This window comes from Catharus ustulatus, chromosome 3 (genome assembly GCF_009819885.2).
Source record: "Catharus ustulatus isolate bCatUst1 chromosome 3, bCatUst1.pri.v2, whole genome shotgun sequence".
Lineage (NCBI taxonomy): Eukaryota > Metazoa > Chordata > Aves > Passeriformes > Turdidae > Catharus > Catharus ustulatus.
In genome coordinates, this window is record NC_046223.1 from 18026464 (window position 1) to 18087411 (window position 60948).

At 42.8% G+C, this 60948-nt stretch overlaps 1 protein-coding gene across 3 annotated transcripts; it reads right to left on the minus strand.

Moving 5' to 3' along the window:
* Window positions 1-3546: 3546 nt before the first annotated feature.
* Window positions 3547-59078, minus strand: XDH (xanthine dehydrogenase). 3 transcript variants are annotated; one of them, XM_033056401.1, is made up of 39 exons: window positions 58614-59078; window positions 57686-57803; window positions 55053-55246; window positions 47243-47300; window positions 43262-43358; window positions 42010-42118; window positions 40861-40987; window positions 40029-40090; window positions 38169-38237; window positions 37502-37570; window positions 36971-37057; window positions 35589-35730; window positions 34921-35013; window positions 33839-33990; window positions 32914-33007; window positions 32041-32150; window positions 29160-29344; window positions 28247-28415; window positions 27703-27792; window positions 26878-27047; window positions 24355-24478; window positions 23841-23960; window positions 22237-22333; window positions 21116-21240; window positions 20321-20454; window positions 18817-18904; window positions 18126-18212; window positions 16517-16708; window positions 15894-16039; window positions 15199-15280; window positions 14537-14632; window positions 13684-13812; window positions 12582-12656; window positions 11744-11796; window positions 10527-10641; window positions 9831-9896; window positions 8098-8286; window positions 7494-7661; window positions 3547-6814 (listed from the first exon to the last, which is right to left on the minus strand). In XM_033056401.1, the coding sequence occupies exons 5-39, from the start codon at window positions 43297-43299 to the stop codon at window positions 6764-6766; spliced, it is 3903 nt and encodes a 1300-aa protein (XP_032912292.1). In that variant the 5' UTR covers window positions 43300-43358; window positions 47243-47300; window positions 55053-55246; window positions 57686-57803; window positions 58614-59078; the 3' UTR covers window positions 3547-6763. The 3 variants fall into 3 exon arrangements, with proteins under 3 accessions (XP_032912292.1, XP_032912291.1, XP_032912290.1); XM_033056400.2 differs by lacking the exon at window positions 58614-59078 and having other exon boundaries at window positions 57686-57878; XM_033056399.1 differs by lacking the exons at window positions 55053-55246; window positions 57686-57803; window positions 58614-59078 and adding an exon at window positions 54257-54426.
* Between the last annotated feature and the right edge of the window lie 1870 nt (window positions 59079-60948).

Below are 60948 nucleotides of genomic sequence, written 5' to 3' on the forward strand. Positions count from 1 at the left end.
CCCAGCACACCCCAGAAATGCGCTTCCTTCCCCGCCTCGGCCTCTCGGCCGCCCTGGCCATCGCTACCTTCCTCGGCTGGAAGCTGCTGCTCCAGACCCCGGCCCGCGGCCACCAAGGTAAGGCCTGGCCACCGCGGCACATCCAGCAGCCGGGCTGTGCCAAGGGGGACGTGACTGGAGCTTCTTCCAGAGGGTCCAGGTGGGCGAATGCCTACAGCACAGTAAACACCCCTGGCACGGTGTTTGTGGAGAAAGCCCGTGCTGTGGGGCCCTGCAACGCTGTGTCCTCAGTGGGGTCATTGATCTCAGCTGTGGTGGGGAAAACAGGTGTCAGGCTGCTGGAGGTGACTACCAAAGCTTCTGTTAGGAAAACTTCTGGTGTTTTGTTGAGAAATGCTGTTGGGAAGGCAGGAGGCAGCAGGGGCATTGGTGGTTATTGCATTTCTTGCCTAAAAAATGCAACATTCCCCTCCAGTTCCCATCATTCCAGGGCAAAGTCATCACTAGATTTTGGAGATGTTTCATTCTGGGGCTGGGTAAGTCAAAGAACAGCTCGGGATAGTGTCAGGCACCACTGTGTTTCTTTCTGTATTCCTGATGTCCTTTACTTAATTTCAACTGTGCTTCTCTGCTTTTAACTGTGCTACTCTGTACAAGAGCTTCCCCAAATATTTAACTTCCCAAGGACCCAGAACAAGCTATCAAACTCTCTTCCCAGGGCTGCCAGATGCCTGCACTGAGCAAATGAGGCAAATGTGCTGCTGTTAAAAAAAAATAAACTAACAGGGCAGGCATTAATCTTCCACATTCAAACCCAGTCAGCTTACACTCATTCCTTTCTGTTTTGCAGAATCCAAACTCTGCATGTTGCTCTCTCTCTCAGCGAAATGTGGCAGGAGAGAAGCATTTGCTGTTTTAGCCGTAATTTGTCCAAACATGTAACACAACAATACAATCTGGGCCACAAGGGGACATGCAGGACATGTTTTAGTCCTGGCTCATTTTTCTGTGCAAGATAACTCTCCAGAGCTTTAGTCCTTGCGAGGCTGAAATGCCCACGGTGGTATTTCCAGCTGAGAGTAACTGTGCAAAGAGTGTGGCAATCTGGTGACACTCTGCAAGCTGTAAAAGAAAAAGGGCTGCCCCTTGAATGGGATTCAAATAGAAGTTTCACAAGTTTTAGGAGCAAATATTTTTCACTCTGGTAAACTCACCTAGGTGATGTTCAGTTGCAAGCAAGGAGTTAAAAGCCAAAATTATGATTTAGTGGAGAACCAGACCTGTGAAATAAATCTGTGGTTGAGATCAGTCCTCAGGCATAGTGATTTGGGGAAACGGGGCTCTGGGTGTCCATAATCTCATATGTTCATGTGGACAGAAACCCATTCCCCAGCAAAGCCAAGCTCTTTGCCAGACAGGGCTGGTTTCCCCTCTCCTACCCAGTTTTGTCCACACTGAATCCTTTCCATGCTGGAATAACCGGAGACGAGCCTGCAACAGCACTGTGTGCTCAGGGTCTGACTCAGGGTACTGTGTTCTTTCCTCATCCCCATCTCCAAATGCTGTTTCCCAGGTGACCTGTCCCCCAAGGCAGAGAGGGACTTCACTTTGACCCTGGACACCTTCCTTCACATCCAGCAGCTCAGGAAGAGGAGACTGAGAGCTTTCTGCAGCCGAGCAGGCAAAGTCACCACGCTGCCGAGCAATCAGGATGAGAGAGCCTCCCTGCTCTCCAGTCTGAGGGTGAACACCAAGCTGGACCTCCTGTACTGCCAAGTGCCATCAACAGGGGTGGAGGAATGGCATCAGCTTTTGGAGAAGCTAGAGGAGGAAAATGTGACGCCGCCAGTGCTGCTCCCCTACCACCGGCTGCACTCGAAGGAGACACAGCTGAGCAAGTTCAACCAGACAGAGATAAAGGCCATGCTGGGGTCTTACACCAAAGTGCTGTTTGTCAGGGACCCCTTCCACAGGCTGATCGCCACATTCCTGCAAGGCATGGGCATCAGCTCATCCTTCAGCAGCTTCATCCAGGAAGTCCTAGACAGTGGCATGCACAACAGCAGCGTGGCTTGGAAACCACAGGTGAGCCTGTGCCGGCCCTGCCTCATCCAGTATGACTACGTAGTGATGTTTGGCTTCCTCAGGCAGGAGCTGGGCCACCTGCTGCGCCGGGCTGGGCTGCCCGAGGGCAGCCTCCTCCCCCACTTCACCGACAGCCAGGTGCAGTGGACCTACAGGTGGTTGTCAGAGCAGATGTTCAGCGAGCTGTCTGCCCAACAGAAGAAGCAGCTGTCTCATCTCTACCGCTGGGACCTTGCTGCTTTCCCATTTTCTAGCAGTTTCCTGTCAGACCACCCCAGCACTACAGAGACCTGGGAGAAATAGCCCATATGGAGGAACTGGTTCAGGGAGCATTAATCCAAAGGCAAGTGCTTCAGGACACTGACAAGCCTTTGCTTCCCAGCTACTTGCAGTGAGGTTTTCCATGTCACTGTCCAAAAGACTCATCAAAGAGCTGAGACAGACCATTGCCAGAGACGGGGATCAGTGCGGTTGAATCATGTTCAAACACGACAAGAGCAGGCACTAGGGAAACTTGTGGCACTGGGACTTGGAAAACTGCATGAATTGCACCCCAGCAGTTTGGGGTAGGGTGGGTTGGACTTGCTGTAAACCACAGCAGCATGACACGTGCTGTGACCGCACTGACATTGCCTTTTCTGGGCTCCGTGTTGGGCCGAGAGGTTTGGCAATGCCTTCTTCATGACAAATCTTCCCACAGAGATAGGGAAGTGCTCCCAAGGAGCATGTCACCTGGAGGCTAAGATATGACACAGGGTGCCACACCCTGCTGTGAAACCACTGGCGATGTTCCCAATGTTTTCATGCTCAGGGAGGGTCAAGCCCAGACAATCATTTGATCTTTTCTGTTCTGTGTGAACTGTTCTGTTTTACAACTTCATATCCTATGTGTGTGGGCTCAAGTGGGCCCAGGGGCTGGGACTCAGTTCTTGCTCCATTCACAGGTTTTGAATTTGGCTCCCCTCCTTCCAGGGCTGACTCCGATGGGCCAAGGCCAGCCTTCAGCTCAGTGCACTAGCCCTGAGACAAGGAAGTGTCAGTGTGCACCAGGTACCAGCCACAGCACCAGACAGACTGCCTCCCACCTTGTGTCAGCGACTGGTGAGCCCTGTGAAGGTGGCTAGGAGCACCAGAATGCATCACTGTGCTGCTATGGAAAACAGGATGTGGCTACTACAAGCTCCTGCTGGCAGAGAAGCACAAGGACTGACTCTGCTTTCTTTTAGACTTGGCAGCCAGCATGGCCAGACAGAGGCCCAGTCTCTCCAGCTGGCTCATGGCTTCATCCAGCAGGGGAGCCTGGAGCAATCACCTGCCTCTTCCAGCTTTGGTCACTGATCTGACTCACAGCCCATGGGAAGGATCTATTTTTGTCAAACAAATACCAAGGATGAGCTGAAGTTGTCTAGATTTCAAATCCTGACAGACTCTGACCATAGAATACTTGTTTCCAGTGTATTTAGCAGCTTTATTTTGCAATGTTGTGACATTCGAAGAGAATTCCACATACATTCATGGTACCAATTTGACAGTGCTCATTAAAGAATATTAGTGAAAACTGTTGATTAGAACTGACCTAAAACAATTACCAAAATCTTGGCCTCCCTCTCTCACACAAGGCCGTGCAATTAATAGCATTAAAACATCAGATCAGCTGGGCTCCTTTCACACTCCCACAAACTCTCCAGCTGCAGTAATTACTATTTAAGTGCTGTTATTGTGCGCAGTACTTTGCAGTCTAGCAAGATGGCATAGTTCCTCTTTTGAGGATAGACTTCTGAAAGAAAAAAAGCAGGAAATTTCCAATTATATGCCATTAAATTAGTCTTGCATCCGTGCTCTATTTCACTGGAAAGTACTAGAAAAGGAACACTTTTCTCTTCATGAGTAGCTTTCCCTCCAGTGACAGTGAGCTGAAATCCCCACAGTGAGATGTGGTGCGAGGAGATGGGACACTGCACCTGGCAGGGGACAGTGCTGTGCACTGAGGGCAGGAGAGCTGCCCCCCCACAGCTTTGTAGTGCAGAACACACCTCAAGTCAGGAATCTTCTCTTCCTGCCAGCCCTCCCCAGACCATTCCTAAGGTGCCAGGCACTTAGTTCCATGGGAAAGCAATGTATGAAATGTTCAGACATGAGAGGTGACATGAAAACCTCAGCTTCGTGTTCCTTAGAGTCCCACAGCACAGGCAGGTAGTACAATGATCTTTCTGTAAATTCCTATTTAGCCTCCAAGCTTCCCTTTTCCCTACACCCTCACAATCAGTTGCTGTCATTGCTTTGCAAACCTGATTGTACACCATTGCCCTCCCCAGGTGTTTGATATAATTTACATTCAATTCCAGTGCACCCCAAAAGGGAAGTGTTTCCTCTCTCCATCAGCTGGGTAAGGGTATGAAGAGAGCCCCAAGCTGGGCTGGGCATGAGGGCCAGGGCTGCTGGCTGGGAAAGACAGGCTCACTGATGCTGCAGCAAAACTAGCTCCACAGGTCTGCTCTGACCACTGCAAGCACACAGAACTTGGCAAATGCACTTCCAATTAACTCACAAAGCAAATAGCAAAACAGAGACTTGACACATCTAAATTAAAAATTTTACCTGACCAGGCAGTCACTGTGACTGCATGAGACACTCACAAGTCCATCCTGAAATGATGAAAATTCCAAAACCAGGGGGAGAAAGAGCACTTTTTCATGCTGCTGGTGACATCCCAACATCTGCCAGGACCGTGACAGGCAGCAGGGCTATTGTGAGCACAGGCAACTTTCCCCTGGGATGACACTGGGAGCTCCTTGATATCCCACTCTGCCTGTTTCCCCATGCTTTAACACACATTACCTTTGCATTTCCTCTCATCCTGGTCTGAATGAGCATGTCCAGCAATCCCACAAGGCAGAATTCACAGAAACAGCTGATACCAATCTAGCTTACAGACTTTGCATTTTGCATCCCTCCCTGGACACCCAAGAATGTGGACACACAGGCTCCAATAGCTGTTCTTGCACATAAATTATCACATTTTCTTCTCTAAGAGGTTTTTTACATACTACCAGCTTTCAGGAGAAAACAAAACTGTGTTCTTACCCAGTACCTCAGAGCTTAAGAAACACCAGTATTGTATTTCAATTAATGAAACAATTACATAGCAAGCCCAACAGGCACAAAATTCTTCCTGCAACTCACATATACAAATTCTTTTCTTCTAGATGGTAGATCCATAATATTTCGAGCTGAGAAATAAATCTACACCTTTCCAAGCAATATACCCTGGAGTGCTTAAAAAAACATTTCACACTGAGCATACATTGTCCAGTCCTAAGATGAAGGCCAGTTTTAAGAAGTTTATACATGAGCAGAATTTTATATAACGAGTTACATCCTCTTGCACCATATTTTTGATGGCCCTGGGAGAGCAAAAAGAGAAAAAGGACATTTTCATAAAGCAACAGGCCAGAAAAACAGATAAAAGTTTGCAAATTATAAAGAGGCACAGTATGTGGCTGACACCATTTAGAGACAACATGGTGCCCCAGTGTTGAATCTGACAGCGCCAAAACCTGTCAGGAGGGACGCCCAGCACTAAATCCAACATGAAAAATATATTCAATCCAGATGACACCAGGTCATCACATAGTCAGCACATTTTTTAGACAAGCAATCCCTGCAGTAAAATGTACCCATTCTCTGACATCCAGCAAAATTAAGAATTCTCTTGAAAAGAAGGCAAGGCCATGACAGCAAGGGACTGACCCTAGAGGGCACCCAGAGCCAGCTAATCCCCAGCTGTGCCCAAGTTCCTCATGCCCCTTGCTTAGGCTGGTGTAAATTGCCTTGGGAACATCGATGAGCAAACTTCTCTGTCACTCCAAGGTCTCTGATGTCCTTTCCTATTTGAAGGATAGGGAGAGATGTAGAGGTGTGGAATGGGAAAAATCTGTGTTCAAACAAAGCAGCATCTTGATGGAAGCACTCTTGGTACATTTAATTTTTATCTTTAATCAGAGGAGACAAGGTAGCACTTGAACTAAAATCTTATTAAAGCCCAGGCACAGACAAAGCAACAGTCATTGAACTTGGGGTACATCAGTTATTTGTCACATTTTAGCCTTTTCCTCTGAAACACTTTTACACAGGTAAGACCATCTTTATTCTCCAAGATCAAAAGTCCTGCTCATCTCCCTCTAGGATACAGTGCAAAGGGGACACAGCAGGGTCCAGCCCTCAGCACCTCTTACACCTTCCCCCATCTCAGCTAGAGGACTCTGTATCTGGGCTCAACACATTTAAGTCTTTCTTGGCATAGAATCACAAGGTGATACATCTTTTCCCCACAGCAGGAAAAAGAAGAAACAAGCACCCTATTATTTCACATTGGCTGGTAAACAGCATCCTTGCAGCAATTTTATATGAAACATGTAAGATTTTTCAATTACACCTGGGTAACACCTCCTTCAACTTACTCTTCATTTGAATTTACATCACAGCTATAATCTGGCAGCAGTTCCCTCTCACAGAGAAAACAATGATTGGACAATTAAATGTGAAAGCTCTGTGAATCAGTGGGTGAGCCACATGAACACAGGTTGTCTGTTTTTTTTTCTCCATTACAGTCCTACTGCCTTGTAGTTCCTCGGGTGTAAGGTCAGCTTCAGCAGAAATTTCTCCCAAGACTTCCCTCCTACACACGCACACACCATGGCTTAAAGGTTCCTGGCTCAGCAGAAGGGCACTATAAAGAGAAAAAAATATTTGAATTAGCAACACATGAGGGTCCTGTCCAGGGTTCAGCATGCCCCACCATGCTGCTTTTCAGGTGGGGGACTTTGTACATGTGAAGATAGGAGCTCCTATCCCAGTTTTTACAAACACAGGGCACTTGTGTTAGAGGCCTGATGGTTGATTACTACAGGGCCCTGTGACACCACTATGTCAGGGCAGCCCAGGAGAAGCCAGTGACAGGGATAACTCCTGCACTCCTTCAGATCAAGTCCACAGCTCTAAGGAAACTCCTGTGGCCATAACGCTCAGCAGAAGGGAGTATTCAAAGGAACAATTTTCTCCCCCTCAGTTGCTGATGATTCTCTGAGAGATGATAGTCAGAAGCATCAGGACAAGCCTTTGTTCCACACACAACACTTGGAGAATGGAATGGACTGAACACTTCAGAGATACTGTACAGCAGCCCTTCCTGCAGTGGGAGCCCTAGCAGTGCTGGGCTTGCATTTGGCTCTCAGCTGATGGCATGTTAGATGAAGGGTAACACCCACCAAAGAAAACCCATCTAGTGGAGCAGGGACACAGCCTCCCCATTCTGCCCTAATCCCAGCCCCGGGCCCTTGTGACTTCCAGGCACACTCCCTGTGGGGCAGGCTGGCCAGGGAGCAGCCTGTGAGACCAGGGGCTGTTACCATTTTGGTGAAGATGTCCACACAGGCATTGCGGATCCTCTCTGGGGTGGCAGGGCTGTCCAGCCTGAACACCTCCGTCAGGCCAGAGTCCTTCCTCGCTGAGTAGATGGCATCTTTAATGGCATAAAACACTGAGGCAGACAGGAACAGAGGTGGCTCTCCCACAGCCTAGACAGAGCACAAGCAAGAGTGAGGCTTTGCCTTCCAGATGGGAACCTCAGTCTACCAGATGTGCTCAGCGAGGAAGCATGATGCTTAAACAGCCTCCAGTGTGCCAGGTGTGATCAGCAAGGAAAGACAGAGCTAAATCCGCCCTCAGTCCATTTAAATAAGAAACAGGAAGAAAAGACAAGCTTTCTTACACAGCAAAGCCACTTCAGTTCTGTATAATGGACATCAGGGCAGCAATGTGCAGGTTATTTCAGTTATTCCTAACTAGACAGGATAGTACACACATCTCTGATAAAAATGGGAAAACATCCTGACCTCAGAGTAACCACAGCATAATGAGATGAACAGTTAAGCCACACAGGATCATGACTATCCCCACTCAGCTTCACAGTGTTATGGGGCAGTAAGAGGCCCACAGACCTCGCAGGCATACCTTGGATGAGTAAACAGCCTTGCTATTGGGGCAGTCACGGAGAAGGGACACGTAGAATTCTGTTGGGATGTCTCCAAATGCTGGGATTTTGTACATGCCAGGCCCCCGAGTGTACAAGTTCCCTTCAGGAGAGTAGCGCAGCTCCTCCATGGTGAAGAGCCCAATGCCCTGGACGAAGGCTCCTTCTATCTACAAACACATCCAAACAACAAGGTTACATTCTCTTTGTTGTTGTTGTTCTTCCCTGCACAAGGACAAACAGTGACGACATCCACCAGGGTTTTCAACCCTCCCCACCTGACTCAGATCCCGCTTTTTATCTCTAAACCCTTGTCCCTTCTGCTGGGTACAATCTTTGCACAATTCCTGTGTTCCCACATAAATGTGGCTGCATTTCCCCGGCAGGTGAAGCAATTTACAAATACACGCAAACAGATTTTCCATAAACGCAGGACAGCAGTTTTCTGATGAAGCAACAGAAAAAAAAAAATCAATGAAAAGATATTGATTTCTTCCCAGGCAGGTGGACACTGAATGAGTTTAACTTGCTGATCTATCAAAGGACAAGTAGATTAAAAGGACTAAAGATGAAACATCTAAAGACAAACTATTTTATGCTTACTATTTTAGTATAAATGCTTTCCTGAGTGCTGCGTATTATCAGGTCAGCAGCACAGACACCTGCAGAAACACTCCCATATCCATTTAAGAATGAAAAAACTTCTTTATGAGAAGAGGATGTGCTTGAACAACCCTGCACAAAGCAGCTCTGTTCTCTGTGCCCACTGAGATATTTGACAGCCAGAGCAGCCTAAAGATTTGGCACAAGCATTCCTTGACCCGTCTCCATGTACTTGGATTCCTGCACTCATACCACATCCTTTGTCTCCTGTGCCCCCCAGATCCTCTGCAACAATTCATGGAAGGACACAGGAATTGAAGACCCCTTTGACAAGCTCCACTTAGTCCATCTCTCAATTCCCAAACCTAAAGCAACAGGGAATAAAGACAGAAAATCTTTCTCCCCTTGGACACTTCCAAAACTAATCTCTTTCAGAAAAAAATGTCACTTTCAAGGAAATTTCATTTTATCTATACCAGAGCTTTGTAACTGATGTTCTCCTGTCACTCCAAATCCTGCAGCAGTTTCATTGGAGTTACACCATATAAACATCCAGAGCTAGCCAGGGAGCTAAGATGGCCAGATAAGCATACATCTAACAATTCATCTCTTGGGCTGTCAAACAACCCTGTGTTTATTACCTTTATCTGCTAAGAGATATTGTGACTATTACTGCACAAAATTTTGAAGTAATCTTCTGCCTGCCCAAAGTCTTTGCAAGATAAGTGGCTGGTCCAGCTTCCTATTGAGAATTCTACACAGCAGCAGCTGGACAACAGAATCTGCCACCTTAACTCTTTAGTCACAGGTGAATTTTCACTAAATTTAATAAACTTAATATTGACAGATAGGAGTATAAATATCAAGTATGGGATTTAGCCTGAAAAACATCAATGTGGTGGCAAACTGGACAATATCCTGTAGTCTTATTATCCAAGCCAAAAGTCCCCAAACCCTAACAGAATATTACCCTATGTAATTCTGTGCCAAGTTAGAAAGGTTGTGTTTGCAAAGGTAAAGCCTGGAGAGGGATAATAAATAGAAAAGCCTGAGAGCAGTGATTGCTGTGATTGCTTTAACATGATGGAAATAGCAATACTTTTTCACTTACCTGTCCTATATCTATGGCTGGGTTTAGACTGGTACCCACATCCATAACAATGTCTGTGCGAATGTTCTAAAAAACAGGAATAAAGGGTAAATCAGATCTCTGGAACTGGTCCATCATGTGAGGAGGAGTATCCAAACACTATCCCATATAATCTTATCTCAGATCAACTTCTCATACTGACTTTTAATCTGAGTTCACCCCAAAAGTAATTCAAAGGAACTAACTGCAGTTTTCTCCAGAGGTCCAACAGACCCACTTGATATTAATTCCAAGATTCTGGTATCAGTGGTTTGTAGCTGAGCATAACCAACTTGGTCAGATCCTGATTAATTTTTTTTTCTTCTTTTTTTTTCTTTCTTTCCAGAAGTCTTCCATGTTATTTTAAATTATTAACTCAATTCCAGGATGTTTCTGTACTTTTGTGCCAACCCAGTGCTGCTATCTCTTACTCAAGCAAATCCAATAACTTTGACAATCATTCATTAAGCCCCAAACCCCTGCAGGGTAGATAATTATTGTTTTATTGCACTTTACAGATTGCTGCACTGTGGAACAGAGGAGTTAAGAAACTTGCTGAAGGTCACACCAGACCAATGACAGAGCCAGGAGTGAGCTGACACCCAGTATTTGTTCTAACTCCCTGTGAATGTTCCCTTCACCAAAACACAGAGAGCAGTTTCACTGCTGACCCCTCACCTTGTGGTCACCTGTCAGGCAATCTATCTCAACCTCAGAGCAGGCAACTCCATAACTGAAGTAGGAGAATGGTTTTCCTTCGTTCTTTTCAAAGTTGTAGCCAACGTCAGGAATTCTTGATACAAAGAGAAAAAAACCCCACATTTTATTCCATGAAAAGAAAACAAACACAACTACATTGCTACTTATCAAAATCCTTATTCACTTTTGTTTCATTCCTTCCTTTAAGCCCATGCAGAAATTAAAAGTGTAAACAACTATAAAGAGAAATCTGCTAAATCTGCTCTGATTCCGCTCTGTATTCCGAAACTTGATTGAAACTATCAAACTGGTTTAGCCATCTTTATTTGCCCAAAAATCTCAGGGCTTGTGATGACTATTATCTACCAATCCAGTAGAAAATCCTTTGCTTTTAGACTGCAGTTGGACATTTCTTTGAGGCCATTAAATTTCAGGACATAGTCAAGCTGAAGCAGAATCTCTGTTAACCTAAGAACTAATTTTAAGCGTAGTTATGGCAAACTTTGTATTGGGATACTTATAATTTATCTGAAAACTGTTTTATTAAAATGCTGACAAGTCACTTGGTTAAGAGAAAAAACACATTTGAGAGATGCAAAAAATTAACAGAGTGTATTTTAGTAAATAGGCTCTTCTCAACACTGTTTGTTTATTAATGTCAACCCCTCTGCCTTAAAGATGATGGATATCTGCTTTCTCCAGCAGTAAAGCTGACTAAGAGAAGTGCCTCATTTCAGAACTACACAGGGTCCAGCAAGAGTGTGAAGTGGGAGAACAATGCTGGAAACATTGGTATCTGCTCATGCCACAAGAGACAGGATTTTCCTCAAGGACAACCCTTGTCCCCTCTTATCCCACATGGTGGTTTTAGTGCAAAACTAGGTCACAAGGCTGACACAGAGCAGAGCTCCAGGCAAAGCTCTGATTTCATTTGTGCCTCTTCAGATCAAGGTCAGCTGCAATGAAGTCAGATCTACTCCAGATGTACTTGTCCTCAGAGCTGTGCTCCATCAGGAATCGACTGTCCCCAGCCAGGAGACTGTTAACCTCAGTTTACCACTTGTAGGTAGGAAAGGGAATGCAGCTTTAATTTAGAGCAGTGACAGCAGGCTGGGGGCTGTACATCCTCCCAGAATTTCCTTGGGTGCAATCCATGGAATCGAGTCAGTGCCTCTGCAGTGTGAATTTTCACTCACCTATAAAACCCCGTGGCTGACAGGCTGACACAGCTCTCATAGGCGGTTTTAATCTGGCAAGGTAAACAAGAGTTTAAAATAGTAAATTGTACAACCAGACCCTTCAAAATAACTGCACAAAAACATTTTCAGGAGGCCTCAAGTAGAAGATGTCCAGTGATAGAAAGCTGTAACACTACCCAACTCCAGCACTGCCAAACATCATGATTGCAGCTGCTTCCCCAAATAGCCCTGTCAGCAGCTACCAAGGGCAGAATTTGAATCATTGGCAGAGGATTTTGTTTGTCTCTCAGCTACAGGTTAGACTTTTAGCCTCAGAGACAAAGGTTAAATTGGCAGGTCGACTTCAGTGAAGGAAATTCTACCCTGACTTCCAAATCACGAAGTCAAAACTCCTTGGATGAAGAGCAGTGCTTGGATCTGAAGAAAGCCTTACAGCCCATCCATCTCTTCTCATTGAGGGGACAGAGATATTGCAGACAAGGAGCAATACAGGGGCTGCCTATGCTATAGAATCCCTTAATTAAAAACCAGGTTTTCCTTCTGTCTAAGAGCATAGTCTGACTACAAAGATATATGCAACCACTCGAGACTTTTGTCTGATTAAATTTGTCATAAGCAGGCCTCAAAATTTGGAGAAATCTCAGGATTAAAGTAACAACTGATGTCTTGGGGATGACCTCTTGCAAGTTTTAATGACTTGGAAATCTGTGCCAAGTTTGTGTTTTACTGTCTTTGCTCAAATCTATGCTAGCAAGATGCAGAAGGCCTGGAGGACACATCTACACACATGGTTTGACAACATCCACTTGTCTCATAACAGATACAAACACCTTACCCAGTCTTCCCAGGATCCTTTGGGATTAGATTGTTTGATTGGCTCAAGCCTTTTTAAGATAGTCTGACATGCATTCTAGAAACAAAGAGAAAGAGAAGAAATATTTTAAGATTTGAATAGCCAGCTTACAGTAATAAGAATGCTCTAAGAATTTTGAAGAGCCTTCTATTTAAATCAATATTGCCTTTAGGACTTCAGCAAATCATAAAAAGGAACAAAGTTCACGATCAGACATCTTGCTACATAGGAAGAAATGTTGCCTGAAAAGGATTTTAAAGGAGATTGGCTCTGCTGATAGCTGAAAGGAATCCCAAATTCAGCATAGAACTTTCTGGACCATGACACAAAACATAAGAAATCCACTCATTTATACATTAACTTAATCTGTACCCTGTCTGTACAGGACAGCTCAGCATAACTTACAAGATGATCCTTTAACACTGAAAGAACATAAAATGTCTTCCCAAAATTCAACTGATAGATCAGCTGTGCAGAGAATAAAAACAGCCTGATGATTTTATCTTGCAGGTTTCACTTCCCCTTTTCTTTTAAACTGAGAATGGCCAGTACTAAATTCTTCTTTTAAAATGGAAAAATCGCATACCCAGATGGAAATGGAAAGATCACAGACCCAATGCAAATATATGCATTGGTAACTCTACTTGTCTAAGGCAGACAGGCACAACCATGCTATTGCTACAGAAGAACATTTTCTCTGAGCTGATCAACACTCAGAGCTTTTGCACAGCTCTCAAACCATTTGCTATTAACACATGCATTTGTTATAGATAAGGCTGCATTAATTACTTAGAAGCTGGCTATTTAAATGAATGCCTTGTTCTGCTTATTTTGAGCAATCTCAAGTACTCTATTCTTAGAAGTACCAAAGGACTGAAGGAGAGTTTCGAATAACTTGAGAAAATACAGTCATTTACAATGTAACACCACTGCTAGCTATACCAGGTAATGTTATGAGGCATCCTGAGACTGGAACTGCCTATGATGGTTGTTTTCCTTAAGCAACAGATAAATACAGGAGAACTTTTCACACCCTGGAGCCCTCCCTTGTAACCCACTCCTTGAAATAACTCAGCTTCCATACATGGACAGCCATTCCATTGATGTCCGCGCTGACTGAAGCGGCTGTCGGGGAAGTATTTGGGACAGTGTTTGTGCTGGTCTCACTGATGTAAATTTTGGAGGTGGGGACTCCCAGGGCCCTGCTAGCAACCTGTGGAGCAAAGGTAAACAACTGGTAAGTAGCACATCTTATCCATGAGCATTGTCAGTCACTGATTGCACTGCCAGGACCCACATTGCAAACTCTACTCTCTCCCACCATAAACTCAATTTTTCCTGCAGACTGAGCTGTCCAGTGACTGAGAACTAGCCATATAATATTATTATATTTGCATTTCACAGATTGCACATGTGTGAGCACATACACTTTTGCCACAGTGAGAGATGTTGGCTTCACTATTGAGACTAAATTGTTCTCTCAACAGTTAAAAGAATCAGAAGATCAAAAGCCCTATGAGATTTTCCTTTAATTTTCCTGCCAAAGGAATGTTGCTCCCTTAAGCCTTTTTAACTACAAAAGCACCAACATATGCAGATATATAAGTTTTCAATACAACTAATTTTTGCATAAAATGGATGCAAACTCTACGTTTATGGGGTGAACTGAAATTGTCAGAGAAGTTAAACTGCATGCACAACCTGAATTATTTACATAATGAGATTTAAGATGATGAAGAATCTAATTCTAATACTCAGTTGTGATAATACTCTGGAAATCTAGCACTGCTGCTCAAACAGTGAAGAGGAATTAGTCCTGATTTGTTACTCTCTGCATGCACACAGAGGAAGTGTCAAGATGCCTGAGGCGATACTGAGGGAGAGTGTAATTGTCCTGAAAAGATGTCTCATTCAGTTAAGCCCAAACTCATTATTACCTGAATCATTTTGGTGTGAAGTCCTTGACCCATCTCAGTCCCCCCATGTGTAAGTAAGACAGAGCCATCTGTATACACATGGACCAGAGCTCCAGCCTACAAGAGGGAACATTAATCATCATAAATTAACTAGTGGAGTACTTAGCAGACTACAGCGAGAATTCATTCAGAACTACACTAAGGTTGTTCTTTGGTGCAACTAAAGCTACTTGTTTACACTTGAGGTGAGTTTGGTTTAGTCTCACCAACTCACTAGAAGTTCCAATCCCATAACAAACCCCAGTCAGTGTTTTCAGCTCAGAAAGCAGGTGAAGTAATCCAATCCTGCCCCTGTGAAACACAGATGCACCATTCACTCAACTTTCCAACACCACTGACAGTCCCTCAAAGCAGCTCAAACACAGGAGCTGCTTCTACTATTGAGAAAGGCAGGAAAACAACCTAACACAATACCCTGGAAATGTAGCTATATTGTGGTGTCTTTTGGACAGCATAAACTGGTAACTGCTGTGGTGCTCATTTTGGCTTGAAAAATGTGTGCTCTTTCTTAACTAATTTACTACTTCTTCAAGAAGCTCCAGTTTGGTACAAATGGAGGAGGGCCTGGGGGAGGCAGCATAAATCCAGCTTCTCTAGTGAAAGGGCAAATGACATTTACAGACCTGGTTCAGAAATGGGACAGTGAAACTGATGCCAAATTTGGTAGGAATGATGCTCATCCCTCTCTTTTTCCAGCGGTTCTGCCTGCAAGGAAAGAACATTATTCGTATACCCATGAGCCTTTTATCATAAATTAATATTGTGCTTCCCTCTGACTGTGCATCAAATGGAAAATAAACACCTGAGTATATCACTAATTTATCTTTATCACTGATATAGACTGAGTTAATAATTAATTTGTATTGAAGAAAGGCTTTCTTTGTGTGTTCCAACAAGAAGAAATTCCAACTGAAGGTGCTTTCCACAAGCATTATAGAAGCAGTTGTCCATACTATTAACTGTTCAGTTGTGTACACAAGGCAACTAGAAAAGTCTGTAAGGCAGAGGAAAGCATAAACAGATTGCCTTGATAGTCATATGAAAATCCTAACTGGACTTAAGGGTCCCTCTTCTTTGCTACAGTTCTCTCACAAAATCACATAATGCTAGGTCTGATTCTGGCCTTATTTATGCTGCCAGCTCACTGATAAGACTTTTCCTCTGATACTGAGCATGAAGGGATTTCTAAAAGAGAAATATTCAGAAGTCAGTCTGCAAATATAAGGTGCGACTTCACATCACTCAAGTAGCTAAGAGAACTTCAGGTGTTAGTAGGCAACGGGTGCACCCAGTGACAACACAGCTCCAGAGCACCTACTTGTTGAATTCTTCAATCAGTTTCTTCCTGGCATGATAGTTGGAGCTGGACAAACATTCATCCCAGCATCTTTGTAGAGTAAATCCCTCCAGCTTCTGGTTAAAGTGAGTTGTGTCTCCTTCATGGTAGAGATTGAGCTTCCGCACCTTCCCAAAGAGACACAGAAAGGACAGGCCAGGTTTAATGCTTCAGACAAGGAAGGATGAGTCTAAAGTGTGCTGGTTCCTGATTTTGCTCCTTTGCTGGTTCTACAAAGAGCCAAGGAGCGAAACAATCAAACATATATCTGTTTATGGGAAAACATTAACTAAAACATTAAGGCTGGAAATTTTCAGAGACTGGGACTTGAAGCACATTGTCAGTAAGGTACCTAGGGCCTTTAGACTTTCTTCTTAACACTTATCCTTAAAGCAGATATTACAAAATTGGGGCTACCAAGGAATTTAACTAAACAGAAGATAATCCATGCTAGAATGTATCTGTCACACAAATTTGAGATCCTGCTGGGAGCTCAGCAAAAACGAACCAAAAGTTCTTATGTTTAAAAATTTTGTGTGGCTGATGCAGTTCTCAGAGCTTGTTCAAAGGCAGCACCACCCTGGCAGGTGTCAGCAGGTCTGTACCTCCTCAGGTGGCAGGCCGCACTTCCGAGCAAGGTCACTCATCCAGCACTCAGCAATCATCATTCCCTGGGGCCCTCCAAAGCCACGGAAGGCTGTATTGGAAGGCAAATTGGTCTTGCAAACGATGCCCACACTGCTGACATTGGGGATGTTGTAGGAGTTATCCAAGTGTAACAGGGCTCTGTCCATTACCTGGTGAAGAAAAGGAATGGAGGTGGACACACTTTACATGAATTGGATGTCAGACTTCTCACCAGTGTCAAAACCAGACTGGAAGCTCTGAAGCTAATTTACAACAATCAGCACTTTCTCTTGCACCTGCAGTGCTGCAGTCAACACAGCTGGATGAGTACTGAAGTGCAGCCAGAACTGCCTCCCAGGTGCAATGGAATGTCAAGTGGTGTCCTTCTGAAGGACAGAACAATAAGCACACTTCTCTGTTGACGCTTATGGCTCTGGGACAGATTAAGTTTCAAAGTCCTTTTTTGGCCCTGGGCTCATGCTGAGTCAGACTGTTAGTAAATACCATTAACTTGACCAGAAGAAACAGTTTTCTTTTCATTATATTGAGCAATCTGCTGCTGGAAAAGAAGTCTTGCTGCTATCAAGTGACTCAACACTGGGCTATGACAGTAAGGGCAAATGTGAAATAACTACTGAACGGCAAGATTTGAGATCTTTGTCCACTTATTACCCCCACCAGGAAAGGGCCAGAGCTTCTTCCTGGCTTGTGTTTCCAGATTTCCCTTCCAGCAGCAGCACAGAGAGGACATTACACACAACCCAACCTTATTTCTACATGGAGCACTTTCCAGTCCCCTGATTCAGACACAGTCAAAAACACAAACAGATGTGCTCTCAACCAGGTCCTCAGCTTATGCAGAGACATTTACCTGTCATTCTGCTCTGCCCAGCACCACCACATTGCCAGCATCAAATGTGGTTCTGGCAGAGAGCTCTTGCAGTTCTATCCCGTTGAAAAGCATCCATTTTTGCAGGAAATTATCAAAGACTCAGTGGACTGGAGAAAGCGAGCTAGAATAAACCTGAGTGACATTGGCTATTGAGTTGGTCACTCACATGATAGAAGAGAAGTTTTTTACTCATCAGTGCAAAACTTCTTGGAGACACACTCAGAACTTGGGCCCATTGTTTGTCCTCACTGCTTGTGAACACAGTATTGGCTTTAGCCAGTCCTTTACAAGTGTGTTGATTTAGGCACCCTGCCCTGATCAACCTATTGACTGGGGATGCTTCTTTTTCCAAGCGCTTATCTTTCCCCAGAGCTGGCGATCTATCAGTCATCTTGCATTGTGCAATAACTTTTCCATCACAGCCCTCTGTAATGCAGAGCAAACATTCTTGACCCATTTGCTCAATCTGAGTTATTACAGCGTCCATAAGAATTATGTGGCACATGCCAAGGCAGGTCAGTTGGCTCACAGATAATTTGTAGAAGCTCCAAAAGCCCTTCAAAAGTCTGTTTTCAGCCACGTCAAAGAGCTGCATGTACAAGCAATGCTGTAGGCAACAGCTCTCTGAAGGCAGACCAGAAGATTGCACAGAAACACACCTTCCACTTAATTAGCCACCAGAAAACTTTACTTACACCGTGAGACAGGTCAACAGAGTTGCCCCCATTGCTGTAGTATGACACCTCCAGACTCTTGACTTTACCATTCTTCATGAATCCAACCTGCCAAGAGAGTGTCTCCTCAGTAATCAGTTTTCTACAAAATGTTCTGGTTTGTGCTTGCCTCCAAAAACTGAATGTATCTCACACAGGCAGAGAGGGCTGACTGTCCCCAGTGCAAAATAGGGCAGCAGCTGAGGAAGGTCCTCAGTAAAGGGTTCCTGCAAGTGTCAATCTTGCTCCAGAGAACTCTTCTAAATTAAGTGCTGGCTGCTTATCAGAGCCACAATTTAACAAGTTTTTGTTTTCAAAAGCAGCAGTAATTGGAGGGGGATTGAAGCAGAAAGGAAGTTAACAAATCATACTGCTGTGTAATGGATGCCTTAAAGGAATGGGCTAGCCTCTAAAAACAATGTGGTTGCCAGAAGGGGCAAAGTCTTGGATGCAAGGAAGATACAATTATTTATGCTGAGGTCACAAGAAGGGACCCATCCAAGCCAAAATAACTTCTGCAGCACTTGAACAAAAATGCTACAGCCCATCTGGTCTGGCCCATTTGCAGCAGTGAAACAAGCATAGCAGTGTTTTTTCACACTATCTTACTGCTCTCTGATGTCTCAGGGGACAGCACTGAGACCCCATGGATTCATCTCATGTGTGTGCATACCTTGTACCTCCCCAGGAAGGGGTGCCTCCCTCCACTTATCAGCATGTCCTCGTCTCGGTCCAGCATGCACCTCACTGCACGGCCAGTTCTGTGAAGGAGCACAGCTTTAGGCAAAGTCTGGGATGCACAATACACCTCCTGCACAACAAGACTCTTCTCTTTGTCTTTCCAGGGTGGCAATGGACAGTTAAGGGTAAACTGCTTTCACCTTAAGAAAATGGCAAAACTGAGAAAAAAAATATACACATCTCCAAAGTTGGGACTTGTTTGTGAAACTTCTTGCAAAGACTCTTGTATTTTAAAAAAAGATAATTTCTTATAGGGACAGATGCTAATAACTGAGCAATCACTGTTTTCCAGACTATTTCTCAAGTCACTCTTTTGGTTTTGAAAGAAACAATGCCATAGGAATTATATAATAATGCAAAGTAATGTACTAACTAGCCTTCAATTTGACCTTGTTTTTTATTTTCTTATTTCCTATCAAGGAGGAAAACAAGAAGGAGAGTAGGAGTTGCTCTTTATTTTCTAACAATTTTGCTTTCCAAGCGCCTGTATTCAGGTTGTACGAGTATCTAGTAAATGTCCTAGATGTTATTTTGTAACCCCCAGGATGTCAAACAGTGGTTTGTCTGGCAGAGATAAAGAGACGAAAAGAATGCACATATATTACTCATTAATTAGAGAAAACAGGTTGTTTGCTCAGAACAGAAAAAAATAAAGTCAATTTAAAACCAGAGTTTCATTTTGGCTGCTCTTGTCCAATGGTGTTGTATCAAACTGCTGCTGTGTTGCAAGAGCCCTCTAGCACAGCCAGCAAGGGCAGTACTGGGAAGGGCAGGGTATGGGCAGGGCAGAAATGTCATCTCAAAGACCATTTTCACCCAAAACCTGCACAGTTAAACATGAGCAAAACTGCAGAAACCAGAGCATTTCCAATCTACTGTTCACAAATGATTGCAATCTAGGTTCTTTCCCTGAGCTTTTAGGGGTTTGAAAAGGGTTTCAAAGCCTGCCACCATTCCTAGAGAAAAATCCAAAGAGGAAGTGTGCAGAAGAGCTGACTAATAACAATGCAAGACTGGTGTAGTAGAGTTTTGAATAAGGAAGAGATTCTCATATCTCTATAAAACAAAAAAGCCAACCAAACAAACATGGCTGGTGCTGGATTTTTAAATGGTTTGGGGTGAAGTGAGGGTGAGATGCACGTAATTTGCAAGACAAGAACTTTCAGAGAACATCAAAGGAATAAAGAATAAGGAGGTTTTGTCCCTTTGCTATTAAAAGCTGACATTCCCACAAACTTAGCCCCTCCTACCAGCTAAGAACCCATTAGACACCTCCTTTGGGAAATCCCAAGCTTGCTATAAGTTGTACAGCAAGAAGACATGGAGAGAATTGAAAGTGCTCCAGCGCAAATGCAGCTGGAGTGCAGGCTCCAGAAAGAGGCAGCCTGGGACAGTCTGAAGGAAAAAAATCTCTGTTCCCCCACACCCAAACTTACTTGAAGGCTGCAACAGCCACTACAGATGACAAAACAGTACTCCTAGTCTCTTTTCCTCCAAATCCTCCTCCCATTCTTTTCACTCGAACCACAACCCGATTTGAAGGCACTCCCAGAGCATTAGCAGCAAACTCCTAAAGAAAAACGAAACAGCAGGACGTGTAAGGAGCTCAGCTGGTGTTAAGAACTATATAGGAACACACTGCCTTCCCGAAACCATTTAAACAGTGCAAATATTGGATTTGATACAATTGGAGCCATTAAGCCCAGCATTTGATCTCTGAGGGGTCAGATTCAGGAAAAGACTGACACGAGATGAGCTTACCAAGACACAGGTCTCATTTAGCACAGGGTTTGACATCTATACCACTTTCACTTTATTGAGAGACATTTGGACAGTCTTGGTGAGCCAGTAAACAGCTCAAAGACACCCCATGGTGCTGCTAGCCTTTCTCATGGAATGGGAGAGCTGGTGCACAGCCAGTGCTTTCACCATCTCTCTTTCTGATGTGTCATTCAAGCATCATGTCTCCTGAGCAGCTGGGACCCTCTCCAGAAAGGGCCAATCATGTAATCCCTCTTAACAAAGATGCATTGCCAACAGAAATATCTCTGTCACCTGGAAGGAGATTCAAGACTCCAGCAGGATGGATAAGGACTTTTGATCCGATACCCAATTCAGCCTACGTGCTTTTATAATTGAAGGGTAAAATAACAGCAATTATAATACAACCATTCCTCTGATCTGAAACTGAGAAACAAATGCCTTTTTGGCACCAGGTTAATGAGAAGTACCTGTGTCTTCATTGGGTTTTGGGTCGACACAAAGAGTTCCATCTCACCATCTTCTCCCTTTGGCACAGCCAAAGTACAGTGAGTTTCCAGGTAGAAATGCTCCTGACCACCAATGTACATCTCTCCTATAAAATTGAAAGAAATGTCCCATAGAAAGGACATCCCTGGTGTTATAAGGTGTCTCCATCACATGTTGCCTCCAATCTACTGCCTTTTGTATATGCTCTAACTGACAACCCTTTGCATTGCCCAGCTCTGGAGATCACAAGCTCTAAATTGACACTTCTGGTTCAGTGTTTTAGAAACACCAAAAAATAAACTCAAAACAAAACTACAAAACAACAAAAATCCACACATGCTTCCTTTCCACTTTCTAGAAATCTTAATTATAAAACACAAGTGGCTGGCATTTTAAAAACAAGTTTGCACACCATGCCATTGATCCAGCATCTCTTAAGATGCAGTATTTGGTGCCTTTCAAGACTTCCTCAATAACACCACAGAGATAAGAACAAAAATAAATCAAGTATCATCTGAGTAGACAAAATGCAAGGTTACAGGCATTGAAACAGGAGAACAAAAACAGAAACTCAAAATGCCTCAAGACGATCTAACTGGGAATCAACTCTTTATCACTGCACGTGGCTCTTTGCCAGGACATCTTACCTGGCAGTGCTGAGGGCACAATTTCCAGTCATGCTACACAAACTAAATGTCAGAAACAACCTTCTTTCTCAGTCATGGCCCTGATCTGTTAATTGGGTCCCATTTGCCCAAGATACAGCCATACACCAGATTAAAGGAAATTGGCTGTCTATAAGATTTAGACCAGACTATGTTTGGACAGGGAAAAATTTCAGGAAAGAAAAAAAACACTTTGTTGAGTATTTCCTCAAGAAAAATGTGTCCTTTCATTCAAAAAAGAGTGTTTTATGGGGGCACAGCTGGCAGTATCCAGGTCTGTTTGGAACAATAAAAGTTGTATATCAGTCTGAAACTTTGTATGAAATTAATTTAGTCCTGCAAGCCTTACTCTGTTTCGTATGCACAAAAAGGAGGCTGACATCTTGTAGCAAAATATTAAAAAGATGTTTAAAAGAATTATTAATGCTTATTCTCACCTTCCAAAATATGATCAGATTCTTCAAATCCTTTTTTCACATCTCCCTTTTTAATCCTCTTTATATCCTTAAAGAAAGATTGTTTCTCAATCGCTTCCTAGGAAACAGAATGACACAATCACATTTTTGTGTAGAGTGGAATGAAATCAAACCTTCCTCTAACTGAAGAAGAAATATCCAAGCTATAAAGCACAAGAACTTACAAGATACTTTCTATGGTAGTAGCCAAGAGACTTGACTGAAAGCAATACAAAATAACTTTTGGCAACAAACCAACTTCACAACCAACACCATAACTGGACAATCTTAAATTACTCCTTGTACTCATTTTGCACTGTGGACCCAGAACCTCAAGGCCTGTAACCACCAGAGCTATAACTTAGAATTGACACTAACTTTTGTCCGTAGCCCATAGGGTGGGAGAAAGGAAAATTAAAAAACAAACAAACAAAAAACCTCAAACAAACAAAAAATTTTAAAAAGAGAAAACGGAATCTCTCAGGTAAGTGCAGAAGTAATTCACTAAGGGAAGTTTAACAAAGGTATTTCCCTTTTGCCAAAACTGAAGCTTTCCATGATGAAAAAAAACCCCAACAAATATCAAATAACAAAAACCAAAGAAACAGCATGTTTTTGGCTCCACTCTCATGTTCCCTGGTTGAATAAACAACTAAAAGCCTCAGCAATGGCAAAGGTCTCACACACTGTTTGTTAATCCACTAATCTACAAACAACCCAGAATCTCTGTCCTCACATGACAGTACCAATGTCTGTATGAGACAGTGCACAGACTCCTTCTATTTGCACAAATACACTTCACATTACAAAATACATGCTATTGAATACTGACTATTAAATACATTTCATTAGAATCCTATGTTTCTAATTTCTCCACTAAAAATGGCTTCATAAATTTTTCTAACTTCTAGAAATGAATGCTGTGTAGATATCATTTGCTTTTACTGTCTCATAAGGAAATCTTGTCAACAAATTTTTTAGTTAAAAAAATTTAAAAAGCATTAAATGATTACACATTGTTGACATGAATTTCTTCAGCTTTGAGAAAAGCCACTTAAAGAGTGTGTCCATACAGTTCACAGCAGGGAGTGAACTCCCAAAAATTAATTTCATCAGCTCAGAAACTAGACAAGTGGTCTGCAGAAATGTCAGAGAAGCAGTGCAGTGACAGAGCTAGAAAATACATTTTCACACCTTATTATTGCTTGTTATAAATGAGAGAATGAAGAGGGAATGGATATCAATGAAGCCAGCAGGGTCACAGCAGAGAATATTAAAAGCAAGCTTCTCACTCACAGTAACCTTGTTTATTTAAACAAATTTCTGTTGAACACAATAGTATCTCCCTGAGCTTGGTTTATTTGTTTCAGCTTTAAATAGCACAGAAAAGTTAATGTACTTTAAACCACTAGGGCACCAAAGAGGTATCTTCTTTATATTTAAATACACAAATTATTCCTTCTATCCATATCCTGTTGCACCCACAAACACAAACAAAACATGGGGTTAAGTGACCATGTATGAGAATAGAACTAGACATCAGGGGCACCCAAACCAACTGCAAATGCAGAACTGAGCCATCTTACCTGAATTGTGACAATGGGTTTAAGCTCTTCATACTTGATCTTCACAGCTTTGGCTGCTCTCCTGGAATGTTCCTGTGTATCTGCAAGGACTGCCCCGATTATGTGACCCACACAGGTGACCTAGAGGCAAGATTGGGACTCACCATCATTTGGGGTGTCTGCAGCAATAAGAGACTCATGATTATTCTCTTTATCTATTCCTTTTATGCAGTTTGTTCAGACAGTCTATTAAAAATCAGCCCAGAGAAAATAATCACAAGCAAATTTGGACAGCAACTGAGTGAGTAAGCCTGTCCCAGGAGGCTGCAGCTTAGAGAAGAATCATGGAGATAACACAGAGGAGAGGGGCACAGGGCAAAGGGACTTGGGCCTTATTGAATTTGGCACTAAGATTTCTGTTGACCCCAGTGCAGTTAGAATTATCTCTGTATAAGGCAGAGGACTTGACTGGACAGTATGAGAAATGTTATCTCCCCAGCAGCATGATTGAAAAAGGCTGTTTTTAGCTACATACCACATCCTTAGCAAAGACAGTCTCATCATTAGCAATGCCAGTGGCGTTACTGCCAGGAACATCCTTGGCAGAGACAAAACACACGAACCCTGGAACACTCTGAGCTTCAGATGCATCTACAGAACTAAAGAAAGAAGGAGAGATAGTGTTATTTCTCATTTTTTCTTTGTGTGATTCTAATACATTCAGGCCTGATTCCCTCAAGTTTGGCTATGCCACATGAATATCACGTGAGACACTGACAGAAAGTGTAACATATGAGACTAAAATCATTTGAGATCTGTATGAAAATGTTAATCCTGACTGTGAGACTGATCACCACCCTGCTTCTTTGGACTGTGTCATACATCTTTTCCCTAAGACATATCTGAACTTGATCAAATTGCCACACGTACTGAAGATTCTTTGATGACGAGTTTGGGTTAGTGATGCTGTGCCTCCAGTGTCTTAGCTGCCATGATGGCAAGAATTGCCTGGCTATGCATAAATATGAAATTTTAGTGCAGACATGTATCATCTGCCATGAGTGGGTCAAAGAGAAATTGTTGAGGATCAGTCATAAGGAAGCTTCAGAGTTTTTAAGAGGATGCAAAAGAAGTGATGCTCAAAAAGACAAAAATCTTCCTTAAAGGTTTTTTTTGGTAATCAGCAAAAGAGATAGCTAACCAAAACGCTTGTCTCCTTCAATCATACATAGATTTAAAACTCAGTGAACAAAATAGTTAAAAAAGGGCAATGTAATTTAATTTTTATATGCAGAACTTAGTAAAAAGCTATCATAAAAGATTTTCAGGTTATTTTTGCAATATTCTGTACATCAGCTTGACAGAGAAACAGTTGTGAATAGAAGAGCTGTGACTTTGATTTTGCTGACTGAATGATTTATTGCCTTCTGTAAATTGCTTAAATTTTCTCAGCAACTTGCTTAGATTCCTGAAACTTTGATATACACTTATGCCTGAAAGCAGCTGTTAATACATCCCAGTGAGCCACAGCCTTTTTAAAAAAGATATTAAGTGTATGAATGAACTTTCCCACATGAACCCTTAGACAGCAGGAACTCAAAATGCTGTTTTTCTTTGGAAAGTTCTCTTTTCTGTGTTTCTGCAGCAATAGCTCAGATACAAACCCCTAACACTTTCTCTTAGTTACAAATGCAGAGGCAGATGGTGTCTGATTTATGCTTGGTGCTCAAATCTGACTTGGATGAAGTGGAAGTTTTCAAAGTCAATATTTTGACTGCCAAAATCATAGGTTGAGATACTTTTGTCCCCTGATTAAATATTCTACTACTTCCTCTACAGAATGTTGCAGGCTCCCAGCCTGAAATATTTGTACACAACATAAATGCAAGAGAATGTGTACAGCAACTTCTAGAAAACACTGCATGTTGTAGTCACAAGCATGGATGTGACACCTTCTCTATCTCCCCATCTGCACTGGTGGTAGTAACAACACTTAAGTGTCTGCATTGCACATTGCAACACTTAAAAATTAACTACGATGACAGAGCAGTTTCTTTCATAACCTAGGAGTCAACTACTACACCTGTGCATCCATGACCACCAGGACACCTGTGCCACAATGGGAATGCTCTGGACAGGAAGCCTAACTAGGCAGGAAGTATTGCCTAAGGAATGAACAGCACATTGCAAGGCTGTTGAGGATGACACAAGCCAATAGCTACACAATGTCCTATATCAAAACAGCTGAGGGCAGATGAGAGCCTGCAGAGCCACCACCACATAAACAAAATTAGTGTTTGTGGGGAGCAGCGAGTCCTGCGATATGACAGCATCAAAATTCACATGAGAATGTAGATGGCATTACCTGCCAGGATTGGCCTTTAGGAGCTGGTCATTCACCATTGTTATAAATTAGGGACCAGCCATGCCCTGGATGGACCAGATGTTTTCTGAGACGGCTGCACTTGCAAACACTGTCCACCCTGCTACAGCCAAGCACAAATAGGACTGCACCTCATAGCTGAAGCCAATTCACAAATGGCTTTTGGGCAGAGGACTTGATCACAGCCAGTGCAGCCAAGCACCATGCAAGGCAAAAACCAGTGCACAGAGCTGACTCACCAGCAGGAGAGCTGGTAGAACTTCATCTTATAACCTAATTTTTCAGGGAGATAGAAAATCTTCAAGCTGCATGCTCCGGTTAGCGATTAAAACGACATCTCAGCCTCTGTGGTGCTGTCGTACCCTGTTCCTTTTTAATCCAGCAGGTTTGAGTGTAAGATATGGGAAAGGCAAGAAGTTTGGCTTAGGCTGAGGGCTTTTGTGCTTCAGCAAAGCCCAAAGTTTGGTGTTGGTTCCCTCACATTCCCACTGACGCAGACTTGCAGTGCAGCTGTCACACACACACACAGTTCGCCTCCATGTAACAATGTGCAAGGAACTGGAGTTCCCACCTAAGCAAAACCCTTTCCCTCACCCACACCCTGACAGATTGATGTTTTCTAAGCCTCCAGGCACTGGATGCTTCCAACATTTGGAACTCGGAAGCAACACTTACAGGATCTTAGCGTGGGCCTTAGTGCTGGTCACCAGCGTTAGGTACAGCTCGTTCTCGTAGTGAGGGATGTCATCGCAGTACACAGCTTCTCCACTGGCTTGTTTGGCTGCTGAAACGTGCACCAGGGGCCTGCCCACCATATCTTCCACGGCCTGCCCCTTGGGCACTTCCTGGAGTAAAACACATGGCTGATTACTACAGGCTTGGGTGGAAGGGGATGGAAGCATTGATAGGAGAGCAAAAGGGCACTGTGAGACATTCTGGCGAATGAGGAATGGGATGGGGGCTCAATCCTGTGTGAAAGGAAGGTAAACAAGATGCCACAAGATGTGGTTACACAGAGGGCAGCTGTAGGGAATGAAGTGAAAGAAGTTTGGGTTCTGAAGTTGCTATGGAAAGGAAGGGCTTGATTTCACATCTTGCACAAGAAGGTTCAAGTTCTGAAACTGGATTCTACTCTCAAAGCTGAAGAGAATGGATCACTAACAGAGAAATAAAATTCCCAAGTGTAAAACCTGAGAGATGCCAAGAAAGGCAGGCTATAACCAGGGAAAGTAGAAGGAGAATTGCAGTTTGGATACAGAGCTAGCTACAGGAGGAATAGCGATTTTTACAAAGCTCTCAGCAACAGTCTTGGGCAATGACGGAAAGAATAGTATCCTAATGTGAGGAAAGGATTGAAACCCAAGCTTCATGCATGGCATTATAAAAGTTTATGTGATGACCATGTCAGGGAAACAAGAAGATAAAAAGCACAGTTTGAGTTTGAGCTACAGAAAAGCCTGCATCTATGCTGACACTGCTACTTGGAAAGCTGCTACTTACTTGGAAGAGCTGGGCATTTGCAATGGGATCTTTGTGAAAGAGCTCTGTAGCACTGATGTAGTTTGAAGGGATGGGCTCACTCACAGTTTTCTGCCAGAGACATATTAAAGAAAATCACCTTCCCTTCCAATTTCTTTCCCACTTTCCCTAGTAGCTCAAGATATTTCCCATTCTCCATCTCCCACTTATGATAATCCATAATCTACTGAGTTAAAGGCAAACCATGCTTGAGCTCTGTGCCAACAACAACCACAGAGCCACAAGATCACTTGTAATGTAGCAAATGGGGGAAGTCCAGGAATCATCCTGTGAACCCACAGAGCTACACCCTCCCACCACAAGGGGAGGGTGCCATGAGGAAGTGAGTGGGAAGACACACAAGTCACTGTTATGCAAGCACTACAGTAGCTCTGGCAGCTGTTGCAGCATGGATTTTGTCATCAGGTGAGACTCTGCTCAAATCTGAACCCTCCCTTGCCTTCCCCACCAAAGCAGCACAAAGAGGCAATCCTTCCCCAAATCTGCCTTCCCAAGGAGCACTCACAGGGCCACTCTTGCTCAGTTTCTGAAGGACTGTCAGGTAGAACTTGAAGAAGAAGCTGAGGGTGAGCGTGCGTCGGAAATCCACCATCCCCCCAGGAGCAGAAGGAGACAGATCCATCTCACCCGACAGCAAGCGGCAGGCATCCTGCAGCAGCTTCTCATTCCAGTCTCTGCAAGGGCACAAAGGTGACACAGAGACCTTGTTCAGACCTAAATTCATCAGGGCAGACTAACTCTTCTCACACAGAATATGCTGAACTGGAAGGGACCCACCAGCTCCTGGCCTTACACAGAACACCCCAAGGATGACACCATGTGCCTGATGGCATTGTCCAAATGCTTCTTGAGCTCTGTCAGCCTTGGTGCTGTGAGCACTGCCGTGGGGAGCCTGCTCAAGCACCCAGCCACCCTCTGGGTGAAAAACTACCCTGATATCCAACCTGAACCTCCCCTGACACAGCCTCATGCTGCTCCCATGAGCTGTCAAGCAATAGCCATCAGTTCTATCTGGTCATAGCCCATGTGTGTGCTTTGCTGTCATCCTGGGCTCATGCTACCTTCCCTAAAGATATGGCAAAGCTATTGCATGATAAAAGCAAGATTTTTCCATCCAATTTGAAGTGAACCCAGTTTTGTAGATCATGAACACATCTAGCTTCTGTCCTCTTCAACTGATGAGTGAATTTAGCTAAAAAATGTCTCTCTTAATGAGAGAATGACATGGATCTTTGAGGGTAAGGCATACTGGAGGAAGCAAGGCATTACACAAAACACACTGCTGCAGAAGTGTAACTACACTTCTTCCCCTTTCTCCTTTGATGAGAGGATTTAGGTTGTTTTAGATATTTAAACTACTCCTGTAAAAATCAGCACACTTCCATTGGACAGTATTTTTGTCGCAGAAAAATTCCTACCTGCCAGTGAGTTCCTTGCAAGTTTTTAGTGCCAGGACAGTGGTAGGAGCCATTCCTCCATAGCTTAGTTTTATCTCCTGCACTCGGCTTGTGCCATCTTGGAACAGGATTCTCATCCCACAGGTCACAATAGCAATGTCATCCTCACGACGGGAAGCCTGCTTGAAAGCTGAGAAGTATTCACCCTGGAAGACAGAAAAAATATTTCTTTATTCTCTGCCTTGGCATTGGAGTGCACAAGCTGTTTACCTCTCTCTATGTGCACGAGCTATTCCAAGGAACAGTATCTGGTTGATTCATTGTGCAGGGCCAAGCAGGACATGTTTGTTCAGGCAGCACTGTTTATTTTCACATAATTCAATGATTAATTCTAATGTATCAGTTCAGTGGTTGTTCCCCAGCCTAGGACTGTGAGGGAAACAAGATTTGACAGAGATCTGGTTGTACCTGTCACATTTTTCCTTATCTCAAGAGGAAGAACTACAACACATTGTTTGTGCATAAACAAAACTACAGCTTCTCAGCAAGTTTTTTTTTTCCTCCCAGGCTGCTAAGATGGAAGCCTAATAAGTAAAACCCACATCCTAAACCCATCCCCTTCAGAAGTCTTTGAAATCTGCAAGAGTTGAAATCAGTAATCACAAATGTCTCTCAGTTCTAGAGTAGACCAGACTAACTAATAAAAGAAAATTTAATCTGTTACTGGAGATAGAATTCTCAGTTACTATCCTGGTCTCCACAGAGCAAGGAAATTCTTGTAAATGCACCAGCAAGTACAGCACACAAAACTTAGCAGCTCTTTTAATGAAGAGTGGCTGCACATAGGAGACTGACACTCCACCAGGATGCACCATGGAATGGTGACACCCTGGAGTCACAGCATGGTCAGGGCTCTGTACTGCAGGTGAGGACAAATTGCTATTCAGGCACCCTGCAGACTAAGAGAGGAATCAGATCTGATGTCTTTGCACTGCCCTTCTGGAGAGTTTTCTGACAAGTTTGCTCTCTAATAGCTCAGCCAAGTGACTCCACACAGCACAGCAGTCTGCTTCATTAATTACTTCTAATCTGAAGTGGACAGAAATTCTTTCACTATCGAACAATTTCTCTCCTGTTGACAGTGACAACAGTTTCACAAGAGGCCCTTTTGTGCATCAAGGACTTGTTACTGGAGATATAATTGAAGGATCTGCTTTATTTCCTGAATTCAAATAATTAGTCAGCAGCCAGCACATAATAGCAGAGGAGCATCAATAGCATCCTTCCAGTGAGAACATTCTGCCACTCTGCTTGTTAAAACAATCAGCTTTCAAAGAGGAGAAAAAGCAGCCTCCTCTCCTACTGCATAATCAAGAGATTTCCAATAACATGATTGCAACAAGAGGGCAATATTGCCTTCACTCCTCACAATACACCTTAATTTTCTTCATTCAGAGTCCTGTGGGAGGAAAGGTACTCATGACCTTTCCTCACTAGAAGTGTAGGTAAGTGAACCATCACATCATCTGCCTGCCTTGGCAAAGGTCTCTTGACAAAGTACAGAGCATGTTATGTAATTCTTTCTGTTGTTTGGCCAGTGTTGATGTGACAAGTTACATGAATGCAAGGTATAACAGCAGTTTCAAAGATAAACCAAAAAATTCTATCTAGCTGCATGCTGAAACAGCCCTGCCTTCATTCATGAGGAAACCACTGTTGCAGAAAACTTTGCCAGCACCTTCAGACATGCCCTGAAGAACTTCAGCTTCATTTGTGAGCAAAGATCAACCAAGAAACCATGAAGTTAAGAGTTCAAAAGTTGTTTTTCCGATCAATGAGCTGCATATAACCTAGGGCTGAAGCCACTGCCCCTACTTGCAAACATTTGTTTGTTTTGTGAAATTGCCATGAGACTGTCAGATGGATGGATGAATATTGTGTTTTCCATTGGCAACCTCAAGTGTTTCCCATTTTTGGCAAAAAGTGATGCTTTTATCACAAGACTGAAGAAAAATTGCTCAGAACTAGATGGAAAAACCACCATAAATAAAATAGATTTGTCCTTTAGTAGTTAAATTTTAAAATATTAGAGGATGGACAAGGGATTTGTTAGTTCTCTCCCATAATACAATGGCATTTCAAGCAAATCAGTGTTTTCCATTCATAAAGAAAATGTGCCACCATACTGCAAATCCTTGCATCTTATGACTTTGGAGCCACAAGCCCTAAGAAGATAAGTACCTTCACAAGCATAAAACTACTCTGATGTTCTCAGCCCTAAAGGAAAAGGCAAAGTTTTACTTCTTAGACACTGAATCAGTTGTGGTTTATGCTGCTACAGCAGAGAAATACCCATTGTTCCATTTGTAGCAAGTTGTGCAGCCTCATTTGGAGCTGCAAGACCACATTTGTGGCTTACAGAATGCAGAAACTGAGCTTCCCTTTCATCCATTCAGACTTTTCTCAATTTCTTTTCTCATTTCAACTCACAGAAATTAAGCAGGAATCTTTGGCACGTTAACTTCACTTTATATCAGAAATTGCTAAAATCTTTTTTGTTCTACTTTTCAGGCAGAACTTCTACCTCTGGGAACATCACTTTGACACTTTTCATCATTATCAAATGCACTCAAAAAGCTTCAGATAATAAAGTGAAATTTCTCTTCCTTGCACTAGAAAAATTCTTGGGCTTACCATACTTTATCATAGAGGCCTGCTCCTCTTGCTTGTGAAAAATAGTGTGCTGCTGGATTTTCTCCAAATAATTTACTTGCTTCCTGGACCACTTGGGACTACATAAGCATTTGGGGGCTGGTCAGGAAAAAGGTGCCTAACTTTGAGCACAACACTCAAATAACAGCATTTTAGCTTCACAGACAGTGAAGATTTTTTACAAGCTTACCTTTTTGCTGTAGGGTATTTCAACAGAGAGAAGAATTTCTTCAGGCTTAACTATTGTCTTTCTGTAGCCAGTGAAAAACTTCTCATCCATCATGACAGTCCTTTTGCCCTCTGTAGAGCAAAGGGACATCAATGGTGAATTAATGAAGAATGGCAAAAGTATGTGTGGAAAAGCCTTCAAACCAGACAAATCCCTCTTGATATATCATCTGATTTCATTTTTCCACTCTCTTCCACCAAATCAGGAAAATCTTTCTCAGATTTACTTTGGTATTTATGGAATCTATGACAGCTTCTAGGTACATATTAAATTTTCTTTGCACAGGAACTGGTGAGCCAGTTTCCAACACTCCAATGAAATCCCTCCTTTCTCTTTTCCATAGCCTGCACCTAAACCAGCACTCAGTCCACTGACCAGACAGTCCACTTACTTCAAAGATCCTATTTTAAAAAATTTTCTTAAGAACAAATAAAAACTGAGATGCTTGGCTTTCTTCTTAGAAAAAAGAAACAAGTTTCAGTCTTTATCTGAATAAGCCATAAGGATTAAAGTAAGGTAGTGACAAACTATTTCATGCCTTTTATTTTTCATTAATACACATCTTCAACCAGCTCTTCATAAGGACATGTCTGTAAGTATGTACATAGTACCAGAGAGTCCATCTGGCACAGAAGTCCAAAATTCTTTAGGAAGCCAACCTTATGTCTAGCTTTAGGATTTTAGCCTCAAAAAGTGCAAAAACACTGAAGACATTGTGTCAGACTAATAATGTGATTTACACTTTCAAGTTCTGGCCTGACTTAACAACCCATGGCAGAGGACTGCTGACTATCCCATTCCCCTCAGTGCCACAGGGAAATGTAACTAACTTACCTTTTGATACCAAAGTCAGTTTGCTTCCACTTGCCATTAACACAGGATTTAAGTCAGAAATTGGGCTCGCTGTCATTATGTTCCCGCCGATAGCCTAGAGTGAAAATAATACACCAGATAAATATTTAAAATCTAAGCAATTTTTGGCCTTTCATTAATTGTGAAAACCTAAACCCCACAAAATCGAATGCTGTCTCTCAGATAACATCAACATTTGCCTGAAACAGATTTAGAACAGTGTTTTGTTCATGCATCAAGACTACCTTATGCTTAAACCTCCTATGTACAATCATGCCAAAATTCAATCACTGTACCATCTATTAAGGGAAGATCCATCAAACTAAAAAGGGTATTTTCAGTAACAGTCAGGAACCAAGGTTTTTGGCTCCAAAACAAATGCATGGCACAGTGTCTCATGGAACAAAAGTTCTTGTTTGGTATGTTGGTTTAACTGGTTGCTTGATTTTTCCTTTTTTGTTGGAGCACATGGAGTTTGAACATACCTTCCCCTTTAAAACTAGAGGAAAATTTGCCAGATCTGATACATTAACACTATGACTGCCCTAGTTGTCATGCTAATGATACACACACCTGCTGCTCTGAAGTTTGTCCAGCAATCTAAATACCTTTTCTGTTAAATTAGTCAACTCTCACTACAGTTCCACCCACTTGGTGATAACTGCAATGGAAGACCTGGACAACTGCCATGTTTCTCTTGCTTGCTAAATGTGTGACATCAGTGCAGCACAGACACTAGCTGAGACCCCACCGCTTTCTGGGGTTGATCTTTGTGTGCTGGTTTCTTTCCCAAGGTTTGCAAACATTCTCCTGTGAGATGCACAGGGCACACCAACACTGTATGAGGCAGGGCAGCTCCTCAGACTGAGCTTTCAACTACAGCCCCTGGTGCTCCTGAGTCACTTACAGCAACATTCCTGATCTGTGGCCCTGCAAACCAGCGCAGCTGTTCCAGGACAGCCTTGAAGATCTCTGTTTTGTAGGCAGGAAGGTCTGCCACAGCTTTTCTCATCACCTCCTCTACCGACTTCAGGGTACAGGCAGCACCAATGGTGATCCCTGTAAACAAACCAAGGAAAAGAATCGTTGTTCTCAAAAATTTTGAGGTACAGAAGGACAGTTACTGTGTCTGCAAAAGCTTAGATGCCAGAATTTGACCTTCAGTTACACCAGACTATTTAGAATGTATTACATGTAAACATCACATCCTCAGAACAAAATTCACCTTTAAACCACGGCTCAGGCTGGTGCTGTCTCCCACATGACAGTAACACACCACCCTTAATACAATCAATGTATTATTAACAATATTGGCCTCCTATAGGTATTAGTTTGTCCTTTGAGAAGTGAACTCCAACTCCTTTCCAATTTCCACACTTTAAATATCCTACCAGACACTGGGCCACATGCAATAAATTGTCCTTCTATTTGTAGGATTGACCCATTTCCATCACAAAGCTGAAAGCAATGGAATTATAGAATTTTTAAGGTTGGAAAACATCTCCAAAGACCACAGAGTCCAGCCTCTGACTGAACACCACCATGTCAGCTAAACCACAGCACTAAAAGTCATGTCCAGCCATTTCTTGCACACTTCCAGCTGGTGTTCCATGGGCAGCCCAGCCCCATGCTAGACCATGCCTTCAATTGAAGAAATTCATCCTGATCTCAATCTGAACATCTGGCACAGCTTGAGGCAGTTTCCTCTTGTCCTGTCACTTGTTACCTGGGAGAAGTGACTGACCCCCACCTTACATCCTCCTTTCAGGGAGTTGTAGAAAGTGATAAGGTCATGCCTGAACCTCCTTTTCTCCAGGCTAAACATCCCCAGCTCACTTTTTGACATAGCACTCACTTGGTTTCCTGCATTGGAAAGGTATAACGCATACAGAAAACAACCTTTAGTCCGGAGATTTTCCTTCACACCCTCTATTATTCCATGGAGTCCCCACTCACCTTGCAGGTGTTCTGTCTTTTTTTTTTGCTCACCTGTTTCAGTGTGCTGAACAGCATTCATTTCAGGGATCCATGCTGGTGCTATAATCACTGGATACAGCAGGTTCTTTAACCTCATCTCGATACCTTAAGGAAAAGACACTGTTTGGTACTTGTGTGATATGGCTACTGTTTTGCATAATCCTTCAGGAAAGAAAAATTAATACAAAAAACCATAGAGCATTTCATAATTATATCAGGAACCAATTTCTCAAGACAACAGAATTACTAAATATGCCTGAACTCTCCTCCTCAGCACTTATGTTTGCAAAGGTATCTGTTTGGTGTGAGAAGGCAGTAAGATTTCAAGTCTTGAGAGTTTTCTCACTGAAAAGTCCTTCAAATTACAGCTTTCACAGCTGAATTCATTTGATTATGGGGACATTTTATGCTGTGTCACTCCCCTCTTTTCAAAATTCCACAATATAGCAAAAAGGCTTGGAGATCTGGATTAGTTTTTTTTCACCTGGCAAAGAATGAAGATAAACATTCACTGTGACATTAATCTACCTGAGAAGAAAATCCATTCCTACATACAACCTGAAAATAAATAGCTTTTTAAAAGCAATGACATGAAAGAGGTTTCCATTTGCACTGTTCTCACTAAATACTTAACGGAAGGTTTTCCAACTGTCATAAGAAGCATCAGCTCTTTCTCTTACCCACTTCTGTGTTCCCCACAACGAGTTTGGCATTGGGGTACTGGGATTTGAGAGCCACCAGTTCATTGAGAGTTGTGGGCTGGATCCACATCACACGCTCGCCTTTGAAACACATCTGCTTCTGCTGTTTGTTACTCTGAGTCTGCAGAAGGGAATTCAGATAGAGCTCAGCCCCAATCGAGCCAAGAACCCCTGCTCACCTGCTGCCCATGCCTGTGCCACACTGGGCTCTATCTCAGCTGAGTTACTGACAGGTGCCTGGGATATCCACACTCTTGTTGGCAGTTTGCTATTCCCCATCTTTCTGCTAGCAGTAATGAAAGTTTTTCTCATGCTGACAAAAGCTGTCCCTTCCTCATACTGCAGGTGCATCCTGCTGCCACATCTCCCTAGCAAGATGTGTGCCAGCAAGCTCCATCTGACCAAGGTTCTGGCCTTAGTTCCTTCAATGGGCTTTCCATTCTCATCTCAATCCAAAAAGTCAGGCTTTAGTACTGAGGAATTGCAATTACCTGCTAGGCAAGGTTCTGATTCCCTTTTTAACTACTTCATCCAGTGACTGAAGAAAACATGAGATCAGCCCTTGGGCAGGAGAACATCTTGGAGAAGAAACAGAGAAGCCCTATCTCAAGCTGGATACATCGGATGCTATGGTCTAAGGGAACCTACTCATGCTGTAGCTGATGACACATTGAAGCTGGGTACAGCAGCAGAATTAATGATTGAATTTCAGTTGTTAAATGTGAAGGAAGCTGTAAATGTGTCATGTGCTGGATTAGGTTCCTGGCTGGGACACATTGCTTAGCAGGGAGGATCCATGAAAAAGACAGGAATGAAACATGGACAGAAACTAATCTCACCTAACTTTTAATGTCATTTTGAGCCAACTAACTTTTACTCCTGCTACTGTGAGGGAAGATTTTTGAAAAGACAACTGTTTGAGATATATGTTCAGGTACATCCTGTAGTTCCTACTTCACTTCCTACACTATAAAGGGAACACAGGGAGACAAGCTCAGATATATCTGCATTTGATGTAGAAGTTCACATCTGACCTAGTAAACTGACATTTGGATTTTAGCTACTGTTCCACCCCCAGACAGGCAGTGACTGGGAAGGAAGGCAACCCAAGAGCAGAGACACACATGGTGAGAACCAGAAAGAAAGCCAGACAGCTGGAGCAGGCACCTGACCTGCATAATTCTTTTAAACCATTCTGAAATACCTTTTGTCGTATAAAACAGGGAAGGATTCATGCCCATGCATTTTCTTTCCTTAGCAGCCATTTTTGCCCTGCTATTTCCTCAGGACAGAGTCACTCAAACCTTGTACAGAACAACTAAACCAACAAATCACTGCTACTTCTTTCTGAATAAACTTACCATTAACTCTGGTGGGAAGATTGGCTCCTGTGTGGGATCCAGTGGCTGAAACTCAGAAGAATTGAACAGGCTGGAGGATGTGATTGTCTATGACAGAGAAAATGCAAATGGCTAGTGACTGAGGAGCAAGCTCTACACATACAACCATAACTCATTCCTCTTTCTACTCAAATCCCTGTCACTATTTCATAGAGCAAAATACAGCAAACACAGAAAAATGATGCCACCTGATTCAGCATTTAAGGTTCTTCAGTCATATTTTTCTGATTCCCCTGCATGTCTTGTCAGAACCCTCAACCTTGAACACACTAATATGTTTTTGGCGATCAAAAGTGACATCCCTTTCACATTGGCGTGTTAAATATACCTTTTCTGAGGTAAGCTCTTCTAACCATCAAATATAAATTAGTCTAAATTGCTTTACATAAATATTGCCAAAATAAAAGTATTTGGTTTGGCCATACAACAAGCTAGCAAAGACTTTAAACCATCAGAAATAAAGGAAAAACTACTAGTTGAGAGGCACCTTACCATACTGTCTTCTTTTCCATTCATGCAGCAGCCTGGACCATTGGCTTTTCCTCCACAGCAGCCCCCATTCTGAAGAAGAAACAAGCACACTTCAGCTATTCTAAACAAAGTCAGAGCATTGCAACTTTTACAGAATATTTTATACTCACACTACCTTATGCACCAATTTCTTCTTTCCATTCCCTCATTTGTTTTGTATCTAGACTGGTACATACAATGTGATTTACCTCTTTCCCTCCAGATATTAAAAAATATTCCAATTGTACAGTTTTGGAACAGAGAGGAAATTACTTCATTCATTACTGGACAGCAAAGTTTGGGAAAGATCACAGTGGGGAATTTAGACCTATCTTCACAGAAAGATGTATCACTTCAGAGAACCAGAAGGCGGTAACACATTGCTCAGTGTTGCCACCATGCTATTTCACAGAAGGGTTGCACCTTGGACACTCAGAAGGAACATCACTGTTTTAAAGCCCATGTCATGATGGCCACTCATGCTAATCAGGACATACACAGTCCCAGCATTTTCCAAGAGATAGACAACAAAAACAGCTCAGAGAGCTCTGAGTATCTGCACCACAGCAGAGGCAGAGAGGTGACTAACATATCAAGGCTCCAATGCTATATTGAAAATTGAGGTTATAGGTTTTAACATTCAGCTTACCATGGTATTTTCCCTCCCACTACTACAGCACCCAGTGCCATTGGCAACTCTGCCACAGCAATTCATGTCCTGTGGAAAGAAAAACTGTCCTGAGAACAAATGTGCAGATTTCAAGGAAATTAAATAGGTTTGATCTCTTTTTGAGAGAAATATCCAAAGCAGAAGGAAGGTGCCAACCAAGTAGGTGTTTCTCTTGCCAGTGGAAGGCAATATCCTGCAGTGTCGTGCCTACTGTCCTGATAAACCTCTTCTGGTTTGGAACTGTTCTGACCATTCAACCATTTTTTCTGGAGCTGTGAGGAGACACCCAGAGATGACTGAAAGGGACAAGCACATACAGTATAATACCAGTACTCTAGCACCAGGCAGACCAGCCTGAAAACCCTTGTTTCCAATCTGACTCCTATTAGTTTCGTTTTTTGAAATGCTCATTTACTGGGAGAGGCAGGAAATAGCAGATGCCTGTTCACATTCCACCTGCTAATCACAATTTTGTTGATCACTATCAGAGGTCAACAGAAACCACTGTATGTGCTATGTAGAATCCCTTTCTCTCCCTGGCTTCTCTTTTTCAGGCTGAGGTGCACTCAGTGCTTCCCTGTATGGAAGTCAGATTGCCACAGATGTGATCCTTGCTTCAGTTCTCTGAACCTTCTTCTATTCTGCTACACCCTGATGAGAGGAGCAGAGCTGCACAGAGTACTCAGGTGTAGGAAGAGCCATGGAAGTGTTTTTTGTTTTGCATCCCATTCCATTCTCCAGTCTCTCAGGTTCATAAAACCCTTCAGAAATTCTTCAAAGCCAGTTCCTGCCTTCACTACCCAGACTAACTTGATAACTGTTCCCTTATTTTCTCGTATCCTTACTCACACTCTTTTAAACCACATTTAGGGATAGGTGCAACAGCCTTGCTTCCACCACAGGCCCCAGCACAACTCCACAACAGTGATCTCCCCTCCACTGCAAAAATATGCCATTTTTCCTCTACTGCCTTTTAACCAATCTTTCATCCATGCAGAGATCTTCCCTCTTAATACCTATTGTCTTTAAAAGGCTTGGGTCAGACACTGTGGAAAGCCTGTTGGAAATCCAAGCAGCCTTTTATCAGCTGGGTTTACCAATCATTTGTAATGGATCTCACTCCTGCTTGTATTCTCTTTTGTTGATTGCAATTCTGGATAATAAAATGAAATTAATGGGTATCATTGTAAATTCTTTCCTTTTGCTATTTAATACCAGTTAGACCCATGACTGGCTGGTAATTGATGAAGTACATAATGATGTACTCTCCTTCACAACCCCCAGCACTCTTTCACATACAAAGGGACTAGAGAAAATTTATGGCAAAGTTTCATACCTCACCCAAAACAGCACAAGAATTCTGGGCAAGAGTTATAAAATTGTGACTTCAACTTCTTTCCAGAGCAATTCCTGTTCTGCAACTGATCTTTCAAAAGAGCAAATTCCTCACCAGATTCCTCCATGGTGTGTCCCTACCACTGCACCATACCTTTACACTTTGCTCACACCAGGATCAGGATGCAAGCTGCATTATGCAGAGAGGGTGCATTTTTCTGAGACTTACAGAAAACTGTTGCTGAGTCTGATTACCTGTGATCCAAAAAGGGACCATCAGATGGATCTTATTCAAGTGTCCCAGCAAGTGGAGAGAGTAAGGAGCTTGCTCTATCTGAATTATTGATGCATGAATCCCATGCAAAGGGGTCCAGAGCTGGAGCTGGGTTGTTGCAGTATACATATTTCCTTCCTCCCCATTTGAGTTCATGGCATGTTTCAGTAACAGGGAGAAAGACAGCCAACTTTCCTGGCTTTTTTAAAACATCATCTGAAGGCACTTACTTTAGCAAATGTCCTGTATCCTTCCAGAATGGGTCTGTAGCCTGTACACCGACACAAGTTCCCTGCATTGCCAGAGCAAAAGAATAAGGATTTAGTGTCATTTGGCTAAAATCTCCTTTTAGAAAATTCCATTGTTTCTCACAAAAGCTTGTCAAATCTTGATACAGTTAATGAAAAAAATGGGGGGGAGGAAAATTTCATTAGAAACCTTGCAACAACCCTACCATTTTTTGTTGAAATTTAAACTGAAATGCATTTAGAACAAATTTGATCTGTCTTACTCAGTATTCATTTATCTCAACTTATTAGTATACCAACTGGTCTGCCTCCTGAATTACACAGAGATTGCTTTCTCCTGCATCATCATTCCTCTCAGATCACTGCTGCAAGCACAGTAATGACTCCAACCTCAGCAACAGCAATCTCTCACAGGATTTACACAGCTGGATTCTGCTCCACTCCATCATTGCGTGCTGCTGTCTTGGTCCTTGACTTGAGGACATGTTCTCTGTCACGTCTGCAGGCTCTTGTGACAGCAGTGAATAAACAAGGACACTTTGAAGCCCCTCAAGGACAGGTCACCTCTTGGTCTGTTGTTAAGATTAGTGGGCTCCTGATCCCAGACTGAGGCCACTTGCCCCTGCTTATGAACTATGATGGCCACTTCACAGCACCTGGCCAGTCTCCGAGTGGAAAAGTTGCTTCTTAACCTCATAACCGTCAGCTATTTTTAACAAAATACATTAGAAAATGGTGCACCTCCATCCCACTGGGTGAAGCAGATGTAATAAAAGCAGAACAGGTTGCTCTCCTGCAGGGCTGTGAATATTACCTTGGAAAGCATCTTCAATGTCTTCCATGTGGGGCTCAGGGTTGTTCCGAAGCAATGTGTACATGGACATGACAATGCCTGGCGTGCAAAAGCCACACTGGGACCCATGACTTTTTGCTATTCTCTCCTGAGAGAAAGTAAAAACCACAATTAGCCCATAATATCAAGGTGAGTTCATTGTTGTGCTTGTTTTCCATCACACTTCTGTTAAAAGCAAAACCCAGTATCACAGAGGAGCTAAATTACCATCAGATGTTCTCTGGTCACATTATCAGTGAAACAGCCTTCAAAGAGGAGAGCAGCCTGAAAAGTTTGCACCTAGGCTTTGAAATCAAAATGTGACTGAAGGCCACTAGAAGATTGCAAGGAGATCAGGAGTTCTTCAGGTTTACCATGCTAGGAAGGTTTGGGCTACCTGCCTATACCTGAGTTTGAATTTCAAAACTTAGCTGCCAGAATCTTCAGGTGGGGGGAGAGAAAAGAAGACAAATAAACAAAGGACAGATTATTGCACTTATTTTTCACTTTGTTGTTTCCTCCCTCAGATACTGGCACAAGTCCTACCCACTGCGCAAAATGAGATGAATCACAGTTTACCTTAAGGCAGCAGGTCTCTGACAGAGAGAGGCAAGGCTGCATTGTAACACCTTGCTAGAAGAGCAAGGATGCACATTCCTGTCACTCCTTCTCACCAAGAATATTTTGAGACTCCAGAAACATGGCTCAACCAAACCTTCCTTCATTACTGCAGGGAATGTTCCTAACTATGTAAGATCAGAAACCAGAGTCATTCTTGGAATGCCACATAGGAGACCCCAAACCTATCTCAGATTTCCTAGCTCCAGGTCATTATCAGCATTCCCAGTCTGGGATGTGGACAAATACAGCCATGCAGCCCAAGGACTAAAGCATTGGCAATTCAGCCAGCATAGCACCAGTTAACCTGTTAGGGGTAGAACAGAGCTGTGGCATTGTCTCAGGAGTTTGATTCTGTCACTTAGCCATTCCTGCAAGTATGGATTGCTCATGTGGAGAGTCAGCCTTGTGGCTTTAGCATTATGGTGGAGGTCCCAGTGTCCTGGAACAGATTTAATTAGCATAAGAAAACATGTATAGAGAGTTTTAAAGTTACCAGTATTAACAGCTTACCTGGGCTGGGTGCAGCCTGGATTTTGTGTTTCCTATGCCTTCAACAGTAGTTACAGCCACGTGATGCAGGGCACAGACAGGGAAGAGACAAGCATTGGCAGTATGGTGACTAAAACAGTACATTAAGGTCATTTTATTTGACAGTGTTGCTCAGAAAAGGAAAAAGGGAACAGGAGCAGTGAAGAGAACTTGGAAGCTACAGCAGCGAACACAGTAGGAGCATTTAAATAGGTGTGATACAAGAATTAATTACAAGCCAAATCCTATAGCACTGAGTAATCCAAAATTCTTATCAATTTCCCTTGCAGTTTGATCTGGGCATACATCATAGGATTTCACCTAAATATAGCAACTTTAAACATCCTTGTTGCGTGTTAATATACAGAACCCATATGAGTAATTTATAGGGGCAGTCTACAAATACCAAGATGTTGTGCAGCTGGATGCTGGCAAAGTTATGTAAGAGCCTGGAGTTCTCAGTCTTTTAGCTAGAAAGCTGTTTCTAGATGTAAAACATGGGCTAAAAGTTAGACTGAAGGTAAAAGAGAATAATGTTGCCAAAACTCATATGAGAACTAGCTATTTCATCTCATTTCTATCAAGACAGAATAATGACCCTAAAGCTATCTTACTCATGGCCATGCTATTAAGCAGAACTACTCAGAGGATCCAAGTTATAGCATCTTCAAGCATTATTCCAAATATACTCAAAATTTTAGTGCTTTCTGTTTCCCACAGTAAAACTAAACTGGGGCCTGTTTCTCTGTATCATCCTCTTCCTGCATTCCCCTTTTTGTTTGATTCCACTGTTTCCCATTTCAATTAATTAAAGTGAGAACAGGAGGAAATTTTGCCTCAGGAAATAATTCTGAAAGTTACAATGGAAGTAGAGGAAAAAGTTCATATCTGCGGGCATACACAAACAAGATTATTGTCATAATACAATAACAATAAAGATTTTATCACAATAATCATTATATGGATTCTTACAGGAAAAGGTTACATTAGAGTCAGAGCAGATATTGCAGGGCACAAAGAAACAGCTCCCTATCAGCATTACGCAATGCTTTAAGAAAAATACCTTCTTATCTTAGCCTTCTGAGCTTATGTTCTGAAAGTGAAAAATTATGTTTTGGCAGAAACATTCATTATATAACTTCTTTTCAAAACCAGTACCATGTCTGGTATGTTAGGAACATGGATCTGTCCCCATTTTATTTCTCTGTTGCAGAGTTCAGATTGCAAAGGATACAGGATTTTCTTCCGAAAGGGATCGTACTTGGATATCATAACAGTGCAAGCACCACATCCACCTTCTCCACAGCCTAGTTTGGTTCCACACAGGCCCACTGAGAGAACAGGAGTTAAGGAAAACACAAGAAGTGTTGGCAGAAGCCTGCTCAAGTTATCAATAAAGGTTGAGCAACAAGTTCTTACTGGAAACAAAGCACTCCTTCTGCTTACTAATTTAGCATAAGCAAAGTTTCAAAAGCTGGCATGTGACTATTGAGATCAACACCCAAACCCCTCATAAGGGCACAGCCCACACTCCAACAGATTCTAAGAAATAAAAAAATATCCTCAACTGCAACAGTTCCCACTTCTCAGTTCCATTTCTCAGAAAAGGAAATAAGGGTGATAAAGCACTGGTAATTGCTGAGCAGGAGCTGCTCAGGCATGCAGCCACATCCCTGAGCTACACAGAGACATCTTCCTTCAGCACCTCTGGTGGGGCTTGATTTCCTCCTACACCTGGTGACTCCTTTCACCCAGAAGGCTCCCAGGCAGGCAGTCACTCGTGGCTACAAGTGACACAGTTCAGCACTGCCTGGGAGCTGCATTTGAACTGCTCACAAACTACCTGCATCTCAAAAGTCACAGTCTGGCCACTCCATTTCTGATGGCTTGCGAACTGATAGGGACAAAACCAGCTAAGCACGCTCCCTCAGGAGCCTGGGTCCCATAAAATCATAGCAGAGAGACACTGAGGGCCAGAACTCATGGAGATGCACAGAACCCCTCCACAGACACCTGGGAGCTCACAGGGTGAATGGTCCGGCCTAAGCAGATTCCTCCACAGACTGCTGAGCTCATGGCCATGCTTTAAAATCAGGAATTACATCAAATATTCTGCAAAGGGAGATTGGGAGAGAAGTCTTTGAGCCTCTTCTGCTTATATTCCTTCACTCATGAGAAGGCAACTAGACACTATTATTTATTGCACAGAGGATTGGCCAATGTTGAGAGACTTTTGGTGGGGTAAAAATCAGCTGATTTCATTGGCAATCAAGCTGGGATAGTCAGTGCCTTTCCCTATACCACAGAGCCTTTGGAAAAGCAACAGACACTGTGATAGAGGGAACTCAATTCATTTTGGCATCACTGCAAACAGCATGGCACTGACTGTTTCTAAAAAATCATAGAATCATTTGGTTGGAAAAGATCTCTAAGATCACCAAGTCCAACCATAATGTTGCCAAGTCCACCTCTAAACCATGTTTTCAATGCAAACCTAATGCTGCCAAGTCCATGATTAAACCATGTCCTTAAAGTGACCACAGTTTTTCATACAACCATGTGCCTTCTTGAGCAGAAATACATCTTTCCTATGCCATCTGATGGTTCTCTAGACAACAGTGCTAACCTGCCTCAATAAAATACATTTCTCAAAGTATTTGTCTGACCCTAACCAGATATCTGCAAAATAAGTTCACCGGCATGCTCATGCAGAAGATCAACAGGTTTTGAAGAGCTCAGATTCTCTTTACAAAGCTATTTGCATTAGTTATCAACAAGCTTAGACATAAAAGTTCTAGCAGTAAGATAGGCACACCTAGGCCTAAGGGTCATGCCACTTACATTTCCTCTTGACCTTTATCCATCTATGGTATATTCAGATAAACAGAGCTGCTGATAGTACTGTTGGAAACCTCAAGGGAGGGTGTGATTCATGAGTCTGTACTTCCTCAGCTCCCAGACAAATGGAGCAGAGCAGCATGGTACAGGTACATCAGCACAGCTGTGAACAATTTGGCAGATGTACAGACCCAGCTGGCCAGACAAAAAGTCAGAAAACATAGAATGACATGACCTGTGGAATGAAGCCTGGTACAGCCAGCCTGGTCATCACAGGAGCTACTCAGCTCCTTAAGCTGTTTTGACTCACGTACTGACCAGTTTCAAATAGGGGTGAAACGTGACCACTTGCATCTTCTCATGTGAACATGCCCATGGTTCGTGAGGGGAACCCCTGCCTCTGAGCCTGCCTCCCTGGGCCATCTGAGAAACAGCACAGAAGTACCAAGTTATGGGATATTAGCTAGCCAATATAATGCTTTGGCTAGAAAATTCTTTATGATTTGTGTGGAACTATCTTAAATTTCCTTCAATTTTATTGCCATCTCATTATTGCTCCCTTTCCATCATATTATAATTACGCAAAATTACGAGTTTTTTCTTTAAAGCATTAACAAATCACTTAAGTATATACAGTAATTTCACGAATACAAGCCGCACCAATTTGACCAAAATTTTGGTGGAAACCCGGAAGTGCGGCTAATATTCCGGGGCGGCTAATCTATTAACAAAATTCTAAAAGCTGCCAACACGGAAGTGAGAGCCCGCGGCAGCCCCAAGCCAAGCTGGAGCCCGGCCGGCCCCGGCAGAGGTGGGAAAGCCTGGCAGAGGCGGGGCCAGCAGTGTCGGGGGCGGGCGGCAGAGCCTGAGCCAGCAGGGCGGGGGAGCCCGGGAGAACTGGGGCTAGCAGTGCAGGGGAGCATGGCAGAAGCAGGAAGGCCGGCGGGTGGGGCTGCCTGGCAGCGGGGGAAGCCCAGCATAATCGGGGCCAGCAGCGTGGGGGAGCCCGGCGGTGCGGGGGCCTGCAGTGCCGGCCAGGGCGAGGAAACGCGGCGGCGGTGCAGACGGGAGGGGGCGGCCGGCGAGCCTGGTGGCGGCGGCGGCAGCCCTGCCGGCGGGGCGAGCGAAAGCGGCGCTCGCGAAAGCGCCGCCCGGCGAGCGAAAGCGCCGCCGCGAGCCGCGAACCGCGAGCCGCGAGCCGCGAGCCGCGAGCCGCGAGCCGCGAGCCGCGAGCCGCGAGCCGCGAACCGCGAGCCGCGAGCCGCGAACCGCGAGCCGCGAACGCGCCGCCGCGAACCGCGAGCCGCGAAAGCGCCGCCGCGAACCGCGAGCCGCGAAAGCGCCGCCGCTCGCGAAAGCGCCGCCGCGAGCCGCGAGCCGCGAACCGCGAGCCGCGAGCCGCGAGCCGCGAGCCGCGAACCGCGAGCCGCGAACCGCGAGCCGCGAGCCGCGAACCGCGAGCCGCGAACCGCGAAAGCGCCGCCGCGAGCCGCGAACCGCGAGCCGCGAAAGCGCCGCCGCTCGCGAAAGCGCCGCCGCGAGCCGCGAACCGCGAGCCGCGAACCGCGAGCCGCGCCTCGCGAGCCGCGAGCCGCGAGCCGCGAGCCGCGAGCCGCGAGCCGCGAGCCGCGAACCGCGAGCCGCGAGCCGCGAGCCGCGAGCCGCGAGCCGCGAGCCGCGAGCCGCGAGCCGCGAGCCGCGAACCGCGAGCCGCGAAAGCGCCGCGGGGCGGGCGCGGCGCTCGCGAGGCGCGGCGCGGGGCGAGCGAAAGCGGCAGCGGGGCGGACGGCGAGCCCGGCGGCGGCAGCCCTGCCAGCCGGGCGAGCGAACGCGGCAGCGGGGCGGTGCTGACGGGAGAGGGGGGCCAGCGAGCCCGGCGGCGGCGGCAGCACCACCCGGCCAGCCCCGCCGAGCCGTGGCGCTGAGCTGGGCCACCCGGCCCCGTCGGCAACCATGAGCGGGCCGAGCCTGCCTGGCCCCGCCCCGAGCCAGTAAAGCCCGCTATGCCGCGATCCTGTTACTAATTGGCCAATTTGTGAAAGCTGCGCACGGATTCTCGCGACGAACGAAAGTGCGGCTAATATTCGGGGTGCGGCTTATCTATTGACAAAGACAGCAACATTGTCGAGGCACCGGGGGTGCGGCTTATAATCCGTGCGGCTTGTATTCGTGAAACTACTGTAATCTAAAATTTGGTATTGTTTAAGCCTGGAATAGCAGCTGTAATCTTTGCTAGCAAGAAATACCAGACAATGCAAAGCACTCCCTCCTATACTCTGCAAAAGCTCTGCCCAGTACTGGAAAGACAGAACAGTGAACCATTATAAAATGTTGTAGGCATTTAAAGCCCTCTGCAGTTTTGTCTGACACTGGATACACTTTCTTCGTAGATAAATTAGCAAGGTTGTTTCTGGGTCCACATTTTTTTCCACCACCTGCAAGAAGAGAAAGATACTGATAAACACAAAATGTTTTACAACACAGATAAGTTAGTTGCAAGGGGAAAGTTTGGACTTTGTGTAACTTCTTTTCCAAAGTGGGGAGCAAAATTATTGATTATTTCAGCAATGTTGGTCATGCATCCAGACACAACTTTTCCTTGAAATTATTGGTATATGCATTACATACATCTGAGTTTTTCAGTCATGGTACACTGAGGTAAATCTAAAAAAACCTTCATAAAAATGGCAAACAGACTTATTACTGAGAAGAGAAAGAACTGTGTTTTGTAATCAAATCTTGGATTCCTGACATGTCCCAAACGGTGTCTCATCTTTACTGATCCCGAATAACTGAACTCTGTCCTTTCTTTTACTACTAGAAGAGACAGAGAAAATGAGCAGATAAACAGAATGACAGAAAGAGTAATAGGTTTTGCAGTGAAAAAAACCCAACAGTGGAAACTGTAATGTGACAATACAGGTGCAGGAGGATGGACAGAAAGTACTCCTTCCTCCTTTGCAACATTAAATCAATCAGTATTACAACAGTAGACATCCTAAATGTGGGAATACAAAATTCCACGAAAGGAGTAATTTTTGCTGCATATTTTGAGCCACCTCCATCCTATTAATAAACCACAGTATTAAAAGTTATCCATTAGACAAAAAAAAACATTAAATACTTTACTTCAACCTCTGCCCAGTGGTCAGAAACCGAAGTTCTGCCCTTGCCTCCAAATGGCCACAGGGCTTGTCTTCCCCTTTTCTGTTGTTTATAAAGTGTCAAGAAACTTTTCCAAATTCACTGTGTGCCAGAATATAATCATCTTCTTGGCTCTTATTGTATGCAAGTCCTAAGTACCATAGTTACAATTTCTTTAAATTAATCACTCCCAGTTTGAAGGGCAAATTTAAATGGGTCATTTGTGCAAGCGTTTTTTTTTTTTTTTAACTTATTTTTGTTCATGGATAAGAAACTTCATGACCTCTGTCCTGCTTCAGTTTTATGCCTTTCACACGTGACAGGGTTATTCTAAAAAGACAAGGTTCAGACTTCCTATTTGAGTTCAACTTCTTAGAATTAACTGATAAAATTGCTGCTGGTCGCTTTTTGCACATTTCATTCCTGTACTGGGGATGATCTACAGGAAAAAGAGTCCCTTCTGGTTTGGGAATGTCATATTGTAGATCATGCAGCACTCACTGCTGCTATTCAGAGCTGAGTGCCCCTGTTCCCTCACCTCCTGGATGCATAGAAACAAATAAAAGTATGCAGTGGTTCTTCCATGGCCATCTGGTTCGGAGAAAGCCCATACATCCCTGTGCAGCAGCTTAGCAAACAGACAGACATGAGTAGGAAATTCCAAACATCCCTGCGATAGTGAGTGGACTAATGGACTTTCAGAGCCATTCCACAGGCAAAGAGCCAGCCCCAGCAACTCCCACTGTCACTGCCACGCTGAATTTCTTCCTCATGCTTGTGCCAAGGGCCATTGCAAACTCTGCCAAAGCAGTTTCTGAGATAGCCAGGCGCAGAGGAGAAACTTCAGAATGGCTAAAGACTATTCTGTGCTTATATCAAAGAAAACATCTCAAGAGGTTTTTTTGAAAGAGTGCAAGAAGAGCTCGATTATGTACTCAAACCAAGAAATTAAAGTTTTGGGCCACTGGTTTTTTTTCAGTAAGTAGGAAATAAGACAGACCTAGTCCTTCATTTTTCATTTAACCACTCATCTCCACATACTGTTAGTCTCATAAGAATGTGTGACGTCCCAAAGCCAAAACTTTGCTCAACTTTCTCAGAAAGTCTCTCCCACCATGTCCCAGAAAATCCACACCCTTACTCTGTTATAGCCAACCGCCCTGAATTGCTGCTTCAGTCACTTCAAACTCCTCCACTGGACCTTTATATCTGCAATTCTGGCAGAGACTAGGGATCTGAGGAAGATAATTGGTAAGAGTTTGGAGAACAATCTGAATTAACACAAATCTCACACATCAGAGAACAAGGAGTCATTTCTCTTCACTTCAGATTCCTGGTGGGAGGATGCTTGCTGATGAGTCTCTCTTGTTGGGCATAGAGTAAGAATGTTTTGCTATTCCTGCCTTTTGCTCATTGTTGTTGATGCTGGCTTGTCCTCCAACATATTCCTCCAGTGGTTTGTTGCAACCACCTGCTGTGATTTGTTCTTACAACATTTTAAAACCCTGCGGGTGGGGATAACATGTCTTGTCTGATGCCCAGTACAGTATGACTGCACAATAACAGATCCTGCTCACCTCCCCCAGTGTCCTTGTACAGAAATAAACTGAATTCCATCCATTGCCTTCTGTGATTGTAGGATCAGACAGCTTAGATACTGCAGCTAAAGAAATATTTCCCTTTTGGTAAGTTGCTGGGTTTTGGTAAGTTGCTGGTTTTTAGTGTTTGGTAATATGTTTTATTTTGGTTTTTGAAATCAAATGTCGTATTGCAGGTATATCAGATTGACAGCCACATTTTGACAATTTAAAACTGAGTTTTACTGCATTTAGCAGCTTAATTATTAATCAAATGCAGAAAGAAACATTGTTGAAAAGGTTAGGATGGCACAGACAGTCAAATAACTCTAAACAAATTTACTCTTTACTGCTGTGTTTGTACTACATGTCTGTTTGCCTACTGATTTTAGGAATTTTAAATACTCAGATCCACCTCAGCAGGGAGCCTAGCCTGGCCCTGCAGTTCTTTGTGCTTTTGAGGACCACACAGAGCAGGTTCTGAAGCCGTTCTTTACACCTTTAGAGCACACAGACTAGTCCAGAGAAATGTTGAGCTCACTTCCCCATAATTTTATGTACAAAACTTCCATCTCAATAAATATTTTGTTTTCTGGCTTCTCTACCTGCCTCTCACTAATTCAGATAACTTTGCCTTTACAACATAAAGCATCATATTTAAATTATTATTCCCAGGAAGTTAGAGATTTTTCAGTGTAAGAGAACATTAGATTAACAAGGTAAATAGAGGAACAAAAAGAAAGAAAAAACAAACTTTCCTAGTTTATCAAACAATGCGCTAAGTTTTCCATCAGTTGGGGTATATAAAGGAGAAGCAGATGTTTTCCTGAAGGTCAAGCTCCCATTGAATCACTAATCCCTGGTCACTCAATAAGTTACAAGAAGAGAAAGTGAAAGATTGCCAAACAGCTAGTCAGACCAGTCACATGTAAAGGTCCCCTAGGACCCTAAAATCTGTGAATGTGTTATTCCTGAAGTCAGGGAGAGATTTCAAATCATTTATCAGCAAAAAGGATTAGAACACAGATGAACAAACTGAATATAACTACACAATGTAAATTTGATGCTATTGGTCATGAGAACATTTTGTTCTGCTTTAAACCAGGACACTGAAAGCTCGTAAGTCACTGTTTATGTAGAACTCAGCGGTTGACAAAGCTCCGAAAAATTCTGCATTTTAGCTGGTCCCATCAGCAATCAAACACCTACAGACTTTGGAAGAGGCAAGAGGTCTAATGTGGTTTCCCAGCATAGATCCTCCCTTAGCATTCAGAACAGAAATAGAAATATTGACTCCATGTGTTTAAACTAAAATTACATGCTACATATGCATGAGAGAGGCCAAGAAAAAAAAAAATTAGCTTTAAATTGAGCATGCTGATTTGCATTCTAGTCTAGGCAGACCATTAAGATAACCTTGAGTTAGCAGTGTGCCAAGCTTTATGCCCAGTGAAGTAAACAGGTGCTTAAAATAAACAGTCCTCGATGTAAAGTGTGCTCAGCTGTTCCAAGAGACTTTTCTTTGACAACAGTGCAGACTGGGCTAATGCAAGAGAGAAGAATTCGCTGCAATCCATGTCCCCACTTACAAACCACCTCTTACACGTGGTTTTGTACAGAGACAAAAGGTCAGCAGCCCATTTGCCATGTCAAGCTGTCATGAATTCACACAGCAATAACCTTCCCCCCTGGCCATGTCACCACATTCTTTGCTGTGAATCAACATTTAGTCAGGGCCCCAGATGGACAGAGCCACATCCTAAGGTAGAATCACAGAATATACTGAGTTGGAAGGGACCCATTAAACCATCAAAACTCAACTCCTGTCCTGCACAGGACACCCCAAGAATCACACCAGGTGCCTGAGAGGATTGTTCAAATATTTCCTGAACTCTGTCAGGCTCGGTGCTGCGATGACTGCCCTGGAGAGCCTGTTCAATGCCCAGCCACCCTCTGGGTGAAGAAACCTTTTCCTAACCTCCCCTGATGGATGCTGTTTCCTCTCCCCTTCTTGCTACCTGTTGTTCCAGCAGAATTGCACTTCCAGGCATGTCCCACCCCTCCTTCCATCACACAATCTTTCACGTGCAGCAATGTCCCAACAATCTCCACATGCACTGGCACAGATCAGAACGCCCCATGAGTCCAACTCTCTCTCTTAAACCTGCAGTTGGTGGGATTGTAACTTGAGCCACTTTAGCAACACACACAAAGAAGGGAATAGAAAAAAAAAGCCACTGAAGACTCTGAGTAGAACAAGTAAAACCTGCTCCTAGAACTCCATGATGCAGTGGGAAAGGATGCTGAGAGAGGTTTGACATTTAAATGAGTTGGTACCATTGCTAATATTAATCATCCCTTGGTCTTTTTTTTATAGCCAAGTTGCCAATATCTCACTATGATAAACTCCTTTACACATGCACACAATCAGCTCTGAGATATGGCTTTTGTAAACAGGAACAGTTCCATAAAAATAGATGAAGTGCAACAAGAACTGGCCATTCCTGCCAGGAGTTTACTGCCAGAATTAGGTAAATGGATGAAAGTACAACAAGGAAAGAATTCCAGGGGTCATAAAGGAGAAGATTCACTCACAGCAGGTTTATTATCTGCAGGACACAGCAAGTACAGACAGAAGATCCAAAATGAACAGGTTGTTTTCTGCTGATGGCCTTCAGGGTCTAGGTTGCCATTTCTCCCCTTCTCTGCTTCACCCCACATGAATAAAAGAGTCTCTGGGCTTTGACTAATAGACATTTTCATGTATTAGACAAAAGCTTTCTCCAGGAAGAAGGACTTTTCTAACAGTTTGCACAGAGCAGTGCTCTTTTCACAACTGAGCATCAGCCAGTGCTGAAACACCTCCTGTAATGGTATGCAGGATTTTTTTTTTTTTTAAACTCTCCATACCTACCATAAGAGGCCTACTGGTTTTGAACCTCAGCTGATCTGGCACCAGAGCTACAATTGTCTCTCATTAGGACATACCAGAAAAAAAAATTCAAACAAGACAGGACACTTGGTTTGTATCAGGCTCTGGATTGCCCAACACATTTGTGGCAACCTCCTACTGCAAGACCAAAAGAGCTCCAAGTTCACCCTCTATAAACTGAGGTTCACAAAGGAGGCATCTCACTAAAACTTCACAGAGCAAGAAGACAAATTAATGGTTTGCCACCTGCACCCACCATAGCAGAAAATTAATCAGATAAAATTCACACACCATCCTGTGCCACATTTCAACTACCAGACTCAATTAGCTAGTTACAATTAATTTGGAGCTTCAAGTTTTCATCTCTCTCTAGAAACAATGAATGTCTGATATGTCAATTAACACCTATGAACCACTACTAATCTGTGTAAGCAAAGCTTTAGTTGTCATCCGTCTCTATAAAACCACAGAATCAAGCCTGGGTCTGCATCAGTATTACATTCAACAGCTCTATGACTAACTTGTACTGCACACTAGATAAACTTAATTCTTCAGTAAACTGTTAATGTATCAATAAAACAAAACATTAATATAAAATCCACAAGTACCTTGGAAAGTTCTAATTCCAATCCAGTTTGGGATACAAAATCATAATTAAAACTCCTAATTGTAGCTACATTCTCATCCACATCAAACCATGAAAGACCAACAAAAGCAAAATGGATAGTAACCCTGTGCCCGTCTGTAAGGCAGGGCACAGAGCTTTTTAACCAACTGAGAGTATTGTGTGACCCCTCAAGGGATTAGAAAATTAATTGTCTAGCCCAGTCTAAGTATACTACATGATTTACCCCTAAGCAGTGCACAGGGAAAGCTTGCCAACTCTTGGCTATAAACAAGTGGATATGTAACCCTGTCCCCTCCCCAGGTTTCCCAGCAGGATGTTGCCTTGGCACAAGCTACCATGCCCAAGTGCAAGGGGAAGGTGGTGGGGCAAAACTAGCACTGAGCTCAGAAACAGAATTGTCTTGGGAGCCATTGGTCAAAGAATGAGTCAGCTTTGACTTGTTACAAGCTTTTTTTTTTTGTTACAAGAGGCAAGGCTGCATTGCTAGCCAGGCAAAGTCCAAACTGAGGGAGCGGGGCTCTGGGACAAACTGTCCAAATATGTCCATCGTGTGCAAGGAGCACCCCAGCCTCCTGTGAGACACAGTCACTTATTAGGTTATTGTCAGAAACCAGTATCAGTTAATGGGCATTCATTCCTGAAGAGTTTTCTAGCTTCTTAAATGGAAATGGAATAAACATTTTTCTAAATCCCTTTCAAAAACCAGATATTAGAATTACTTATTGAGCATATGAATTATATTTGGATGCTTCCATTTCAGTTAAATTTTCCATATCTGTTGTAAGTACTAAAATTATTTCTACAGAAATGCCTGTATTAAGCAGCCCACACTTATTTAAGAGTAGTTACCTCAGAATTGCAGTAAATTATTGCCAACAAATCTAAAATGTAAAAGGAATATTAAGTAATTGCCTTACTCTTTGAATAATTGACAAAGTAAAGTCAAAGAAGAGAAAAAAGCCATTTAGCAAAGTAATATGTAGTCTTCACAATTTAACATTTAAAAGCCATGGAATACGTGTTCTTATCAGAAAACTTCAGAGGAGGAAAAAGATTACTAGAAAAGTAAGTAATCAAGCAAGCTGGACAGAAAGCTGGAATCTTGCTTACCTTTTTCCCATTGACAAAGAAAACAAGTTCATCCCCTGCCTCGTTCGGAGCCATCCTGCACACCTTCCAAACTTGACCCAAACAGGGCCACAGACCACCCTTGTGAGAGCAGTCCTACTGCCCACAGCAAAGCACAGAGCACCAGCCACACCACAAGTCTGCCTCAACAATGTTTGACTTTATTTCTACATCAGTGCCCCGTGAAACCCCATATTATATAAGAGGCAATGAAGAGGCGTGCCAGCTGCGTTTGGTTGGTGCTTCTGCAGCCTTAATGACAGAAAAGGAACAGAGTGACCCGCCCCCTTTTATATAGCAGAGGATCACAATTCAGCTGCATTCCCTTCAGATTATCCTGCCAGGCTTGGGGTTTGCCATGTGCCACTGACACGGCTGCTAGCAAGGAATTCACAGGGTTTTGCAATGCAATGCAAACGTCAGGGGAGGGAGGGGGCGTTCTTCCAGTTATCCCTCACCAAATATTGACAAGAAAAAGCTGTTTCCCTTGTTCTGTGCACAGCATTCACCACACAGAGGTCTCTAATGACAGCACCTGCTTATTTAAAAAACTCCTTGATATGCATGCATCTGCTGCACTGCAAGACTGTTTCACTACTTTTCCTCACAGTTTGAATGCCATGGTACCCTCTACCTGGGAGGACATAATTTGAACAGGTACGTTTTTGTCCACTTAAAAGCAATTCTAGAGAACTGGCACTCTGACCCAGCACCTCTTTTGGGGTGCTGGGCTATGACCATAATGTTTACACTGGACTCTCAAAGCATTTAGTCTTACCTGTTTTGGCTTAATTCTCACATCCTGGTACCTAGGAGGTTGCTAGTGAAACACAGAGGAAAACCAAGGATTTTTGTCTTCCATTTCCCTGGTGGTGGTTTCTTCTGGCTTCTTCATTACACAACTACACATTCTGCATGAAGTCTTCCTGGTTTTTTTCTTCCAAAGGTGTTGGCAGAATCATCCACAGGCCCCTGCACATATAACATGCATTGTATTAATGAACAAGATATCTAGACTGCTAGTTCCAGTTTAAAATTCCACCACAAAACAGCACAATTCCAAAGTCTCATGGAAGTTTCCTTATCCTGTCTGCTCCATTCTGATTCTTGTGACTTTGCTTTCCTTCTTGAATTTCAATTAGGTTTAATTATTTCTTTAAAATTCCTGGAAAAGCACTATATCAAAGTCTTTTTCTCAGAAACATCTCTGAATAATTCATGAAATAAAACCTAATTAAATCACAATTTTCAGAAAGTCTTTCCTTCAGTATTATGGAAACATGTCACAGTGAATACAATACATGCATTATTTTACCAGCTTTTATCTTCTGTCTCGTTTATTCTGTTTCCCAGTCTATACCCTAGAAAAGCTATTTTATAACAAGTGTCAAATACTGTTTCAGACTTCTTTACAGGCATTTCAGTTTGCTGAAAGTAGAGCTCACAGCAAACTTGAGCTTAACACCAGCTGCCTTAATCTATGTTTTCAGTGAAGTTGTGCATAGCTGAACTAGTGCTGACACCTATTGTCTGGTACCTCCCACTTTGCAATATCACAGTACAAGAAAAAACCACTTTTCTCCAAGTAATCTTAAGCTCTGTTGCTTCATATTTATGTGCAAAATTTACAGAAGTACTACCCTCACGTAGCAAGCTTCAATCTCAAAATTAGTGTACACAAGGTTACCACTCATTAATAGTTTTGTAATATTTCAAATAACAATTATTACTCATAACCACAAGTAACGTGTTATTACAGCAATCTTAAAGCAACTAGCCATTACAGCATTAACACCAAAATCAAACTTGTTTAGTTTCCTAATCCATGTTTTCCATAATGCATGATGCAGTTCTTAGGTTTAAAGAACACTTCCAATCACATAATCACTTTTTTAAGGAAGTCCATTCTCAAATTTTTGCCTTGCCTTGGTGATAATATTATAGGTAAACTACTGCTTTTTGCTAAATCAGTAAACAGCAACTTATGATATTCCATCACAGAAATTTGATCTATCAACCTACTGCATATATGACAAAAATAAATACAACCATGAGTCATGATCTGTATATATAGATTACATGGTAATTTAAAATCTCTGACCTCATCTTAACAGCGTGGCTGGTCACATAGCATCAAATTCACTCATTCTCTCACCTCCCTGATGGGATAGTCTATTACTATTACTATACCCATTTCAAAGGCAAGGAATCAAGACATATAGAAGAGGAATTTTCCTAGTGCTCTAAATAACTCTGGAGCATGACAGCATGTGCTATTGAAATCTCTTGTCCAGAGGATTAACAGAAATCAGAGAAAAGAAAGTGAAAGCTAAAAAAAGCCAAAACCCTCAACACTGAACTCCCTTAAGTGAGCTAAAATGGAAAACTTTCCTCAATCAAACCAAAACTAGTTATGAGACAAAGTATTCTGACTTACCAGTCAGATAAAGTCTAGCAGGTTTCCCATTTTAGAAATCATCCCTTTGCCCATTCATAACTCTGAGATAGAAATGTTTTAGAAGTTCAAAATTCCTTGCAGTCTCATTCACTCACTAAAGAGCTTGAAAAGCAGTTGATGTTAGTCAAAAATATGTATTTTTTTAAAAAGCAATTAACTTTCCTCATTCTGTTTAATCCTGCAGACCTGGTTGTTGCAATCATCACAAGAATAATAATAATCTGTTCTGCAGATGAACATGTGTAGGTCAATAAATACAGTGAAATTTATGGAAACACCATTCCTGTCAGGAGTTTACTGCCAGAATTAGGTAAATGGATGAAAGTACAACAAGGAAAGAATTCCAGGGGTAATAAAAGAGAAGGTTTAAAACAAACAGAAGCAAGAAGATTTGTTGCTCTGTTCTCATGTTCCTCTTCCAGGAAACAGGAAAGAAGAAAGTACAGGTGGCCCTGAAGAGAATTTTAGGAAGGGATTTATGAGGAGCAATTTTTAAAGCAAATACAAAAGAAAACAGAGTTCCAAGTCAGTGCTTTAATGCAGTACCCCCTGTATCAAGCTTCCAGTGTCTGCACACTCACTCTGTGTGCCCACTGCCCCTCTGGAACCACTGCTGCTAAATCATTGTGGACAGCATCTTTCCCCTGAAGTGGAAATAACCTGTTTGCTTTAGTTCTGGTGATCCCTCTTCTGTTGGCTTGTGTATCCTTTGCTGGAGCACACACTGAACACACTTCAGGGATCTCAAGAGGTCTCCACCTGCTGTTGTCAGGGTCAGCCATGAAGGCAGAAGAGGTTAATTAGAGCTGTACACACCATCTTTTCTTAAAAATCGCTTTTTAGGGCTGTTGGTGGTTGTGGTTTTTGTTCTGAGCGTTCTCTGTATGAATTTAAAAAGCCAAAACATCACAGACTAATGATTATAGATTGAGTGTAAAGACAGTGTGTGTTACCTGAGGATGTTTGTTCTCTTTGGTATCACGTATCAGCCTCTGGTGAAGACAGGCTCCTGAAACAAGTGGGCCTTTTATCTTACTGGATAGAGACATTCATACTTTATAGCCAAAGTCTCTGAAAAGAGCTCAAAGAAACAAAACCTAAGACAGACAGTAAACTTAATACTCTTCAATAACAAAACACTCCAAAAAACCCCAACCAAACACCAAAGCCCCAAAAAAATTCCACATAAAATTCCCATATGATTATGAAAGTAAAGTACTGCACATTTTTTCAAAGGCATTCCTCAGAAATTAAAAAAAAAATATATATATATGTTCATGCACTTTCCTATGAGGTGTCTAAATTCCTTTCTGGTTACAGATAGAGATTTGAAAAAGATCACTGTCCCACAGCAAACAAATCTGATTTCCTCATTGAGGTTTGTGAGTGGATACCAGCTCATTATTTGTGAATCACTAATCATTCAGTGTTCAGCTTCTAATTGTACAAATATTGTCTAATTGTCCAGATTTATTGCATGAATTATGATCTCTTCACCTGCTTTTGAAGATGGGTGGAGTTAAATTATAGCTCTTTTCCTTGTCCTACCACCTCTCTTCCTACAAGAGCAAGGTTAGCCAATTTAGCCTTCTGTTGAGGAGTCCTGGTTGTCACTATTGTTCACATCAATTAGCAAAGTATGACTTTTTAAAATTCATTCAGTGTTTCTTCCATTGCCTACTTCCAGTGGGCCAAACAAAGGATGTTTTAGATATCTGACCTGAAAAGCAACTTCTTTTCAAGCAGGCTTGTCAATGTGTGTTCCTTGTCTTTAGTAGCACCAAACTTGACACCTGTGAGTTGTCTTTTACCTGCTTCCAGGTACCATGTGAGAGAAACTTCCCATACCTTTAATAATAATTTAACTCAATAAAATCATACCTTCTTCATATTTCTTCTGTTAACACTTTAGGAGCATCTTTTGTATCTAAACATTATATCTCCATCCCAGAAGGAGGCAGAGTTCACTTGCAGGGACTGGCTGTTGCCCCTGTCACACGTGGAAGCATTGTCTCCAGCGGGTGTTCCAAGGAGGAAAGGGGAGGGAAGCAGCTGCAAGAACCACACAGGGCTCTTCATTCTTCTAAAGCACTGTCTCTCTGGCTCCTAACAATCCTCTGATATTCCAAGATCCCTGCAAAGGCAAGTAGGAGTTTCTGGGCTAGATTAACTAAGTGAAAACTAGTTCCCTCACCATACCCATGCATGGCTAACTTTCCACTGCTTTTCTGCACAGAAGTCCACCTTGCTTGTTTTCTTCTGCCCCTGTGAAGGTATGAATTAATTTTGTTTGGGAGATGGTAATACCTAGTTTTCTCTTGTCTATACACAGGATGCAGTCTAGCATGTGCCTCCTTGTCAAAACTCAGATAGCAGCTATATGAAATAAATTTCTATTTCATACACTGTCTTGAACCTGCCTGGGCATCTGCACACATCCTCTGGCTGTCCTGTTTATCTCACTGGTAATTCTTTCCTCATTTCAGAATGTAGTATTTTGATGGGTAGTTCACTCAAAAGAAAAGAAATCCTCCACAGCTTCTTCTGCTAACAAAGAACCAAAAAGGTTTTCTTGAATTAACCAAACATTTGACTGTTCTGACTAGGAGGGATTTGTATGCCAAAAGCTTGTAAGCATCCCCCCAACCATGTAAGCCTGCCTAAAAAAAAAAAGGGCTGCCTCTCTCCACAGACCCTACCTAAACAGCGACCTGTACTTCTTAGTACTTTGTACTGTGATTTCCTTCTAGTTCATGCCATTAGGATGGTCTATCTAGACTGGACTGGCATGGCAAGTCAGTCCCACAGAGACTTTCAGAGAATTTTATTATTACCATAGTGCAGGAGAGCAGATGCCATCATCATCACTGAAACAAGTCAGTTGTCTCAAACTGCAGCCATCATGGTCAACTCGTATCCCCCAGACCGTCTTGATTTCCCTTCAAAACAAATTCATTCTAAATAATTTTCCACTAAGCAATAGAACATGCCATAAAAATCAGGTAGAAAAGAAAAAGACAGTGCTGGCTCAAGAGCAGTTGCTATAAACTCAGCATGCATCATTTAAGGTGAAAATTAGAAAAGCCATGCACTTTGAAGAATGGCCTTCCAAGAGAAGCATTGCATAAAAAAAAAAAAATGAACTGCTTAAAAGCTAAAAATTGAACAGCCTACAAACTGGATAATAAATTAAGCACATATTGCTTAAGAATTTGAAACTTCGATTACCTCAAGTCCTGTGTTTCCTCTCCAATCCTACCTAGTGTCCACAAGACAGATTTTCTCAAGTCATGTTCCTGATATCCTACAGCCTCTTGAAGTAAAAGAGCCTCCATAGTGTCACATTTAGTTTACTAAGAACGGACAGGAAAGCCAGCTGACTGTGTGTAGAAAGCTTGTAATGATATACATCTAAAATGTGTCTTTGAATCCCTGACTACTCAGAAGATTGATTTTTAATTGCCTGATTTAATTTCAAACAGAAGCACCTCATAGTCAGACTCATTTTCAGCAATATGCTCACATATGAACATTTAAGGGCACTGAACAGAAGCCCTATACCATCATTCCCAAAGCTTTCTAATTCATGAAGAACAAGTTACTTCCACTTTTCAAAAATTCCATTGGAAAACAGTTAAAAGAAAGATTAATCTATTACTTCCATTGTGCTTTTTCAAATACTTGCATGATGAACTTGCAGAACTCAGATGTTTCTGAACCTTTAACCTAATTGCCCTTTCTACCACCTGATAAGAGATACCACAAAGTTTTCCTCTACCTTCTGAATTGATGTGGCTTCCTTTTCCAATAAAAAAAGGCTTCCCCCACTGTCACTTTATATCCAATATTATTATATATGAGAACAAAAGATGTAGCTGATAGTTTTCTTGGGTTGGCAGGAGGCTACTTTACATCATTCAGGTAGGCACTGTGAGGTTTTGATATTTACTGACAAAATAATTACAGGCTGTTGCAATAAAATACCCAGCATGACTAATGAAGACACCTCACTAGAGTGCAGATATACCTGTACTTTCAGCAGAATGCTGATGATGTATCTTGATGTAAACATGATTAACAACCTTGTTAAATTAAGATGACAAGATGGGCTTTAACCAAACAGCTTAGAAAAATACTTGAGAAAAATGGTGAAAAAGTAAGATAAAAATGTGTGTATACAGAAATTCTCAAATTTTCTTTTCCCAGGACAAGGGAA

Bases quoted from the DNA above. Each gene is read 5' to 3' on its own strand.
- XDH (XM_033056399.1), bottom strand. From the start codon at position 54,310: ATGGCTCCGAACGAGGCAGGGGATGAACTTGTTTTCTTTGTCAATGGG. The intron at 18,905-20,320 runs GTAAGTTTGGGT...GCTCCTTCACAG, and splicing joins GTGGCTGTTGCAGCCTTCAA to AACTGGCCGTGCAGTGAGGT. The intron at 13,813-14,536 runs GTAATAATGAGT...TTTGCTCCACAG, and splicing joins TTCACACCAAAATGATTCAG to GTTGCTAGCAGGGCCCTGGG.